General features: G+C 38.7%; 1 protein-coding gene across 1 annotated transcript; it reads left to right on the top strand.

The window, feature by feature from the left end:
* Positions 1-37,853: 37,853 nt before the first annotated feature.
* Positions 37,854-38,481, top strand: LOC308513721 (glycolipid transfer protein-like; the record flags this gene model as incomplete). The annotated part of the gene is given in 3 exon segments (XM_081083886.1): positions 37,854-38,127; positions 38,130-38,150; positions 38,153-38,481. Coding segments are annotated over 3 exon segments (624 nt in total).
* Positions 38,482-72,089: the final 33,608 nt, after the last annotated feature.

The raw sequence follows: 72,089 nt of genomic DNA, 5'->3' as shown, positions 1-72,089 counted from the left end.
GCCCTTGACCAGAATTGAACCTGGGACCCTTCAGTCCACAGATTGACACTCTATCCACTGAGCCAAACTGGTCAGGGCTAAAAAAAAAATATTTTTAAGGTTGACCCAAAATTATTATTATTGCACTTGATATAGTGTTTAAGCGGGGGAGACTAAGAATGACTATTAAATTTTCAGTCGGAGCAGCTGGATAAATGGAGCTTACATTTACTAAAGTTAGAAGTATTGATGGTAGATCATGATTTGAGTGGAAAGCAAGGGTTTTGTTTTGAATATGTGGAGTTTGAGTAGCCTATTAGAAATCCATTTAATGTCGTGGCAATTCAAAATGTAAATCTGGAGTTTATTGGAGAGTCTGCTACTGGGATATCTATATGGTATTTGAAGTGGAAATTGGATAAAATCAGTGAGGGAGTTGATGAAGATAGAAGAGAGGGCAGAAGAGGAGAAATTGTTTACAAAGGAGACTACAGAGAATCATTAGCTGAGGCAGAAAGAAAATTGGAAGTTTAATGCTCTGAAAATCAAGTGAATAAAGACTTTCAAAAGGGGGGAAATAATTAATTGTCAAATACTGTCAACTATGTCAAGTGAAGTGAGGACTGTCTTGACAACTGGATTTGCAATATGGAACCACTGGTCACCTTGACAAGAGCAACTGAAGTATAGTGGTGGAGCTGAAATGAACAAATTGTTGTTGTTAGCAATTTAGCAGCTGGCTACGAAATATATTGAAAGCAACAAACAAACAAACACACATACACAATATTTTTGTGCTTAGCAACATACTAGTGTTAAGATTAAAATTACTGTGGTTTCAAGAGTTTAATGTCTTTGTTAGGTTGCGTGAAACTTGAGTTTATAAAATACAGGAAGTGGGTTCTTGAGATGCAGGTGTTTAGATTCACGGGAAGTATGGGGTAAAGAGAGTACACAATTTCCATGGCCACGTGGTCTGATTTCAAATCCTTGCTCTTCCAGCTGTGTGACCTTCACTCAGTCAGCTTCTTGAGTTTTGGTTTCTTTACATACATTAGGAATAATATTGACTATATCAATAAGTTACTGCTAAAATTTACTGGATTAACATATGCAAAGGGACTAGTGGCACAGTCACTTAGCTTTCTTCTCTGACGAGTTACAGAAAAGCTCAGTGCTACAACTATGTCATTTTTGCTGAAGCTCATGCCAAAGAGAAAGACTTAAGTGTCCTTAGATTTTTTTTAACCTGGAGAAATAAAATTAGTTTAATTAAAAATGTCAACTTCAGTTTCATCCAAGTGTGAGTTAACAGTAATTGTGTAGAGAACTCTTTTCCTAGGAGACTGTACTAGTGTTTTCTTTTTAAAGAATCTCTCTCTCTCTCTCTCTCTCTCTCTCTCTCTCTCTCTCTCTCTTAATCCTTCTGTACATTTCTCTCTCTTTTTTTTTCTTCCTGATTTCTACTTCCTTATATTTTCTTATTTTACAAATAATACCTGTATATTTCAGGGAGAAAATTAGATTAAAATAAAATTCTTACAAAAATGGTTCAAACCAAAGATGACAGTGTCAGGTAATTTTTCCTAGGAATTTCCAACCAGGTGACTTCTTGACACTCCTCTAGCTGCTCTTGCTTCATATGGTTGATGCAGGGAGAACTCAATCCGTTTTCATTCAGCAGATAGCGATTAAACATGATAAAGGACCTCTGTGGAAACTTCTATGGATCTTAGTTCTGTGATCTCTTTCAATCTCCTTCCCTTTTCCCATCACTTTTTTCTTTTTGCATAGTGTCTTTCTAGATGGGGAATTTGCATAGTTAACAACTTGTAGAGTTGCTGAGTTCCTACCCTTCTTCCTGATTTACTAGAGTGTCATACAGCCCTGAGACTCCTCCATCCCGACTCTGAGATGTTTCCTAGAAGCAGGCGCTCTGGCCTAGCACTATTACTTTGCAGTTATAGTTCAGGAGGTGGAAGATTTCTGTGCCTGGTGACAAATGGTGATATTTCAGACAGCTGAATCCTAGGTAGAGCGCTTGAGGAAGCAATTGCTCCCCTGAGAGAGTTGTGGGTTGGGCTATGCTTTTGTTTATGGTTTCGTGGAGGTCGATAAATCTGTAGAAGTAAGAGGGGCTCCAAGATGTCCCTTGAACAAGGTTAAGACTTTGTTTTTGACTAAGTTGCGTTTGTTACACTCAGCTACCGCTCTGTGAAGAAGGATGAGGCAGGCCTTGGTTAGGGCTGATGAGAGGGGCAGAAGGAAATGGAACCCACACACTGACAGGAGCAGGGCTTTTTCTGCCTCTTGAAACCGGACAGGTTTCCTGTGCATGAGCTTCTGGGGAGCCGTCAAATGCTTATATGAATCTGACAAGCACTTGTGATTTATATTTTGAATCTTGCCCAAGTTTGTGCAGTGAGCTTTTGGTTTAGTCTGTGGGGGAGATTTTGAGCTTACTTGAGAAGGCTGCTTAAAACCAAATGGTGTAAGTTGATGTGCAATTGCTGTGAGTTTTTTTTTTCTTCCTTCTGAGTTGTTTTTAAATGCAGGAAATATGCCGTTGGAGAAAATATGAACTCAGAGCCAGTGTTGAAGTTCTTGGCTAGGGCTCAGATTGGGATGGGAGAAACGTAAGAACTCTGAAGTCTTGCCTACCTGCCTTTCATTTTTCATCTAAGCTTTGAAAAGAAGTATCTGTCACATAAACCATGGAAACTCACCCACATTACTCAATCCTGGAGTTCCGATCAGGTTGAGCAGCATGGAAAATCCCAAGTGGCTAATGCTGGGTCTCATGATTTCAAAGTCCTGTTAGGAAGACTCATCTTTACAAAGTAAATTGTGTTTGTTTGTTTTTAAAAAAACCACGAAAACATAATTTTTATCTTTACAACAAATTATAACTAAAGTAAATACTTTGAATTTTTAAAAAGTTATAGCCTTTCATAAACATAAACCTGCAGGTGTTAGCTTCTCAACATTTTGTACAGGGTAGGGCAAAAGTAGGTTTACAGTTGTTAGTATTAAAAATAAAATAATTAATAAATAATAATACAAGAGTAAACTCTGTGTTCTGCATACTCACAACTATAAACCTACTTTTGCCCCACCCTCTAAAAAAGCCAAACGAATGTATTTGTTTTTTTGATGAGAATCTCTGCATTACATGGAGTTTTAAGGCTATCGGTTTGGTCTCCTTTTTAAGCTTTAAATAACCAAAGCAAATTTACCTAACTCTCTACAGAATGCTAATCAACAAAGGCTTGCCTGTTTTCAGAACCCTGTGATAAATCAACTTTATGGCCTCATGTGAAAGTTCTGTGATTTTAGAGGAAAATGTTAAAAGCAAAATCTCAAGGACCATTCTAGCTGTTATTTTTCTACATAAAATAAATTATAACACAACAACAACAACAACAACGATAACAACAACAACAATAACAACAGAGAAATAAGACCAAATTCCCAAAGTCAACTGTCCAACAACTTCCAGATGGTTCTTATCTCATTAAAGCGCACATAGACGCCCAGAAACCACATCAGGAAACAGGCCTGTTGGTTCTTGTCCTTTGTCCTGTCTCTGTCACTTTGCTAAATTTTCTCTACAATGGGAAATAATTAACCTCCTTCCTTCCACATCTGTATCTATTCCTAGGAATTTGAGGGGAATTGTGCCATATTTTCTCATGAGATTGTGAGTTGTGGTGGCTGGTGAAAAGCTCTCGGTTGCAGGGCATCAGGCTCTACTAAACGCTAGCAACAAATGCTTGCTTTGGCCCCTTAGACATTGTGGAGGTTGGGAGTGCTCTCTATGATGAAGTTCTGGGGCTCTCTGGGAGATACAAGCTTCTGTAGCCTGAAGCAGAACTGTATATGAGCAATGACATTTTAATCGTTGCTTTGTTTCTCTGGGTTGAGATCAGAAGTTTTCTAACACAGAACATATTCATCAGTGGTAAAGCCCACCCTGTGGATGCTGAAAAAAAAGGCACTGACCTAATTCTAGATGCCTCTGATAAATAGTTCAGCTGCACAGGTTTGACTACTAGGCTTTTCTCATTTAACAAAGAAAAGTCACTTGAGAATTTGAAGTGATTCAAGATGCTAGCTATAGTTTAAATGGTTTAAAATAATCAAAAGTCTTCATGTTCTCTCAAAAGCTCCCTTACAATTGTGTTAATTAATGTAATAAATAACTATTGCTTTTCTGAAGGATTATTTAGTACAGACTTTTCCCTGTATACCTCAAAGTTAGAGTGTTAGTAAAACATGGCATACACTGCATACTACTATTCAGCTTTTGCAGAAAGTAGCCATCATTCCTATTGCATTGTAGCAACTTTTCATTTTTTTCCTGTGTGCAAGTCTTGTCTTAGTAGTTATCAAGCATCTGAAAAGCAGAGGCTGTATTATGGTTCTCTTTTGTTACCTTTACCAGAAGGGGAAATGGAGCTAAGTTGGCTAGAGAATTGGTTATTGAAGAAGTGGGGCTGAGGACAAACTCACCGTAGCTCTCAGTCCTAGTTTTGTGTCCTCACCAAGACTTTGTGTGGACTCTGGGAGTATACTGATGACACCTGTAGGCACCTTTACACAGCGCCTGCTTTACACCCATGCTCAGGGAACAAACCCTGCCTGTCTCTTTAGGGAGCTAACCTTGTCCCACTTTATCCCTCACCTTTCTTGTGTTTGCTTTATGTCTTGGATCATGGCAGAACTAAATGGAGTTTTTGTTTTTTTCACCCCAAAATGGCAAATAACTTTAAGCAATCTCTGTTTTTCAGTCTTTGCTTAAAAATGTTGCCTCATGTTTACCATCTAAGTTCTAAGAAGATATGCAAGCACAGAGAAAGTGCCATATATATTCTCTTTCTTTTTCAACTCTTCTGTCCTCACTCACCATGCTCAGCATGGAGAGCTTCCTTCTGTTCTCTGATGGGAACAAATATGTTTCCATCTCACAGCCTTTGAATTTGCTGATGCCTTTGCCTGAACTGCTTTGAAATGTTCTCCCTCTGCTACATAAAATTAATGCTGGGCCTAAGGTCTGAGCTCGATGCCACCTTCTCAAGAAGACTTGTATTGCCAACTTCTCTATCACAGCGTTTACTACCATCTGAAATTATTTTGTTTGCTTATTAGTTTATGTATTTATTTTCTGCCTCCTTTTGGGAGAATATATACTTTTGAAGAGAAGGAATCTTACCTATCTTGTTTTCTGTTCTGTTCCGGCATGCAGAACAGTTTGTTATGTATATACATATACCATATATACACACCATATATAGTATAGTAGCAATTGTACTGGTTGAATAAGTAAGTGAAATATTTTATCAAGTATTCATAACAACTGTATGGAATATTATCTTTCTCATTAAAAAAAAAGGAAAAAAGAAATGGAGACTCAGTGAAGTTAAGTCATTTCCTTAATGATACAGAGCCAGCAAATAAAATTTTCTGTGTAACCAAATTTCTCAGAGTTTCATGATTATTAACAACTGTGTCTTCATTCTCATCTTCATCCTTGTCCTACTGTCACAAGAATCACCTTCTAGAATGAACAACTGAGGTGCTTAATCTTAACATATATTTAGACCCTGACATGCTCTTACAAAATTCCAGGTGTCTCAGAAACTCACATCCTGAAGGTAGATACCATTTATGGTCAAATAAGTAAAAGAGGAAAAGCATCCCTAGAATAGATGAGATGGTCAGTATGTAAAATGCTCAAAACTCTGGTGCATGTTCTAAGGGTGGTCAGAAACTTTGGTTTTGCACTGTCTGGAAGAAAAGAACAATTACATTCTTCACATTGTTCATTAGGCAAAAAGTAACCAGTGATTCAAAAGCAGAACAATTCTGAGACCTCAGAGTACTATTTCTTGGTTTTTCTGACAATGAGGACACTGTGTGATGTGAGAAATAACATTTTCTACAGCATTTATATATTAAGTACAGCCAAAATTTTCATGTTTTCCCCCTGTAACATGACAGCACACCACAGCCTCATTGAATGAGAAACAATTCTATAAGGAACCCAAAATAAGTTCTATTTGGTTATCCAGCTTGGTTCTGGGATGGTTTAACTCCTTTAAAGGATATTGTTTAAACAGAAGGAAAAAGGATTACATAAGATCACAAGTATTGCTCTCTCTAATCTAGCTGGTCAGTACCGATTAGCACTTGATGATACAAGTTACAAGCACACTCGTAACTTCTGGCAACTACCTAGAGTTCAAAGACTCTGATACTGGTTATGTATGTAATTATAAACTTTGACAGTTAGTGTTAGAAATTAAACGAGCCCCCAAATTGTTAGAAATAAGGTAAGCCCCCAAAATCGGGGCTCCTGGTAATACACAAAGCATACTCAGGAGCCAGACAGCAAGGCAAATATCTTTACTCCTGCAGAAGGGTACATACCAACACAGAGTCTGGCAGCACATACCCTGAGAGAGTGTTCTGCTCGGGCTTTTATTCCTTATGCTCATGATCTGTCCCTCACTCTTGATTGGAAGAGCTTAGGCTCACACTCTTGCATGATTGGCTAATTTAAAGGAATGGGTTGACCTTTGCCATTGCAAAATGGCTGCCCCCAGGGGAGCTGCAAGTCACCCAGGCCAAATTCCCCTAGGTAGTTGCCTAAACTCCCTTCTTTGACAGAAAAAATTACTTGTTTATTCTCACTTTAGTGAAGTTCAGAATAGGCTCAGAATAGACATATATCATTGGGTCTGGGGTAGAAAATCTTAAGGAATTGTACTTGAATTTTAAGAGTTATTAATGTTAATGTATTATTAACTTGTGCAATGACAGTATTTTAGAGCAAGTTTTACTGGGGTCACCCACTTGGCACTCCATTTATGAATGATTGTTTATTTTGCAATAGTTTACAAAAGTGGAATATTTAATTGTGGGCTTGAACTGATACTTCATCCAATCTCATGTAAGTAGTGATTTAATTTTGTCTAGATTTATTGAATCACCTGACTGGCTCAAAATATTAAATAGCTCTAATAAGATTTCCACACACAAACAAATCATTTTCAACAGTGGATTGATTATACAAGATGGAAAATGTTTAGTGTGTCAAGCATGTGTACAGTTGCTAGGAAATAACTCAACAAAACACTAACCAGTTCATTGAGGAACTAATAACACCAGTCGCAAGGCTGCAAGAGCCATTCAGACTGGGCTTGCTTCATGAGGAGCACATGATCTCCCTGAACTGGTAGTAGGGTGGGTTTCATCAGATAAGCTGTCAAATGCTTCATAGACCATACCTCGGAGAATTAAGCTTCCAATGTTCATACAATTTTATCAGACACCAGCAAAGTAGAATTTCCAGTAAAACAGGAAATTGTCCTAAGGCCATGCTTTTGAACATTTATTCAAGATGTACTTTAAATGCTGTTTCAGCTGTCATTTTTTGCTATCGGCGGGAATGTCTTTGCTTTTGTTGCAGATGAACAATTCTCTTTAATCACCAAAATCAACTAAGATGCAGAGAAAACAAGAGCTGTAAAATGAGAAGGGATGAGGTTATTTAGGTTTCTATGCAAGAAGGAGTGAGGGTAAGTCAGTTTTGGCACAAAAACAATTTGAGATGATTTGAAACCATGTTTGAGATCTTGAATTGGCAACAAAATATCTGATAAACTTCTTTTAAAAAATAAGGTAAATAAGATATCTATACTAATAAAAGGGTAATATGCTAATTAGACCAGGTTGACCGGACATCTTCTGGTTGTCCAGTCCTCCTTCCAGACAAAGCCATGGTGGCGTGAACGAAGGCAGAAGCAGTTAGGGGCAATTAGGCTGGCAGGGGAGTAGTTAGGGGAGATCAGGCTGACAGGGGAGAGCAGTTAGGGGTGGTCAGGCCTGCAGGCAGAGGGGTTAGGGGCGATCAGTCAGGCAGGCAAGTAAGCAGTTAGGAGCCAGTGATCCCGGATTGTGAGAGATTGTCCAATTGCCAGTTTAGGCCTGATCCCGCAGGGCATAAACCGGCAGCTGGGCATCCCCCAAGAGGGGTCCTAGATTGGAGAGGGCTCAGGCTGGGCTGAGGGGCTCCCCATCCCATGCACGAATTTTGAGCACCGGGCCTCTAGTACTATATTATAATATGGGGGCAAAATAACAGAGTAGTTTAATATATAAAATTTGAAGCTAGGTTGCTTGTAACACTTCTAATTTTTGGACCTTGAACAAGTTAACTACTTACGCACTTCATCTGTAAAATAGGAATAATTACCTAACACATGGGACTATTGAGCAGATTAAGTACAATCCTATATAATAAAAGGCTAATATGCCAATCGACTGAATGGCGGAACAACCGGTTGCTATGATGCACACTGACCACCAGGGGGTATACACTCAATGCAGGAGCTACCCTCTGGTGGTCAGTGCACTCCCACAGGGGGAGCACCCCTCAGCCAGAAGCCGGGCTCATGGCTGGTGAGCGCGGTGGCGGAAGCCTCTCCTGTCTCTGCGGCAGTACTAAGGACCCCTCAGGGGATGTCTGCCAAGGAGTCCCAGACTGTGAGAAGGCACAGGCCGGGCTGAGGGACCCCCTGCACCAGTGCACAAATGTTGTGCATCGTGCCTCTAGTATTTAATAGAACACTATTAAATATTATTTGCTATTAATTATATAACTCTCTATAGAATCAGTAAGGAGTCATATGGATATTAGAATGCAGACATATTGATTCTAGATAATAGTTTAAAGTACCAAAATTAATAACTTCTAGGAGGTATGTCAATATAAGAGTTTAAGAACCAATATAAAATTTTCAACTTTGTTTAGAAAGTACAGAGTGTATGTATCAGTAATATGGACTGAATAGGTAGCAAAGGGAACACTCCCTTTTCAAGGAGCAGAATGAAAAAAAGTTAAAGTCTTCATACCTCTCAATAGGAAATAACCTCCTGATAGATGATAACTAGATATACAAATTTTATTACACAACTATCCTTATCCTAGCAAATAAATGAAAAACTACAGTTATTTCCTGTTTTATTACTTAGCAATCCAAACCAGTGTTTCAGGAAATGACTGGATGGTCTCATGTGGCATTCATGTGGTCTCTACTTTCTTCTAATCTGAGTATAGAAGAGCCTTTATAATGTCTTCTTGCCTTAAGTCCCTTTTGAGGAGCATCAGTTCATTTCCTCAGTACAGTTAAAAAAAAAAGTTGCATTTTTGACATTTGTCTTAAAAGGCAAATTTAATATTAAACTATAGTCCAAATCTTTAAAAAAAAGTTTTCTTTTTACTACTAGAGAAACAAACTGCTTCAGGTCACTTACAGCCAATATAGATAACACAAGAGACACTGACCCTAAAAGACCAACTTTAAGCAATGCATCACAGGACCTGTATATCTTACATGAAAATGTTGACTGTCAGTCAACTACTGAACTTCTTCTAGAAAGTACAGATCCTATCTGTTGGCAAAGCTCATTCTTTGATATGCAAAAAAGAGAACTTTGTTATGAAGTTTATAAAAGCTCTTTCCTTGGAGTTTATCAGAATAACGTTCATCTTCACTGGCTGTGGAACATTACCCAGTCATCACACTGCACCTGTCCTGTAATCTGGTAAGGAGACATCATGCTATTCCCATTTTAGAGAATGTAGAAGAGCAGAGTAAACTTCAATGATTTGCCTACATTGCATCCTAAAAGAAGATCAGAATCTATGTTTTTGGCTCATAATCTCATATTTGAGCATTCTTTGGAAGCATTAAAAATGTATCTTTATGTAGTTTTTTTGGCCCATTTTCAAATAAAAATAAATACTATTTTACACTGTATATGTAATATTATGTTAGTTCTGCTAAAACAGATTTTTGAAAATGTGAATGTGCTTCCATGTGATTGAAATATTAGAAAAGGATTTGTGTCCTCAGAAACAATAGGTAAACAAAGAGAATTACACTCTGCTGGCACTAGCAGCATGGGACTGCATAAAATCCAACCCCATATGCATCAAACGTCTACCATCTATCTGGATGTATTATGAGTCAGTCCCATCCACAGCTGCCTTTACAACTTTCCCTTTGATTTCAGAAAATCCTGCTTCTACCACTTCACAATAACTCACAAGCTGCAATTCTTCCAGACTTTACTTCTGCCAGCACTCTTCAGGTCTTTTTCAAGTATAGTGCCATATTTACTGTAACATTTCTTAACCACTTAACATGTGTAAAACTGCACTACTGTTTTTACATGTCACTAATGAATGTGGTACACTAATCTCATAGTTTTCCATGTGCCCTATGGTTTATATAGGAAGATATTGCATAGCACAATCATTTTTAGAAACGCAAATATCACACCACAGAAGAACCTTATGTGGCATACAGATCATCACACTCAAATTCCACAGTTATCTAGCACTTGGTATGTGACAGGCACTGTTACCAGTCATGGTGGACGTTACAAAGATGACCAATTCTGGTTCCTGCCTTCTAGGATCATGGTCTGTCAGAGACTGTCATATGTAAACATCTCTAATAATAACTCATACTCTGTTCATAAGCAAAGAGTTACAATGGTAAGGTAGAGAATAATTCTACCCTAGATGATCTAGAAAGGTTTCTTAAAAGATGTGGTATTTGACTTGGGTCTTGATGGATGAAAGGTGACTTTAGCAGGCATGTAGAAAAGATATAGAAGGATTTTCTGGTGCTTCTTATTGACAGTTTAAAAATGCTTCTATTAATGGCCAATGTTGAGTATGTGATGATAGATCTTTGGGGAAAAGCTGACTACTAGGGAAGAATCTCTATGTGTCACACTTTTGGCTTCCTTGAAGAAATTGACAAGAAAGTGTTAGGAGTCTGTATTACGTAAACCAAGTTTTGCTATGTATCCATTGTCTCTATGAACAAGCCTCTTCTCATTTTTGCTGTTACTCTTCCTCTAACTCCTAAAGGATTTTTGTTTCTCGTAGTTGGTTTTCTGCCTAAGAATTAATTATTTGATAATGAAACTGTCACCTAAAAAGAATATGGCCTCCCCCAGACAGACTGGCAGTTTTAGAGGGGAAACTAGAAGTAAGTAGGGGCATAGGGAAAAATATATGTTGGGTAACTATCATGTGCTACTCACTAAGTCAGTCAATTTTATTTTTTAAAAACATATTTTATTAATCCAAAGAGGAAGGGAGAGGGAGAGAGATAGAAACATTAATGATGAGAGAGAATCATTGATCGGCAGCCTTATGCACGCCCCACACTGGGGATTGAGCCCGCAACTTGGGCATGTGCTCTGCCTGACCTGGAATCGAACCATGACCTCCTGGTTCATAGATCAATGCTCAACCACTTAGTCACACTGGCAGGGATGAGTAAGTAAATATTATATGTGTGATCTTATTTGATTGTCACAATAATCCCATGCATCTCCCTAATTGATCATGCCACCTGTAGAAGAGATAGAGATGCTTGCTGAGCCTACAACAGGAGTTCTTAAGCTTGGCTGCACACTAGAATTGCCTGCAGGTGGAGGGAGTTTTTTAAAATCCCTTTGCCTAGACTGTACTCAGCACAATGGAATCAGAATCTGTGGGTGTGGGACCCAGGTATTTTTTTTAATGTTTCACACATGTTGCCAATGGGCAACACAGGTTGAGAACAACTGACCCAAAGAAAGGTATCATATCACTGCAATACCAGAGGGAAGTGTGAGAGTTAACTCATTTGTTTAATTTAAATAGTAACTTTGTATAGATTATAACTTTTATATTTTCAAACGAGAGAAAAGACACTTAAATTTACTTTAACTTAGAAATTTTAGAAGGGCTGTGCTTCAGAGTTATGTGTAGATGAATTGCTAGGTTCCTGTCAAAATGAATGAACCTGTTACTGGACATTTGGATTGTTTCTAGTTTATTGGCTATCCTATCTAATAAAAGAGAAACATGCAAATTAACCATCACTCTGCTACACCCACAAGCTACACCCACCAGCCAATCAGGAGAGAGTATGCAAATTAACCCAACCAAGATGGCGGTGGCCACGGAGCTGGAGCAAGCAGGAGACTTGGGCTGCCCCTGGCGATGGAGGAAGCTAAGCTTCCTGCCTGTCCTGGCCTCTGCTCAAGGCTACAAAGTTTCAATTATAGAAGATAAATAAATCCCAGATACCTGCTTCCAGCTGGCAAGGAGGGGCTTGGAGCTTGGGTCACCAAGGGCTGTGGCCAGCCTGCAAACAGCCATCAGCCCCTCACCCAGGCTGGCCACCCCCCCATGGAGTAAGAGTCCCCGTTGGGGGGCATGGTCAGCCTGCAAACAGCCATAAGCCCCTTGCCCAGGCTGCCTCATGCCCCAAGGGAACCCCCACTCTGATCTGGGACACCCTTCAGAGCAAACCAGCCAGCCCCCACCCATGCACCAGGCCTCTATCTATACTAATAAAAGGGTAATATGCTAATTAGACTGGGAGACCTTCCAGGAGACCTTCTGGATATTCTTCTGGACAAAGCCATGGTGGCAGGGCCAAGGTAAAGGCGGTTAGAGGCCAAGAGGGGAGGGCAGTTGTGGGTGATCAGGCTGGTGGGGGCCATGGCCGTTGGGGGTAAGCAGACCAGCAGGGGGGCCAGTTGGGGGCAAGCAGGACATCAGTGGGGGTCAGTTGGAGGTGATCAGGAGAGTGGGGAAGCAGTTTGGAGTGAGCAGGCCAGGAGGGGGGCAGTTGGGGGTGACCAGGCTGGCAGGGGGGCATTTGGGGGCAAGCTGGCCGGCAGCAGGGGGCAGTTGGGGGCGAGCAGGCTGGCAGGCAGAGTGGTTAGGGGCAATCAGGCAGGCAGGTGAGTGGTTTGGAGCCAACAGTCCCGTATTGTGAGAGGAATGTCCGACTGCCGGTTTAGGCCCGATCTCTGTAAACTGGCAGTAGGACATCCTTTGAGGGGTCCTAGATTGGAGAGGGTGCAGGCTGGGCTGAGGAACACCCCCTTCCCCGTGCATGAATTTCGTGCACCTGGCCACTAGTCCTATATAATAAAAGCCTAATATGCTAAGTGTCTGGTCATCCAGTCGGCCTTTCAACCAATCAAAGCGTAATATGCTAATGATATGCTAAGGCCGCTCAACTGCTCACTATGATGTGCACTGACCACCAGGGGACAGATGCTCTGCCCGGTAGGTTAGCTTGTTGCTGGGGTCCAGCCGATTGGGACTGAGTGAGATGGGCCAGACGCGCCCTGGAGCCATCCCACAGTCCAACCTCCCACGTCCCTTCCTGGCCCCAATCATGCACCAGTGGGGTCTCTTGGTCTGGCCTGTACCCTCTCACAATCCAGGAACCCTCATGGGATGTTGGAGAATCGGTTTTGGTCTGATCCCACAGGCCAGGTCAATGGACCCCACTGGTGCACGAATTCAAGCACTAGGCCTCTAGTTGTGAATAAAGCTGCAAAGAACATTCATGTACAATCTTCATTAAAAGAAAAAGAAAAAAAATTGCTATAGTATGTCAATATTACTCTGACCAAGAAAAGCCAGATCAGCTTTTGAGCGTAAGACTATTTTTAATGTAAGTGCGTCTATGCCAAACTTTAAGTAAATACAACTGAACACAGATTTCACTAACTTATTCAGGAATATAGACTTCACAGTTATGGGGGGAAATACACACATGTTTGTCTTATTTGTACTGTTTAAGAGAAAAGCATTTTAAGTTATCTCAGATTCAAACAATCTTGCTTTCTAAAGGTAAGTAATAGAATGTGTCACAGGATCAATGGAACTGGGTATAGAGTTTAGAAAGACCTACCTGTGTACGGTCACCTGATTTATGACATGGGTAAAGGATAATCTTTTAAATAAATATTTCAAGGCCAACCTAATATCCAGATGAAAAAAAACTGAACTTTGACTCTCTCTCACACCATACACAAAAATAAATTTCTACACCAAGTTGAAAAAAAATTAAAGCTTTTAGAAGAAAACCTAGGACTACATCTTCATCACTCTGAAGCAGATGCAAATGTCTTAACAAGGGATAAAAAGCTCTAAAACATAAAAGGGAAATTCATAAATTGAATTATATTAAAATTAAGAACTTCTGTTCATCAAAAGACACCACTAAAGGAGAGAAAAGACAACACACTGCATGGGAGAAAATATTTCCAATCCCATAGTAAAACCATCTAAAAATTAATAAGAAATAAGTATAAAAACCAATTGAAAAATGGGCAAAATACTGGCACAGGCATTTCACAAAAGACAATATCTAAACAGTCAAAATAAATATGAAATGTATATTAATCATCAGGAAAGTGCAAATTAAAACCATTGCATGACCTAATACACATCTACTAGAATAGCTAAGATGAAAAAAGAAAAAACAACAACTCAGAACTACAATTCTGGTCGAGGATGTAAGGCAACCAGACTTCTTGTACAATGTTGGTTGCATATAAGTAGAAATAATCACTGGAATATTTTGGGAAAATATTTGGTATATCAATATGCATATTCTATGACCCAGTAATTCCAGCTCTACAAAATTCCAATTCTTCAAAAAATTGATATGTACAAAATTGTTTATAGTAGTATTATTTATTTAACCCCAAACTGGAAATTTCTCCAATTGCTCATCAATAATATTATCAATAATAAGTTGAAGTATATCCATGTAATATAATACTATACAGCAATGAGAATGAATACACAATATATATATGCAACAATATAAATTAATTTCAGAAGCATAGTGTTAAATGAAAAGAAGCAGATACAAAATAGTGCATACTCTTCCATTTGTGTAAATGGAAACATTTAAAGCTAATGTATGGAATTGAAGTCATGATAGTCCTTGAGTTTATTAGGAGTGACTGGAAGTGGACATGGTGGATTCTAGGGTGTGATTATGTCCTGTTTCTTGATCTTGGTGCTGATAAATGAATGAGTTCACTTTGTATAACTTCATTGAGCTGGACATTTTTGATCTTTGCCTTTTTCTATATGTATTTTATACTCAAATAAACATGTGTTTTAAAGAAGAATATCCTTACAAGTCTGTAATGTTCTCACTCAGATTTTTATTTTAAGCGAAGCTCTTGGTGTTGCTTCTTAGGATCAGTAAAAGTGTTAAATTCTCTGGTGGTGAACCATGTTTGAATATGACTCCTAAATTGAAATGCCCTTCAGACCAGTGTCTTCAGTTTTCTTTGAATTCATCACAACACCCTGTAGACGCCATCCACATAATGCCACAGTGTGTTTTCAAAAGGACAAGAGCTTTAACACAGTCTAACATGAATTGTAGTCCTAGTTTTGATTTATGTGAGTTAATTAACCATTCTGAGGTTCAGTTTTCTGATCTGTAAAACAGGGCTATTAGGATCAGTTGCTGTTGTTATGGGGCCTAAATGAAGTAATGCTTGCAAAGTATAAGGTGTACTTATTAAGCATTTTTCTCCTCTAGATGTTGTGTACCAAACAAAATTGACTAACATCTTTTTTTCTTTTATGGACATAATCTTATGAAGTACATAAAATATATAAGTAACCATAGTATAAGCTGGAAAGTAATGAATCCCACAACAGGAACATGTGATGTCCTTTGACTCCTCAAATAAGAGAAGGTGGTTGATGGCAGGGGACATTTATCTATGGTCTACTGTATGCCAGTGACTTTATAACTTTTTAAAATTGGAGAATAATAGAGAAAATTTTGAAAAGGAAGTGGCATTTGAGCAAGGCCATGAATGATTTGAATAATGAAAAGGAATTATTGGGGTATATAAAGATGGTAAACTATTCATTATAGGAAAGAAATGTCTTAGAAGCAGCAATACAAGGTATATTTAAGAAATACAGTATAAATGAGTTTGGCTGTAATATTAAAATACAGGAAAGCTATATAGAATAAAGTTGGAAAGTTAAGTGGAGGCTAGAACTTGACTACCATGTTAGTAATTTCGTCTTTCTTCTATAGGAGATAGGAAGACTGACGAGATACTTGAGTGGATGAATTCAGTGTTCATAGCAGATTAAAAGAACAGTATTATAATATTAGATAAATTGGATGCAGGCACAAAAGGTGGTAAAAATATACTTGAATAAGAATCATAAGTGAGAATGCAGAAAAGAGGATAGAGCAGTGGTTCTCAACTTTCCTAATGACTCAATCCTTTAATACAGTTCCTCATGTTGTGGTGACCCCCAACCATAAAATTATTTTCATTGCTACTTCATAACTGTAATTTTGCTATTGTATGAATTATAATGTAAATATCTGGTATACAGGATGTATTTTCATTGTTCGCAACCCACATTGAGAACCGCTGGGTTAGAGAGAGTACTTGCTTATATAGAATATTTAAAATTTAGGAGATAGTTCTATGTGGAAGGCAATTGTTCAGTTTTGCTCTTCTAGGCCTGTAACAAAATTGGTGAAAGGACTGATCAAGTGAGTCAGTTTCTGGATCAAGCAGGGTATTTATTGCCAAGGAGATACTGGAAACAAAGAATAGTGTAGATGGCAGGTGTAAATGATGCCCTCAGTTGAGAAAAGGTACATGCTAATGGGGCAGGGTCTTGCACTAATGGATATAGCACTAATGAATGAGACTCAGAAGAGATTGTAAGGAAACATTTTAAGTGGAAAGAACCAAAAATTTTCAGGACAATTGTTGGGAGCTCATATAAGGACATGTTATCTCTTAGAGGTGCTTGGTTCTAGATTTAGGGGATAGGGAGCAAAGATGATGAGATAAAATATATATCTCTTAAATTACAGTATTATAAAGTCCATCATTAGAAATAAGGAATATAGAAAGATGGACAGGTTTTTGGTTGGTGGTATGTGTGTATAAGTTTGATAGTGGGCTTAAGTGGAGAATGATATGGGAGAGTTTAGGTAGAGGGAGGAATTATGAGTTTGTTTTTGGTACATGTTGAGTTTGAAATGCTGATGGTTCATTTTATGGAGGTGTTTGGAAGCAGAGAAAGATATAGAATTGTTATTCTACATTTCAGTAAGTTCCTGAAGTATGGTGACAGGTATTTTCATCCAGGTCCTTGGTTGATGAGTAAGTTCAGCCACCAATGGCCTACAGTTGATCACTCTCTCTGTTCCCACAGTTCTGGTCAACATCTGCAAGTATTCTCTGCCCACAACTTGTGGCTATTTTCTCCTAGTACGCACAAGCCAGAGCCATTTGAATTGGCACCATGATTTCTCTAGTGAAAAATGTAGGGATTATAGTTTTCTTAGTAATGTACAGTGAAGTTTCTAAAAGTGTGGAAAAGAGACTGGAAGACTTTACACAGTTTTTTGCTTTCTCTTGGGTTCTGCTAGGTTTTGGTGGTTATACCAACTCTTCTCTGTTTGCCCTCCCTGTAATCTATTCTCTTTTCTGCCCTGTTTTGTGCCTCGAAAGGCTGCTTTTCTAGATTCTGGTTGGGTTCAGCCAATGGGAAACACTGGCAGAAGATGAAAGGGCCGGAGGAGAGATAATTGGAGTATTTCATCTCCATTTCTTCCCTTTGGTGGCCTGACTTTGGTAATAGCTAAAATACTGCTCTTATCTGGCAGATCCTCCCCTGTTGCTTCAGTCTTCATTGTACTCTGATAATTCTATTTCCTCCCCTTGTTTCTTTTAACCAACATGATAGTAATGACTCCCTTTTGTTTCTAATATCTCAGTGTCGTAACATCCCTTGTTGTTTCCCTTAACCCTGTGCTCATCATTGTAATTATTCCCCTTATTAAAGTCTCTTCATTTGAATAATCTGAGGAGTGACTTCTATTTCTTGCTTGGACCTTGACTAATACAATTGTCCTGAGAACAGATGGATGCTGGTCTCAGTACGCCCTTATTTCCAAGTGAGATCTCATAGCCCAAAGGAGCCTAGGATTTGAACAGAAGACCACTCCTTGCAATCATAGGTTCCAAAATGTGAGAATTGAGAACTTTTGGCCTAATACCCAGAGTTATGATTATATTTCTTATATGTAGGGTAAGAGTATCCCTGAGTATTACATTGTGTCCAAGATAAATGTTGATTATGTTATTTCTAATAATTCTCATTAAGGTTTAATAGACTATATAGCCACTATATAGATATCAGACAGGATGACTAAGAATTGTAAAGATCTTTCCAGTGACATATTTTATAGACCCAGATATGGAAAAATTATTAAAATATTTAATTTTAATGATGCACTAACACTTTGTTTAAACTAAAGTCTTAAATTTCCAAACAGGTATAGTCTTATCCAATATCTTCCCATAATGTTTAATGTAAGTTATTCACCTTATTTGATCAAATAAAATGAATTTCCCCCATATGATTACAGACAGAAGTCTAACTGAATAAATTTCCAGATTGGCACTTCCTTGGACTTTACCAAAACATGACTTAACTCAATGCATGAATCAATTATAATTATAACTGTAAATATAATTATGTGGCACACAGGAGCTGGAACTTTAATTTTTTATGCTATAAAATGTGTTGTTATACATTTACAGTTGTATGGGAGACTTTAAAAGTTTAAAAGAAATATATAAAAGTGACTAAAACACTGCAAGTAAAGGAAATTCCTAGGGTTCTTAGAATTAGGATAGTGTGAAATAAAAATAGAAGATTGAGAGACCAATTAATAAATATTTTATGGTATGTGTGACAGGTACTGCTTATTCATTTTCACTGGGAAAAAAAAAACAGGAAGTAAAAACCTCTGCTGTCTCAGCTCCTCTCTGATCCTTTGGCCTGAATTTCTCATATCCAGGCATCTTTTTTATTTTAAGATCTCTTCTGAGTCCGGCATGGCTGTAGGGTGGGGCAGGGTTCATAAGGAGGGACTAACATGACAGATAATCCAACTAACACATCAATTAGGGGTTGGCCAGAGAAGCCGAATCTAACCACCTGGACATGGGATAAACACTTTAGGGTAAACTAGTTTACCAGATCAAGACTTCGGCACTGAGGATGACAAGTTCTTTTTACAGATGGTGTACCTGTATTTGCTCTGCCTCTATCACTCCACAGTAAATTTCTTGATTTCAAGGATTATGTCTTCATTTTAATTTCCTACAGCATCTCATAAGGATCTTGATGCTTATATTATTCATTCATAACTGACTTATAATCAAGTCCAGGCTAAACTATAGACACTAATGCTGACAAAAATAAATGAAATCCTTATTTATTTATTTGCTAATTTATGTATTTTTTTTTTAGCATAAATCAACTTCCATTTTACATGACTGAGGAGGACCGTACTTGTGGAATGAACTTTAAATTAGATTATGCAATAAGGTTCCTTCTGGTTCTTGGATTCCAGAACTATGTGGCAATTAGTTGTGGCAATTAGTGAAGCCCCACAAGTTACCAGTTCTTTATGCTGATTGCCAAAGGAACTGGTAACTTTAAGTTATATATTCTGGAGTAGGGTAAATGTTAGATACTAAGTCCAGGTCTAGCCAGGCATTCTTTTTCTAAATGTCTCTTGAGTAGTTTACACATTGTACTGGGTGAGATTGGGCATTCAAATGGACACAAGAGGCAAAAAGTAAAGTCTCCCTTCCAGTATTCATGTAACTGTTACCAATCTTCAGGGCTCACAGTAATAAGCAGGCTGTAGAGTTGATGAGAGGGCTGGTTGGAAAGCCCCATTAGAGGTGAACAGGGTCCTCTCCCTCTTATTCATTTGCACGGCTGGTAGAGTTAATGTTTTGAGTCTGAAGGACACTATGACTGTTATCAGTTTTATTGGACAAGTGAATATAAAGGTAATTAAAGAGGCCATGCCTAATAACCCAACTCTCACAATTTAAAAGTAAAAAAGAGGCCTGATAGGGTACCAGGGATATACCTATCATCCTAATTAAGTGCTAACAAGACAGTTGTCCTCACTTTGGTAACTTCAGTGTATTCCCTCTGTTAACCATCTCCATCCAGTGGACTCATCTACAATTCTTAATTCTTCTCCACAGTTACCCTTCTTCATTCTACGCATGAGCAATATTTCTGTAGGTTTCCGTGTTTAGCAGGTGGTGTCTTCAAAGTACTCACCCCAAATTGCCCATTCAGTTTATTCATTCATCCACTTTTTTACGTCTTCCCCCTGCAGTTCAGATTTGGCCAAATTGCCACACAGTTTGAACATGTCATCTTTCCTAGCATGTCCACTTTATTAAGCAAGCACATCTCACAAATGAAAACAAGAGGAGATGTGTGGCAAGCCCATTCTCTTTTTATTGAAATTAAAATGTCACCTAACCAACTCTTATTGCTTTGGGTAAAGAGAGATAAAATATTTAAAGGAATCAGGTGAGGAGGTACAAATGAACATGCATAAGCAAGTGACAGTTTTCTAAATCAAAAGAGCCTTTTGCTCTAGCTATAGTCATACTCCTTAATAATTTGATTAAATGTGCCAAAAGATAGAAAATGATGTTTTTAGCAACAGAGAACAATGGTTTCTGATGTTTGTCATGTGCAAATGTAATAAAAACTCTTGATGCATAATTACCTGAAACCTCCCAATTTTGAGAGTTTGTTTAGCATATTTTAAATTGTAAATCTGAATTCTGGAAATAGCCCTGGATTGATGTTTTCTGTGAGGCAGATTAAGAAACTGAAACCTAGACAGCCTGTCTGATCTAACAATATTTGACGAATGATAACTCTAAGAATAAGTGTACTAAATATTTCTGTGTAGCCACAGACCAACATATAGTTTCATGGACAGAATAGTAGCTTAAATTGAGAAGTCAGTGGTAAAATTATGATACCTCAGTCCTGATAATAATTTACAAGAGATAATCTCTTTTGGGAATAACAAACTACGATTGTGTACAACAATGTATGCTGTTGCATCAGGCTTAAATTCTACAAGAATCTTTCCACTCTATTTTGTAGCCATCTGTTACTATTCCACTTGTAAAGAGAAAGCATTTGAAGAAAAATGCTAGTTTGATAAATGTTTTAACTATTAAAATATTGGATGCATACTAAAAAGTCATTTAATTTTGGGGCTAAGCTCTCCTTTGTGTAAATAATTTTGATTCCAATTAATTATTATTTCATTTAAAAAATGTATCTTACTTAGGGAATTTGGGGCCCAGAAATTCCATCCCTCTAATAAACAGTGAATTTACTGCTCTAAAATCTGGTTGATAGCTATTTGTAAGAGTGATCCAGTCTGAATGAAATCTTTTTCATTATTTTTCTTCCAAATAATGGGCAGTGTGCACTTGCCTGCCACCAGCCAGATTATGAACAAAATATGAGCTCTGTAGCTTTAATCAGACAAGGACACTATAAGAAAGTTACAGGCCAAGAGAGAACCAAGATGGCGGCATAGGTTAACGCCGGAGTTTGCTGCTTTGAACAACTACTTCAAAAGTGAAACTAAAAGACAGAGGGACATCACCCAGAACCACTGGAACGCTGGCTGAGTGGAGGTCCTACAACTAGGAGGAAAGAGAAACGCATACGGACACGCAGAGGAGGCGCAGTGCTGAAGTCAAATTCTGAGGTGCGGAGTGCGCGCGCGGAGCGGGCTGGCGGCGGAGGGCGCGGTTGGCGTTTTCAATCGGGAGGGAGTCGCAGACTCTGAGCTCCAGATCCGGGCGAGTCTTTAGGGACCCAGACTCAAACGGGAGAAGCGGGTCTGCCTGGCTTCGGTCAGAGCGAGTGCAGCTTTCTCTCGAGCTTTGCAGCCATTGCTGGGACTCAGAGAGGCAGAGCCCCTGGGGACAGGACTGAGAGCGGCCATAACTGCTCTCTCCAGCCCACCCTGTTGATCCTGTGCGACCCGCCCCGCCCAAGCCCTGCACAGAGGCATTTGCCGGATAGCCTCAGGCAAAGGCCAGATTAGCACCTCCCTAGAGGACAGAAGTTCTCTCACTGCTGACACAGCTGATTCTCATAGCCACTTGGCCTGGAGGTCAAACCCTCCCTGGAATTAGCTACAACAATCAAAATTTAACTATAAGACCACGAACAAAGACCACTAGGGGGTGCATCAAGGAAGCATAACAAAATGCGGAGACAAAGAAACAGGACAAAATTGTCAATGGAAGATATAGAGTTCAGAACCACACTTTTAAGGTCTCTCAAGAACTGTTTAGAAGCCGCCGATAAACTTAATGAGACCTACAAGAAAACTAATGAGACCCTCGATGTTATATTGGGGAACCAACTAGAAATTAAGCATACACTGACTGAAATAAAGAATATTATACAGACTCCCGACAGCAGAACAGAGGAGCGCAAGAATCAAGTCAATGATTTGAAATGCGAGGAAGCAAAAAACACCCAACCGGAAAAGCAAAATGAAAAAAGAATCCAAAAATGCGAGGATAGTGTAAGGAGCCTCTGGGACAGCTTCAAGCGTACCAACATCAGAATTATAGGGGTGCCAGAAGATGAGAGAGAGCAAGATATTGAAAACCTATTTGAAGAAATAATGACAGAAAACTTCCCTCACCTGGTGAAAGAAATGGACTTACAGGTCCAAGAAGCGCGGAGAACCCCAAACAAAAGGAATCCAAAGAGGACCACACCAAGACACATCATAATTAAAATGCCAAGAGCAAAAGATAAAGAGAGAATCTTAAAAACAGCAAGAGAAAGAAACTCAGTTACCTACAAGGGAATACCCATACGACTGTCAGCTGATTTCTCAACAGAAACTTTGCAGGCCAGAAGGGAGTGGCAAGAAATATTCAAAGTGATGAACACCAAGAACCTACAACCAAGATTACTTTATCCAGCAAAGCTATCATTCAGAATTGAAGGTCAGATAAAGAGCTTCACAGATAAGGAAAAGCTAAAGGAGTTCATCACCACCAAACCAGGATTATATGAAATGCTGAAAGGTATCCTTTAAGAAGAGGAAGAGGAAGAAAAAGGTAAAGATACAAATTATGAACAACAAATATGCATCTATCAACAAGTGAATCTAAGAATCAAGTGAATAAATAATCCGATGAACAGAATGAACTGTTGATTATAATAGAATCAGGGACATAGAAAGGGAATGGACTGACTATTCTTGGGGGGGAAAGGGGTGTGGGAGATGCGGGAAGAGACTGGACAAAAATCGTGCACCTATGGATGAGGACAGTGGGTGGGGAGTGAGGGCGGAGGGTGGGGCGGGAACTGGGAGGAGGGGAGTTATGGGGGGGAAAAAAGAGGAACAAATGTAATAATCTGAACAATAAAGATTTAATTAAAAAAAAAAAAAAAAAAAAAAAGAAAGTTACAGGCCAATATCCCTGAACATAGACATAAATAACGTCAACAAATATTAGCAAACTGAATTAAATAATACATAAAAGGGATCACACACCATAATTAAGCCAGATTTATTTTAGGACTCCAAGGATAGTTCAATACCCATAAATCAATCAATATGATACCCCATGTTAACAAAATGAAGAATAAAAATCATATAATTACCTGATCATATTCAAAAAAGATTTGACAAAATTCAACATCCATTCGCAATAAAAACTTTCAATAAACTGGGTTTAGGGAGAACACCCTTCAACATGATAAAAGCAACATATGACAAGCCCACATCTACCATACTCAAAGGTAAAAATCTGAAAGCTTTTCTAAAAATAGGAAGAAAGCAAAATGCTCATTCACCACTTTTATTCAACATATTACAAGAGGCCTTAGCCACAGCAATGAGGCAAGAAAAAATAATGGCATCCAAATTGGAAAGGGAGAAGAAAACTGTCACTATTTTCAGATGTCATGATGTTATCTATAGAAAACCCTAAAACTTCCTCCAAATACCTGTCAGAAGTAATAAGTAAATTTAGTAAAACTGCACGATATAAAATGAGTATACAAAAATCAGTTGCATTTCTATACACTAAGTATCTATACTAAACAAAGCAATCTACAGATTCAATGTAATCCCTATTAAAATGCCAATTGTATTTTCCACAGAGTAAAAAAAAATGATCCTATAATTTGTATGGAACCACAAAGAGTCCAAATAGCCAAAGCAATCTTGAGAAGGGAGAACAAAGCTAAAGGCATTTCATTTCCTGATTTCAAAATATATTACAAAACAAAGGTAATAAAAATAGTATGATATGAACAGAAAAAATAGACACATCGACCAATGGAACAAAATAGAGAGCCCAGGAATAAAACCATGCCTATATGGTCAACAGATTTACAACAAAGGAGCAAAAAATATAAAATGGGAAAAGGATAGTCTCTTTAATAAATGGTATTGGGAAAACTGGAAAGCCACATGTAAAAGAATGAAACTGGACCCCTATCTTATACCATACACAAAAACAACTCAACGTGGATTAAACACTTGAAAGTAAGATGTGAAACCATAAAATTTCTGGAGAAAACAGGGAAAAGCTCTTTGATATAGATTTTGGTGATGACTTTTTTAATTTGACATCATAAGTGAAAGCAACAAAGCAAATATTAACAAGTAGCCTAGCTCAGCCAGCATGGCTCAGTGGCTGAGTGTCGACCTATGCACCAGGAGGTCATGGTTTGAGTCCCAGTCAGGGTACATGCATGCCTTGGTTGCAGGCTCTATCTGCAGGGGTGCAGGAGGCAGCTGATCAGCAATTCTTTCTCATCACTGATGTTTCTATCTCTCTCTCCCTCTCCCTTCCTCTCTGAACTCAATAAAAAAATATATTTTAAAACAAACAAACAAACAATCAAAAAACAGACTAAATCAAACTAAAACTTTTCTGCATAGCAAAGAAAACCATTAACAAAATGAAAAGGCAACCTATGAAATGGAAGAAAATATTTATAAATCTTATATCTGATAAGGAGTTAAATTCCAAAATATATAAAAAGACGTACACAACTCAAGAGCAAAAACACAATCTTATTTAAATGTAGGCAGAGGAACTGAATGGCGTTTTTCCAAGAAGACATGCAAATGTCCAAAGGGCATGTGAAATGGTGCACAGCATCACTAATTACCAGGGAAATGCAAGTAAAAACCATGAGTTATCACCTCACACCTGTTAGAATGGCTATTTAATATATATATACTAGTATGTTGGTCAGGATGTGGAACAAAGTAAACTCCTGTACATTGTTGGTGGGAAAGTAAGTTAAATGAGTACAGTCACACCCTAACCGGTCTCACTCAGTGGATAGAACATCGGCCTTCGATCTGAAATGAGTACAGTCACTATGAAAACAGTATGGAGGTTCCTCAGAAGGTTAAACATAGAATTACCATTTGATCCAGCAATCCTACTTGTGGGTATATATTCAAAGTATTTGAAATCAGGCTCTCAAAGAGAAATTGTACTCCTCTCAAGTTCCCTGCAGCATTTTACAATAGCCACAATATAGAAACAACCTCAATATCCATCAATGGAGAAATGGATAAAGAAAATGTAGTGCATTCATGAATATTATTCAGCCTTTAAAAAGAAGAACATTCTGCCATTTGCAGCCAAAAGGATGGACCTTTTTGTTAAGTGAAATAAGCCAGAGAGGACAAATATTGTCGGATCCCACTTTAATGAGGACACTAAATCTGTCAAACTCATAGAACCAGAGAATAGAATGACAGCTACCAAGAGTTAATGGGAGGGGAAATGTGAAGGTGACTGTGAGAGGGTACCAAGTTTCTGAATAAGTTCTGGACATCTACTGTACAACATAGGGCCTTTAGTCAACATTACTGTATTGTGTATATGAAAATTTGCTAAGAGGGTAAATCTTATGTTAAATGATCTTAACTGAATATTTAAAAAAAAATTAAACAAATAGGCCTTGGCAGGGTAGTTCAGCTAGAGTGTTGTCCTGATACATGAAGGTTGCAGGTTCGATCCCTGGTCAGGACACATACTGGAATCAATCAATGAATAAGTGAAAGAAGTGGAACAGCAAATCTCTCTCTCTCTCTCTCTGCCTCTCTTTCTTTTTCAAATCAGTCAATAAAATAATTTAAAAAATAAATTAAAAAATGAAAAAAATAAATAAAAGGGTAGAAGGTGAAAGGGCGAGGGCTATGCCCTCCATCTTACCCTGGATCCTCCATGTTGGGGCAGAGGCCATGTGCTCAGAAGAGTGCCTTCTTCCCAGAAGCCCAGGCCCCTGCTGGCCACGCCCGGGATTTCTTTGAACTAACCAATGACAAGTAAGGGATGTGCGCGCCATAGAGATGACCACATCCTGTGTAACAAGACCCGACTTGCGCCTGGCCAGTCGGCAGGGCCCACAGTCAGCTCCCCTCCCCTCACTATTAAAGCCCTGATTTTCTCATGGGTGGCACTCGGTTTCCGGTCGCTGCGTCGAATGGAGGCCCGGGTCGGGTTAGCTAACTCAATAAAGGGCCTTCTGCTTTTGCATCGGACTGGCTCCCTGGCGTGGTTTCTTGGGGATCTTGAATTCTGGGCATAACAGAAGGAAACTGTTGGAAGTGATGAATAAGTTTATGGCCTTGATGGTGGTGATGGTTTCATGGTGTTTACTGATCTCCAAACTCTTCAGGTCGTATACTTTAAATATGTCCAGTTTTTTATATGTCAATTGTATCTCAATAAAGTGGCTTTAAAAAAAGAACAGCCCTGGTTCTCCAGAGGCCAGCCTGGGGTCCTGCTCTTAGGGCTTCCCTCTCACTTCCTTCTTTTCCTGCCACCTCGTTTGGAGCTAAGGAGTCTGTGGGACATAGTTTGAGAAATTCTCTCTTAAATGTTACCAAGGTCTTTCTGATTGGAATCTTATATGATTCAACTACAGGGTGAGCACAGAACCTTAGCAAGAAAAAGATCACAGAATTCACACCCATTTGGTGGAGGTAATCTGACTTGTTGCTTCCCCCATCCTCCTCTATTGTTGAGTTAATACTGATTAAAGCTACTGCACCCATTGACCCATGAAAGAGCCATTAAATACATGAAGTCGTTTTGTTTATTTCTTAAGCCTTATCCAAATTTGAATAGGTGGCTGCTTTAAATGTAAAATTTCAGACTGTTATGCTAAACTAAAAATGTTCTAACACAAAAGTGTTTGCCCACTTTTCACATAATGAGGCTCTTAAAGCCTGATAGAAATGGGTGCTATTCTTACATTGGGATGAAATAACCTGCTCACGTCTCTTCTTTGTGTCTGACCTAGCACTTGCCCTCTTCCCGAATGTGCGCCTTGAAGTAAATATGTAAAGTAAAAATAGGAATTCCATCCCTAAAGAAATTTCTTGATGATTGTTTTATTTCAGTTTCTGACTCCACTTGCAAGTTCAAGTCATGAAAGGAATAGATGTGGCCTTTATTAAGCTTTGGAGATGTGCTGTGCTTCTGTGTGAATATCATTTCATCTGCAGCATTTGAATTGGGAAAACCCTTTGTGTGATTTCAACAACCTTTTGTCTGGATAGTTAAATGCACTGACAGAGCCTTTGGACAGAGCCGTAGAAAATGCTCTGCTGAATACTTAATCAGTTCCTAAGTTGGCTTGCTTCCTCTTTTCCTTTCTTCAAGACTATGTTGCTAGACTACTAGAGGTTTTTATTTGTGATTCTGAGAGTTTAAGACTAAACAACTTTAGGCATAGTCTATGTCATGTTATTTTTATAACACACATTCAGTCTTTTATATAAACACATCCATTGGGGTATGTTGAAATTTATGCTTATATTTTTGAGAAATAGGTTTATGTTTTTATTAATATATTCTTTTACATTTAATAGTTTAACTCTTAATTACTTTCCATAATAAAATTATTATGATTTCTTTCAATATTAACACATATATCTAAATCAGATTAGATTCTATTTCTAGGGATCAAATAGAATAAGATTACTTGGTAATTTTATGAAAAATTTATTGGAAATTGCTGTCAGACATACTGAATAAAGGACGATGGAGAAAAGCCAGTGTCATTCAAAATTCTCTATTTTTTCCAGTATTTCATAGCAGAAAATGTTTCTGGCAGATTTTGTGAGCCAAGAAATTAATAATCTTTTGCTGTGAGCCCCCATTCACTACATGTATGAGGTGAGTGGAGTAAAACTAGACTGGTTGATTCTTACTTTTCCATTTACTAAGGTAATTAAATCAACCACATGTTCTTTCACTGTGATCTGTATATAAATTAGACTTCCTTTGAGTATTGTGAATCTTTTGAAGAAGGATCATATCTTGCTAAGTTTCCTTATTTATAGAAAAATGGAAAATGCTAGTGGGCAGCATAGCTATTTCTTTCTATTTTAATTTTAATATGGAGAGAGAATGTCACTTTTGTTTAAACAGGGATTGAATTTTGGGGAAACATTGCTTCCAGAGACAAAACATGCATTACAACATTATGATGTATTCAGCCAGATGTCTCAAGACAGAAGATCACATGACTAAGCAAGCCATGTGAATGTTCCTTAAGGAGAAAAAAAAATAGAAAAGAAAAACCAAACATGTGTCAGATATTTCTTTTCTTTTTTTTTCTTTTTTCTTTTTTTTTTTTTTTTGCAGCATGTTATTCCAAATCCTATGGATGTCTTATGTTTGTAATTTATCAATTATGACTTTTTCTCTTATGTATATTAAACTCAGGGATCACTATAATGTTGGTCTTATATTACAATCTTGCTCTATTTGTTTATGTCTATTTAATTATACGATTACATGTGAAGGTAGCATCTAGGGCTCCTCAGGTATCTGTGAGGGCAATTGTTAGAATATAGTGAGAAATTATGAATTGCCATTCACAGCAACTGTGTATGGGTCACATCTTCTCTTTTGGAATCCTGGCCCGCACAACTGAAAAGTATAGGCACTTGAAAATCCTGAGCAATACTGAAATAATTGAATTAATTTTTTCCCTGTGTTGGCAATCACACTGTCAGTATGTCAATAAGTATTCATTAAGTGACCACAGTAGATCATAGTTTCTCAGCCATACAGGAACAGGGGGTTCCTCCAGGGATGTCCTTAACTGAAGATAAAGGATCAGAACACTTTTCAGGAAATGGAAGGACAATCCCCAGTGGAAAAAATGATCATGGATTTACTGACACTTCACTCTATTTTTAACAACCCAATCGCTTCTCTGGTGGCTGCTGCCCCACACAGCCTCTGGCATATAGTAGATGCCCAATGCATAATTGTTAAATGAAAGAATAAATTTAATCTCAAGGGCATCCATTTCATTTTCTCTGCAGCTACACCATTGGCATGGTAACAGCCAAGTCAGCACATCATTTTAATTTTTTTTTCTTTTTCTCTTATGCTAGTTTCCATAAGGCAAAGGTCTATAGACTTTTTAGTCCCCAATATCACTGATATCTTAATATATCACTGTTAATTAAGAAGTCTTGTTCATGCTCTCCCCAAATAGTTATTTTGTAAATACAATACTATGTTCTATTTTAAAACATATCTAATAAGTGGAGTAATGAGGTTAAGTAAATTAATAGAAGTTCTAATATTTTGATTCCTGTATTATATTAGATTATCTTGCTTAACATCTTTGTATTCATTCTGGAGACTTGGTTATAAGGGACAAAAGAAGAATAAGATGTAGTCGTTGCTTCATGAAGCTGGGGTGGTGGTGGTAGTGGTGGCTTATCTGGTAGACCAGATGAATACAATGAAGCATAATGATGGAAAAGTATTTTTATGGCATGGTACACTAGATGAGAGTCTCTGTACAGAATTTTCTTAAAAACACAAATTTTGAAATACATTTCACTGTCTACAAGCTTGGTTTGTAGTAGGGTATTTCTTGTGTTGCAGTAAGTTCAAGCACACTTAGAACTTTTCAGTAGATATACTCTATTCTCTTGGAATAATCTTCATTTAATATTAAAAGTAATTTTTTTAAACTTTAAGATTTCCATTTTTCTTCTATCCTGAAAAATCTGTCCACTTAAAAAATAGCCTTCTAGCCCTAACTGGTTTGGCTCAGTGGATAGAGCATCGGCCTGTGGACTGAAGGGTCCCAGGTTCGATTTCAGTCAAGGGCATGTACCTTGGTTGCAGGCACAGCCCCAGTAGGGGGTGTGCAAGAGGCAGCTGATTGATGTTTCTCTCTCATCAATGTTTCTAACTCTTTATCCCTCTACCTTCCTCTCTGTAAAAAAATCAATAAAATATATTTTTTTAAAAAATAGCCTTCTAATTCCCTGGCCCAGTAAATCTTACATGTTTTTACATGAATATTGGCCCTCAGGAAAGTATAGCACATGGGGCAGGTATTCTACAAATACATTCTAGAAGTTCATTTACTCAGGAATTATGGATGATATAGCAAAATATGGATCACAACCATAAGCACAGTAATTCTGTAAATAATCCAGTTACCTCAATTTTCTTGGCCATCAATGCAAGTAATGATGTCATGAGAAATATCCTTTTAATTTGATATATGCATCTCTCTTCAGGGCTATTCATCTCTCACTACATAATTATTCAACCTTTCTTTATTCCCACTTCTTGTCTTCTATGACCTTAGGTAATATGTATTTCTTTTCAGCACAGTGTATCCCTTACAGTGAAGAAAATGGTCAATCATTTAGAGTAAAACTAATAAATATCACATAAATAAGGTTCCTGTAGTCATTAGTGTAGCAATCCACCTCAAGAAATACTTTAAAAGTAAATGACTTCCAAGTCTCTACTAGGTGAGTCAGATATATTTGCAGAGATAATGATGTAACATTTATCTACTCATTTCTGCTATAACTTAATGATCCTAGGTAATATGCAATTGACCCTCACTCTGTCACACCATCACAAGATGGCTGAGCCCACAGCAGAGGCGGGTTCCCTTAATGAGTGATCAGCAGGGACCTGAGGCTGCATGGGTTGTGACGGGGGACCTCAGGCCACACCCCCTGCCCCAGCACTGGCCCAGGGGACCTCAGGCCAAGCTGCCCACCCTGGCACTGGGCCAAGGGACCTCAGGCTGCACCCCCCGCCTGGCAGGGCTTGACGGGGGCCCTGAGGCTGTGCCCCCCCACCAGGCAGGGCTTGATGGGGATGGGGCCGGCTGGGTCTTGGTCTCACACAATTTCGAGGCACACGCAAGTGTGTGGGGACTTGATTCTAGGTCCTGTGGCACAACCCAGACTCTAACAGGAAGATTTTCAGATACATTTTACTAATTTTCTTTCATCTCTGACACTTGTATTTTAGAGAAAGGGCAAATAGCACTATTAAAATATTTCCTCTAATTAATTACCTTTTAATGTGCACAAATTTCGTGCACCAGGCCACTAGTTTAAAATAATTATGTAACAGAATCTGGGGAAAAAAACTAGGATTGGTGAATATGTCTCTAGGAGTACTTATCTTAGGTTCTCAAGAAGATGTAATAGGTATAGGTACCACAGTAAATAAATATATTGGTACTCAGGGTTATAAATTCATCTCATGAGTTTAGCTAATGTGAGATAGGTCATCTAAACAAAGTTAGCTTTGCACCCTAAGATACTATACAACAAGCTTTGTCTGAGCTGGCATTTTATACATTGTTATTTAATTTTGGCAGTAATCTTAATTCTCTATCCACATTGACTTCTATAGTAAGTATACTGTGTAATTAATTTGTTGTGTAGTTCAGTTTCTTTGTTTAAATAATTATAATATATATGCCATGTATTAGTTATGATAGTACTAGCTGCTATAATACACAAATCCCAACATTCTAGTCATTTAACCAGATAAACTATTTCTTTTTGTTCACACTCTAGTGCAAATGTTCTTGGTCTGGATATGAGGTGCCCATTCAACTATACAAGGTCCAAGTGGATGGCAGCCATCATCAACATCCAGGTCTCTTTGGGTATTGGCATCTACCAAGGAAAGCGAGGTGGTCAGGAAAGAAACACCTACTTCTTAACCATCCCAGCAGGGCAGTGACATACATTACTGCTGCTCCCATTCCACAGGAACATGTCAGGCACATGCCCATATGTACATGAAAGGAGAGGGTTAGGAAATGTGGTCTCTGGTGTGGCAGCAACTTTGAAGCAACAGCTCTCCACTAAGAGAAGTGAGGGTGAAGCCCTCTCTCTGCCATAATTCACAGCATGGTGGGATGTGGGAAGGATAAGAAAAATGTTAATGTAATCAATACATCCTTTGCTTTGCAAAGTAAACCTTTGATGTACTGTTTTATGCTTAAGAACAAGGCAAGTATCATATACTAACAGCAAAAGTTTAAATTATGAAGCACAATGTTTAGATTGCTTTCAATGCACAAAGTAATGTCCAGATCTGACAATTAACTACCTAATTTCATCTGGGTAGACAACTGGTTATGATAGACCTAACATGGATTTTTACTCTGAATTATCTAACTTGGTTTACTACAATATAAAATAGGTAATAAAGTAACTGATTCTGTTGTTTTATATTGCATAAATATAATATTAATGTGTTTTTTTCTTCTTCCCAAAGAAGAACTTCAAATTTAGTGGAAGGAAAACAATTTGATTTTTTCTAGATGTGTAATAGAGCAGAAAAAACCCTCCAACATTTATTTTCCAATTTTGGGAACTATTCACAAATATTCAATGTGGAAAGAGATTCCATGTGATGTATCAAGTTACAGAAAAAATATCACCCAAAGATATATATCACATTATACTGCAGAGACACAGAAACATTTAATGGGAAAAGATGTACTGAAGTAAATACTGAAGCTACTTTTCCATAAAAGGACTTGAATTCTATTTTAATGCATATCTAGAAGGTCCCTAGTCTTTTTGTTAGTGCAATTTTTCCTTGAAGATGCTTTCACTATTAATTCTGCATTTAGTGAAACAAAAGCAAACAAAACCAAACTATTTAAAAACCAACTTTGATTACAATTGTCTCTTTCTATTTATTTGATGATTGATTTTTAAGAACTTTTTTTGTTCTAAAAATTGAGTTCTGTCAGTCCCTTTTGGTAGATTTTTAAAAATATATTTTTTATTGATTTCAGAGAAGAAGGGAGAGGGAGAGATAGAAACATCAATTCAGAGAGAATCATTGATTGGCTGCCTCCTGCATGCCCCACACTGGGGATCCAGCCCACAACCTGGGCATGTGCCTTGACCAGGAATCCAACTGTGACCTCCTGGTTCATGGATCTATGCTCAACCACAGCCACACTGGCCAGGCCCTTTTTGTAGATTTTTATGGCTAAAGCCTTGAGCTGTGATGTGGCAAATTTGGTCAGGGAGAAAGGTCTTTCTCAATTAAAGACTGATGTCAGATCTAAATAAACAAGCAGGGTGAGTGTTATGTCAGGGTTTGCAAGACTATGAGAGAATACCTTATAAGATCTACCTGAATGTTTTATTAATTTACAATTAGCAAGGGGGATAAGTCTGGCCTTGGACAGTGAACCTGAGTATGTTAATGCAATTGGGAAGATTCTGGTGCTGCCACCTTCCTCTCCAAAGCTACATGTATTGAGCAACTAGATTTAGGATGGTGATGTAATGATAGTTAACAGTCACCAATTGTTAGGTACTTTCTCTGTGGTGGGCCCTGTGTTGAAGGATTAAAATATAGTTTCACTAAAGTGCAGAACAACCTTCAAAGGAAGGCTTTATTATTCCCATTTTGTAGATATGGACCCTGAAGTTCAAGGATATTGGGTGATTTGCTCAAGGCCACATAATTATTTGCAGGAGAGGAAGGATTCAACCCACCTGTATCTGACCCCAAAGCCCTTGCCCTTTTCCTAATCCTCCTCCCTCAGTGCAAGTATCCACAACCAACGTTTTGGATCCTTAGACAAGTTTATGATCACACTTTTGCAGACTCCGGTCTTCTCCTTCCTCTGACATTAGTGACTGCCCCAGGCACTAGCATTTTACTGCACACCACAGCAATTATTTATGACTTGGAGATTTGAAGCCTGGGGCTGGCTTACCGGAACTGTTTCAAACAAAAACAAAAGGAACTCTTTCCTTTGTTGCTCCAGGATTCTTTGATTCTTTGATCCAAAGGAACTCTGTTTTCTATAGGAGACATGTAGGAAGAGTACACAGAGAAGAAAGGCCTTTTCCAGGCCAGTGGCCTTGCTTGTTTTGTATGAGCCTAACTTTCATACTAAATCTCGTCAATGCCAGCAATTTCTTTATGGTTATTTAAAACTCCCTGTGATTGCTGTGGTGGAGTGGTAGTAGGTGGAGATAATGGAGGGAGGGGTGAATGAGGTGGTCTCCAGGCATTGACTGGTGAAATGTGCACCAACTCCCAAGTGAATTTATATTACATTTTCTATCCCTGAAATGCTGAGAGACATTAATGCTGGTCACGTACATGCCCCCATGCTGCTGCCTTCATCCCCTTTATTGCTTTTCTAACTCTGATCCTTTCTTTAAGACTCAGCTAATGCTTCAACTTTTCCAAGAATCTCTTCTGATCTTTTCATGCCTAGGGCTAGGGGGCTAAACTCTGCTCTCATGGCACTCTGTTGTTGCATTTGCCAAATCAGTATTTCAATAAATATTTGTGCCTGATGATAATTTAAAACAGAAGATAGGAACTATGTCTTATCCATCTTGGTATTGCCAGAACAATAAGAAAACAAAAAAATTCCTGAAAATTCTTAGTGTTTGAGAAGACCTAAATTGAGTTTCGTTTATTTATTAAATAAGTATGTTGTGAGCACCTCCTATGTGGAGATACAAGGAAGAGGAAAATCAGGCATGGTGGGCTTTACCTTTTTGCTCCTAACACCCATCAGTTAATAAAGGGTGGTGACTTAAATAAAGTGAAAGCCACAAGGCCAATTTTTAGCCAAAATAATCTATACTAATAAAAGGTAATATGCTAATTAGGGCAGATGTCTTCCGGATGACCTTCTGGATGTCTTTTGGACAAAGGCACAGCAGCTGTGAAGGGCCCAGACTCAGGCCAGCAGTGGGAGCAGCAGTGGGGTAATGGGGGTGGCACCTCCCCTGATCCACCATGTTGCTTCCCACAGAGGGAGGCCAGACTGCGGCCGAGGCAGAGGTGGTTAGGGGAGATCAGGCCAGCTGGGGGGAAAGTTAGGGTTGATCAGGCCGGCAGGGGGGCAAGGTAGGGGCAATCAGGCCAGCAGGCAGAGGCAGTTAGCCTAAACCAGCAGTTAGACATCCCTGAGGGGTCTCAGATTGGAGAGAGTGGAGTCCGGGCTGAGGGACCACCCACCCAATGCATGAATTTCATGTACTGGGCCTCTAGTAATAATAACAAAATCACTGCAATGATAACAGTCCTCTAGTAGTCATCCTAGGAAGACATTCTTTTATGTCAGTTTGTACATACTAGATTTAAAACTTGCATTGGGATTTGACACTTGAAGCTGTTCAGACTTGTCTATAAAACTGTCTTATCTTTTTCTTTAAGCACAATCTATACTAATAAAAGACAAAGATGCTAATTGACTGTACCTTCGCTATGCCCCAAGCCATGCCCATCAGCCAATCAGAGCAACTATATGCAAATTAACCCAATCAAGATGGCGGCCAGCAGCCACAGAGCTGGAGCAAGCAGGAGGCTTGGTTGACCAGGTGATGGAGGAAGCCAAGCTTCCCACCAGCCCTGAGCTGGCTGTGGCCTAGGCTCATGGCAAAAAGTTTCAATTATAACAGACAAATAAATCCCAGATACCTGCTTCCAGCCAGCCTCCACTGGGAGCTTGGGTGGCTGGGGGTTGTGGCCAGCCTGCAAACAACCATCAGCCCCTCACACAGGCTGGCCACACCCTCATGGGGTCAGGGTCCCTGATGGGGGGCTTGGCCAGTGCAAGCAGCCATCAGCCCTTCACTCAGACTGGCCAGGCAACCCAGCAGGACCCCCACCCTCAAGGGGCTGTGGCCAGCCTGCAAACGGCCCTCAGCCCCTCACCCAGACTGGTCAGGCACCCCAGTGGGGACCCTGGGTGTCCAGCCTGCAAACAGCCATCGGTCTCTCACCCAGGCTGGCCAGGCATTCCTATATAATAAAAGGATAATATGCAAATTGACCCTAACAGCAGAACGACTGGGAATGACTGGTCACTATGACACACACTGACCACCAGGGGCCAGATGCTCAATGCAGGAGCTGCCCCCTGGTGGTCAGTGTGCTCCCACAGGAGGAGCTCTGCTCAGCCACAAGCCAGACTGACGGCTACCAGTACAGTGGTGGTGGTGGGAGCCTCTCCCGCCTCCTCAGCAGCGCTAAGGATGTCCGACTGCAGCTTAGGCCTGCTCCCTGCTGGCAAGTAGACATCCCCCGAGGGCTCCTGGGCTGCCAGAGGGATGTCTGACTGCCAGCTTAGGCCCATTCCCCTGGGGGTGGGCCTAAGCCAGCAGGTGGACATACCCTATGGGGCCCCAGACTGCGAGAGGGCACAGGCCGGGCTGAGCGACCCCCCGAGTGCACAAATTTTTGTGCATGGGGCCTCTAGTATTATATAACTATCCCACATGTAGATAACTGAGTAAGAGAATTCCTAATACAGGGTCATTCTTAATACGTAGTGAAAGGGCAATAATCAACTAATCAGTTGTTACTGACATCTACGTACAAGTTTAAATATGGAAGCACTGTAGTATGCAAATAATTGAGACATCAAGATAAAAATAAAATCCCATCTTATGAAGTTAAGTTATATCAATGTCTTTCCCCTCATTCCCAAGGAGAAAACTTAGTGTGAACTTGAATTTCTTACAATCAAAAGTTTCAGGGCATATATGCCACTTCAATGTTAATCTGATTGGCTGTATTAATTTCCTGCTTAAAATTAAATCACTCTCAGAAAAAAATTAAAATTTTTTTTTGCATGAATAAAGACCTCACAACCCATTCTGCCCCATTTCAGCTCCTCTATTCCCATCTTCTATCGTTCTCTCCCTTGCACATTTTATCTCACCATACCAAACTGTTTATAGTCTCATAATATGCCAGCAATTCAACAGTATTTCAGAATTCACACTAATCAGCTTGGAGCCAGACAGATTTAGAATCTACATCCTGCCATTTACCCATTATTAATTATTCAACTTTTCTGTGCCTTGATTTCCTTGTCTATAAAATGGGACTAATGTTGCCCTTCTGGAGTTTTGGTTTTTTTGTTTGTTTGTTTGTTTTTGTATCAGAGGAGACAATATATAGAAAACTCCTGGAATAGAATCAGGTTTCTGGATGTGCTGAACAAAATTTCTTTCTTTTCTTCAGATCTTTTAACTTTATCTTGATTAATTTTTCCTGTATGTATGATGTTTAAACTATAGGCTCTGAAATTAAGCTTCCTGAGAATTTATCTCCTCAGCAAAACCTACTAGTAGCTAAGTAACTTAGTAAACTAAGGTTCAGTTTGCTCATCTGTAAACTAGAAATAATAAAACTCTCACCCCAGAGCTTTGTTGTGAAAACTGCATAAAACAGTGTCTACTTCTGTAAGGGTCTGTCATTTTATTATGATGAAAAGAGGCCAAATAGATGTCATCTTCAGAAATACTAATGAAGAAATATAAAAAGAGAAAATGCCAACACAAAACCAGCAGTTTATAGAAACAGCAATAGTGAGGTTAATAGATTTTAACAGACTGAACCATTTTTAGCCACTGTTTAAAAAGCCTAAGGGCATTATAGAATTGGTACTAATCTATATATATAAATCCAGGGACTGTAACAGTGTCATGACCATAATAACCGTTAGAAAAGAACCACCCTGGCCCCTAGCTAGGCTGGTCCCGCCCCCCCCCCCCCCCATAGAGTGGTTAGGGGCGCCTCTAGGCAACACAATAGGGTGCAAGTTTGATGGGGAAAAGTCAAAGAAATAAGGGGGAAGTTCTTAAGGGTCTGCGGGGTTGGGGTGGTTCCTCTGAAGTAGGTTTGGAGTGTGCTAGGGAAGAAAGAGGAAGATCCAATTAGAAAACGGCATCACCGCCGGCATCGACCCCAAAATGGCTCTGCTAGCCGAGCACCTGCTGAAGCCGCTGCCCGAGGACAAGCAGGTGGAGACTGGGCCCTCCCTGGAGGTGGTGTCCCACCTGCCTTGCTTCTTCGATTGCCTTGGGTCCCCAGTGTTTACGCCCATCAAGGCAGACATAAATGCTAATATCACGAAGATCAAAGCTGTGTACAACACCGACCCGGCCAAGTTCCGGACCCTGCAGAACATCCTGGAGGTGGAGAAGGAAATGTATGGAGCAGAGTGGCCCAAAGTGGAGGCCACGCTGGCCTGATGTGGCTGAAAAGGGGCCCTGCTTCATTCAGGTCTTCCTGCAGAGTATCTGCGATGGGGAGCAGGATGAGAGCCACCCCAACCTCATCTGTGTCAATGCCACCAAGGCCTACGAGATGGTGCTCAAGAAGTACCACAGCTGGATCGTGCAGAAAACCTTCCAGGCAGCGCTGTATGCCGCACCCTATAAGTCTGACTTCCTGAAAGTGCTCTCCAAGGGCCAGAACATGATGGAGGAGGAGTGCATGGAGAAGGTTCGCCTGTTCCTGGTCAACTACATGGCCAGCATCGACGTCATCTATGAGATGTACACCAAGATGAACGCCAAGCTCAACTACAAGATGTAGGCGTGCCCAGCGGCCGGCACTCCCAGAAACAGACCAGCCAGAATCACTGTGAAGCAAGCTGGCAGGCCATCTTGGCTTGCGTCCCCCAGAGTGGCCCAAAGTCTGGCTGGAGTTGCAGGGGACAGCCCTGGTTTCTGAAAAGTCATTTTCGGGGTCTATCCTAACAGCAATAAATAACCACCCTACTTCCGAATCACCTTTAATTTCATGGCAGCACCGACCGACTGCCTTCATTTCAGTGTTATAAGCATCAGTTAATGTTGCTAATAAGTCAAGTCCTGGGGTTTTCTGTCCCCGTCCCCCCACGTGGTGCATGACCCTGGGGGAGCCTTGTCATACACCTCATTTTAAAAATGAGGATCTGGTGCAGAGATGTTTCAGGTCGTGTAAGGACCATGAGGAGTCCGACTTGAAATTATACGGGATTTTTTTTAAAGCAGACTGCTGTGTGCTCTCCTGTGGTTGCACAGCCCAGCGTCACAGCTGTCAGTATAGACCCCGTTCTTTCCTACTGTCTTTTTCCAGACAGTTTTTTATAGTTGAAAACAACCAGCAAGCCTTTGATGACCTTGACCAAAGGGACTTTATTTTAAAGCTATCAGGTATGAGTAACTGACCACAGATGACTGAATTTGCATTCTTCTGCATAAGTATTTTCTTCAGAGCCAGCCTACCCCACCGAAGAAACTACCTATCATGTCTGTTCTCTCAGAGGGGAGACCATGAGCCGTCCCGATGCGGAGACCCAAGGAAACACCTCGCTGCCTTAACTGTCCCTCCGGGCACTAACACGAGCTGTATTTTGAAAGTGTTGGGGTGAATACAGGGACCCCCAAATAATTCATGTGTGTTAAAAACCCAGTGAGGAACAATTGGTGATTTTTATGCAAACACTAAATAATTCTTAATAAATAAATCTCTATTTTGGAATCACACACACAAAAAAACACCCAAAAATCTTTGGAGATAGTGAAGGGCAGTTTGTCCAGACTGTTGAGAGCTCAGAATTAGAGTTTAATTGGGATAGAAATCCTGCTAATAGCACCTGATGCCTGAAATCTGAGCACTCTACTTACAGGTTTTCCAGTTCAAATTTTTGGAGACTGCCTATTAAGACATTCCTGGTTGGGAAGTGTTTGTATAGAAGCCCATAAGTATTAAGTATTTGCTGTGTTTACCATGCTTAGCTCTCTAAGGAATATGGAATAATGTTAAACGCCTCATGTTATCAAGAAGCTTGAATTTTAAAATAAAAAAGAAGAAGCACCCTAGCTGGTTTGGCTCGGTGGATAGAGCGTCAGCCTGCGGACTGGAGGGTCCCAGGTTCAATTCCAGGCAAGGGCATGTACCTTGGTTGCAGGCACATCCCCAGTAGGGGGTGTGCAGGTGGCAGCTGATCGATGTTTCTCTCTCATCGATGTTTCTAACTCCCTATCCCTCTCCATAAAAAAATCAATAAAATATAGTTTAAAAGAAAGAAAGAGAGAAAGAAAGAAAGAGAGAGAGAATGAAAGAAGAAAGAAAGAAAGAAAGAAAGAAAGAAAGAAAGAAAGAAAGAAAGAAAGAAAGAAAGGAAGGAAGAGGCTTGAGTTTTAGGGGTGAAGTCAGGCAGGCAGGTGAGCAGTTAGAAGTCAGCAGTTCCAGATTGCAAGAGGGATGTCCATGGGATTGGGCCTAAGCTGGCAGTCAGACATCCCTTGAAAGGTCCCAGATTGTGAGAGGGTGCAGGCTGGGCTGAAGGACCTGTGCATGAATTTTGTGCACTTGGCCTCTAGTAGGAAGATAATGCATGAGTATGAGAATGTTTTAGAATAGAAAATAGCATGTACTTGACTATGAGCTCTTATTTCAGTAACTTTTGAAAAAAAATAAAGTTATGATTGAACCACATGGAACTGCCATTTTTTAAGGTCATGAATGGTCCACTATCAGTGATTTGATAGAGTTAAATATATAAGGTGTTGGGAGCCTTATATTATCATGACTATGGAAAAATTTGAGAATGCTTTAAATCTCATTGAACTTAACAATTAAGATGAAGTAATGAGACTGCTTTTTTAATTGGGAGACAGTGTACCTGCAGTACTTTAGAGATAGATGGGAATCTGGAGTCAGGTTGCCAGGATCCTGGCTCCACTTCTTACCATATGCTTTTTGGCAAATAATGTAACCTGTATCTGACTCAGTTTCTTTATCCATAAAATAAGGATATTAATCAATTATATTTTTTTCATGTGAGTTTTAAACTTTGATATGGCCTTTTTTGATGAAATATCATTCAAAAAGTTTGCACATTTTAAAATTGGATTATTTGTCTAACTATTGAGTTATAAATGTTCTTTATATATTTTGGATACAAATGATTTATAAGATGTATGGCTTGTAAATATTTTTTCCCCAATCTGTGGCTAATCTTTTTTTTTTTTTATCCACACCTGAGGATATGTTTCTTGACTTTAGAGAGAGGGGGAGGGGGAAAGGGAGAGAGAGAAACATTGATTGGTTGTGTGCACCCTGACTGGGAACTGAACCCCCAACCTAGGTATGTGCCCTGTCAGGGAATTGAACCTGCAACCTTTTGGTGTATGGGACAATGCTCCTACTTACTGAACTACCTGGCCAGGGCTCTTTTTATTTTCTTAATAGTGTCATTTGAAGAACGTAAGATTTTAATTTAAAGTTGAATTTATCAATTTTTTAAATGGATCTTGCTTTTTGTGTCATATCTAGGAAATTTATATATTAGTTATGCTTGTCCCTTAAGCTGTTTATTTTAAATGTACTGTTAATTAGCTAACTTAATTAAATATTTAAAGTGATTAAATGTGAGAAGAAAGATATTTCCTGTGCAAAACCATACAGAATATTGGAAAGACAACACAAAGGAGAGTGATTTAAAAAATTATATTAAATTAAGCTTTGGTGAGATAGTTGTCAAATATTGGGAAAAAATTAAAATTTATGATTCTGCATTAAGTTTGCTCTTTGCAAATACTGGTAAGTTCTAGTTTGCTTAAGAGAATTTAAAAATTAACCCTGAACTTCATAGATAAGTCTTTATGGAATTTTGCAGAGAACAGGTTCAATCAGCACACCCAAATTAAAAAATTCAAAAGACCTTTGTTCTACAACAGAAAACTAGAAAATGAGTGCACAACAATATTAAATTAAAGTACAATGTGTGTGTATATACACATATATTTCTTCAGTTAAATAATTTTCAATTAATAGTGATCTATAAATCCCAATTGTGTCATTGTGTCAGACAAGACCTCCTGGTTAGAGGTTGGGGAAATTATTTAATTATATATCTCACTGGCTCCATAATATGCCTTCATATGGGAAGTAGGGGCAATACTATAGCATGTGATTCAGAGAAAAAAAAAACTGTTATTTCACTTTCCTTCTATATGTGAATGTAAGGAAAAATATGTTAGGACAAGTAACCAACTTCCAACTGAGATGTAGCCATGTGTCTCTTAAGGTTAGGGTAGGAAAGAGAGGTTTTCATGACTATGATGAGCTACTGGAGTTTCTTTGTTCAGTCAATAGTTTCTGGAAACTGTGACAGGAAATAAAATAAGAAGATGTAAAGACCTGAGAGTGTGAACAAATGATAAAAGATAGGGTCAATTTTTAATTCAAAGCAAGACTCCATGAAAACAAATTGCAAAACCAAGTGATAGTCAAGCTACCCCATGGTAATAAATACTGAATGAAAAGGAGAACTAGTCTAAGAATCCATTCCTGCATCATTGCCCTACTATGTAGAGAAATATTCATCTGGAGCCAGTCCTATCTTCTATGGGTTTGAGCATTCTTTGGCTTTTTGGTAGGTGTATACACTGGAGAAAAAGACCATTTTATTAGATGATTTCCTTCCTTTTAATTAGGAACCAAGTCATTAGTCTCGTTGCAATCTGATTTGACTACTGCCTTAATATGATATAGTTTGGAAATAACTGTTGGGGAAAAAAGACAAATTGCTAGAGACAAGGAAGACCCTTTTCCCTGAGTTAAACCTCCATTAATGGTGTGTGAAGGAGCAGCAACAAAGCACTCAGTGTTCTGAGGCTCCTTAAGAGCCCAGTCTGTCTGTAAGAACCTTTCTGTGTGTGTGTGTGTGTGTGTGTGTGTGTGTGTGTGTGTGTGTGCTGAATAGCTGACAAAGGCTAGTGTTAATGGTTGGTTTCAAGAATCTAATCCCTGGAAGGAAAGCATTTCCTTGGATAGCTTTGTAATGTGCTTGTCAAACATTTCAAACCATTTAACAGAAAGAAGCATTGTGATGACAAGACACAACATGGCCAGTTCTTTGGATGCATCTGCCAACGGAGTAATGCGATGATCCTTCAGGCTCCAGTGGCTCAGGCACAAAGGCAAACTCGTGTGGAGTATATCTTTTGACTCCGTTTTGATGTTTTGCCTGCTAAATAATTAGTTTTGACTGGGCTTATTGGCTTCTTTTGCATCTGTTTCCTTGCAGAATATATTATTAATGTTTTGTCCTAAGTAATATCTCCACTAGTTAATCTTAAACTTCTTTTGGAAGGCTAATAAAGTCATGTCATGGTAAGAATGTCTTTTTCCAATCTCAAAACAACACTGGAACATTGAAAAAGAAAACCGGATGGAATCTCCCTTTCTCTGGCCAGTGGAAGATTCATTTTCAGTTATGTCTTTCCAAGCCAAATGCAGTAAATATTAATCTGGAGTACTGAATCTGATACTAATTTATTCAAGGGATCAATGTACCTATTCTTCTGCATTTGCTTTATCATTGTTAAGTGCTTCTTCATAAAACTAAACTAACTACTCTATCCATGATGATTTCTGGGCTCAAAGATGCAACTCGCCATACCAAATGGCATTCACTCCTAAGAACTAAAGATGATAAACCTTTTAATCCATCTTTTAAGTAAATTGAAAGAGAAAGGTCAGAGAAAACAAAGACTTTAGATTTAACTCAGACCAGGAATTCAGTTCACTTAGATATACTAGTATCTGTTATCTTGGTTCTTCTCACATCAACTGTCAGAACTGGTGTTATCAGTGGGAAGCTTTCTCTGTCTCCACCTATTACTGGTGGAAAGGAAGTTCTTGGGGTGCCGTAGGAACAAGAACTTCCTGAGGCCCCCACAGGAGGATGAGGTATTGTGGAAAGCTTTATTGATGATGTAAGATTAAGGGAGTTCCCCTCCAAGTTCTGGTCTCTCTTCGTTTCTCCTGTCTTCAATAGGGCTAGAATTAAAGCCACTGCAAGTCTTTGCTCCATATAAAGCACAGTCCATTCTAGCATCTGGCTAGCTTAGCCTGTATTCCCAGTTGCAGTCCACTGCATGTGGTGTCTGCATGCCCAGGGCCATGTGGCTTTTTAGGGTCACATGGCAAGGAGATGAGGGTCAATGTGCAAGTGAGTGCAAGGAAGCAGGAGTGGAGCAAGAGGAACAAGAGAGTGAGAACTCATTGGGGATTATAACTGGGAGTTTAACTGATTAATTATTCAAGATTTCACATACTTATAGTAGTACTGCCCCTCCACCCCCCCATAGCCAATGGCCTTTGTTCCCCAGGGTAGTCTGACAGCCAAGCACCTTCCCTATGGCACCCTGACTTCACTGTGCTCCCATCTTCCTTTTTGTTGGACCCTTCCCTCAGTGATCTGCAGGGAATGGACTGGTGGTTTCCTGGGGAGTGTAAAGTTGCAGCTTCCTGGTGAAGCTGCCCTGATGACCATGCTTATAATGTCTGGCCTCCCCTTTGTTCCTTTCCTATTATTAATATTAATACTAGTAACTAGCTAAGTATGATTATAACACTTGGAGGGGGAAGGTAACATTTATTACTTCTTGCTGTTGTTTTCAAAATGCAAAATTAGCAGAAGAGGGAAGAAGTGGGGACTAGTGGGGGTAGTAAACTTCAGAGCTACAGTTTCCAGAAATGCCCTAATATCTGCATCCTTTTCTTTTCTGTGTCCTTCCTTCCTTTTCCTCTTCCTCCTCTCTTTCCCTTCCCCTATTTCTTTTCTTCCCTTCTCCTACAGCTTTTCTTCCTTTCTTTTTTCCCAATGGAATCCACTCTCCCCCACTATGTTGCCCATGAGTACTGAGTATTATTTAGTCCTTAGAAATACTTAAGACTCAAATGGCCACTGACCCTAAGGATTGGACAGTTGTTTACTCTCTTCCTCTTAATCAAATAATCTGTCAACTTTCCTTTATGACCTAGCAGTTATTATTCTTGTAATTGAGAGCAGTAGGAAAAAGTGCTTTGGGGTCTTGCTACTTAGTATAGATGTTGGGAAATTATTTACAATTGAATGATTAATACTATATCACTCACTAGCTTTCTCTTGTTTTCCTGAATGGGGAGCAAGAACTAGAGTTTGAGCACAATTCACAGTTGATCTTATCTATGCTTGAAACCATTTGAGAGCCAGCTACTAATCCATGGCTTTGTGAATATTATATTTTTAAAAATTAGCTTTATTCTCCAAAACTTGCAGGAATGTCCTCAAGATCATAGGGAAGTGCCAAATAGGTATTCCTAGAACCTAGAACAGTTTTGCTTTAAATAGTGGATACACATTAACTGATAAAATGGAGTCATCATTCATGTGTTTTGGGGTGAGAATCAAACATGGAGAACTCCTGTTCTATCATGTATCTTAATCATACTTGACTCACATTTATATTAATATCAATTTAATAATATTACCGAACTAGATTGAAATTCTAGTTTTTCAAAATTGGGATTGATAGATCAGTGAAGGTGTCACTTGAGGATCATGCCTTCTCTCCCCATCATTCACCAGTGTGAGTGTGAGTGTGAGTGTGAGTGTGAGTGTGTGTGTGTGTGTGGGGGGGGCACTTTTGTGCACCTAGTTCATATGCATAGACACAGGACCTGTACTTACCTCTATTGTGAATCCTTTCATGTTTCTTTGTTGGTCTCTTTTGTTAGACTTGGTAGCAGTTTGGGAGAAAGAGATATCTCATTCTTGTATTCCCAAAGCCTACAAGCCAGAAGGAACAGACATTAGTGGTTCATAAGCACTTTATCTTAGAGTCACCTTGTCATATCATTGCATATGCATTTCAATGCATTCATGTTCCACATAGAAATGATTATTTTTGTTAGTTTTTTAAGTTTAAAGTTACTTGGTTATAATAAAATTTAATTTATGGTTGGCTGATATTTCTTGATAATCACTGTGAATTGTCAGAAAGTTAGGTAAAGTACGAAAAACCAATCTGAAAGTTTTTGCAACTAAAATGAAATTTTTATGCATATCAATGTCTCAAGCAATTGATTTAATTAAATAGAAACAACAATGGGAGAGAAACAGGCCTTAACTTAAATTTTTTTTTACTTCAATTTTGGTTCTTCTTTTTGTATCTTGGAGTTTATGATATTTTTTTTCAGACCTCAAACATTTTTATAGGTCTTGGCAAGTTCATTGGCTGTAGGCACTGAGCCCAGGGTACCTAATGGACAGAAGGGGCCTTTAATGCAGGGCTCAACAAATAGCTGACACCCAAGTAGCTAGCTAGCTGCTCACCAAGGCAGAACACTCATGTGTGGTTATTGCTTTTGTGTAGAACACTTGGTGTTGGGGCTACTCTCTGCAGTGCCTTTCAAGCTGGGAGTTTTCAGAGAGATAGCAATTAGTGATGAGAATGAAGACAGACTTCATTGTCAGAGGACAGCACAATTGCTGAGCATGGATAGAATGAATAGGAAGGAGGTCTGGGGGTTTTCAGTTCCCATCAGGAAGCAATTTATGTAACCACATTTGGATGATGAAATAGTTATGCTTTACAGAGAAAAGCACATCACTGCCATTATTATTTATCTTAACATCATCTGCTACTTTCAGGACTAGTAGAACAGGCTGGGAAGTTTACACTGATGCTTTGCTGTGCTTAGACTTTATTATATATGACAAATATTAATTGCCTAGTTATAAGAAATGCAGTACCACAGTTTGGAAAATCTTTACCTGATATCTGGAGTAATGTCATTTTTCTATTCTTTTTGTTCAGACTATAAGCAGCGGTTCTCAACCTGTGGGTCGTGAATAATGAAAATACATCCTGCATATCAGATATTTACATTAAGATTCATAACAGACATACTTTGTTGAAGTAGCTACTATTTAAATGATATTAGTTACATGAGCTCCTTCAAAATTATTTTCTTTTTTGTTTTATGTTTTATTATCCTATCCTATGTTCATGAAATTATTTTTTAAAATTTTCAAATATTTGCCCTGACTGGTTTGGCTCAGTGGATGGAGCATCAGCCTGCAGACTGAAGGGTCCCGGTTTGATTCTTGGTTGCGGGCACATCCTCAGTGGGGGGTGTGCAGGAGGCAGCTGATCAATGTTTCTCTTTCATTGATGTTTCTAACTCTCTGTCCCTCTCCCTTCCTCTCTGTAAAAAAATCAATAAAATATATTTAAAAAATAAATAAAATATTCAAATATTTGAAGCTAAATTTTTGAAAATAAACACATATTTGGAATTGCTTCTAAAATACTTAAAACCTATGTTAAAAGAGACAGGTTTAAAAAAATTTTAGTATATTGTTATTACATTAAGATAACATAAAACCTTTTAAATCTGTACCCTATTAATTATAATTTCATGGAAATTTCATCCAGGTTGAGTTGGAGTTTAGCTCTGCCAGATTCTTAAAAATGAATAGCCCTGGCCTGTATTGCTCAGTTGATTGGAGCTTCATCCCTTATACCAAAAGGTGGGTGTTCCATTCCTGGTCAGAGCACATTCCCCAGGCTTGAGTTTATTCCCTTGTCAGGGCAACTAATATTTCTTCTTCTTCTTCTTCTTCTTCTTCTTCTTCTTCTTCTTCTTCTTCTTCTTCTTCCTCTTCCTCTTCCTCTTCCTCTTCCTCCTCTTCTTCTTCTTCTTCTTCTTCTTCTTCTTCTTCGTCTTCCTCCTCTTCTGCTCTTTAAAATAAAAATGAGTTAAAACAATGAATAAATAAATAATGCAATGAAAATGCTGATAACTTTTTAAGAGAATAAGCTATTTTAGGTATGTTCAGTATAATTTATTTGTATGTTATAAAATGATCTATTAATAAAATTATAGGGCTAGAAGAGACAAAATGGCGGCAGAATAGGCAGACATGTCCGGAGCCTTGTGCCAGAGCAGATAGAATGAGTAACTAAGTCGAATAACATCCACCCCGAATTGGCAAAGTAGACACAGCTGGTGAGACAATTCGCAGCCTGGAAGGGCAGAGGGCACCTGGAGAATGGTAGAATCAGGGATCTGGGCTGGAGAGAACTGCAAGACCTCCGAGCCCAGAGGGTCAGAAGGAAGCCTCACGGCACGGAGGTCACGTCCCTTGGGATAGGCCTAGCGTATGACTGTGGAAGGGACATCTGCAGGGCTGTTGGCGGCAGGGGATTCTAGATCTCAGTCCACAGCCATGAGACACAGCCCAGAAGGAGCAGCTTGGATGGCTGCCCAAGCCTCACCGTGCTAGGGAGGGAGGGGCTCGCAGTGGCGCATCTCTTTCCCCCCTTTTTGGTCTTTGCTTTTATTCGCTAAACCCAGTTCCTAGGACCTTTCAAATACAAACACTCACCTGTGGCTGAGGTGCTGGTGAAGGTGCGGACTTGTGGAGTCTGGGGAGAGGCTGGAGAGAGGAGAGGGTTGAGGAGAGGAGAGGGTCGGGGAGAGGTGGCCGTGAGTCTGGGGCTGAGTCATAACTGACATGCCAGATCTGGGCAGCCATTTGCTCCTGAAGAGATAGCCCCATCCCTGCAGTCTCCAGGCAACCAATACAGCCAAACCCAGACTACACCCTGAGTGGTACAAAGGATACAAAAAAAATCTGAATAACTGGTAGTCCTTGAGAGTCCTCAGGAACTGGCCTAAAGAGAGGCTGTTCAGTCCCAGCAACAGGAAACTGAGAAGTGGCAGACAGTACAGAAGATGGGACCTTTAACCAGCCCCCATGGGGAATTAAAACTTGGCAGAAAGAAATGATACTTCACTTTTTCATTTTTATTTTACTTTATTTTATTATTATTTTGTTATCTCTTTTTCTCTTTATTTTCCTTTTTCATTTGTTTCTTTATTTTCTATTTCTTTCTGCATTCTTTTTTCATCATTCTATTTTTTATTTTATCCTAATTTTTAAATTAATTAATTATTATTATTTTTTCTTCTCGTTCTTCTTATCCACTCATCCTCTTTCTATTTCCTCTATACTGAACTGAGGTCCTCCCCATATTTATTCAATTCCTTAACCTTACGTTCTGTATATAAGCTCAGCCTCTACAGATTCTGCCCCAACCCTCTTTATTGGGTATTTGGTGTTTTATGTTTTGATTTATCTGTTTTTTCTCTAGTGTTTTCTCCATATATACATATTTTTTTCCTTTTTCTTTTTTCTCATACCATTTTTTCTCTTTTTGATATCATTTATGCTCTCTTTTCTCTCCCCTAATTCTCTTTTCTCTGGTGGTCACTTAGATTGGGGTTATCAGTGTCGAGAGTACATTTGTGTTTTGTTTCCTTTGTGTCGTGTCTTATTGAGTTGCATTTTGTCCTGTTGGGCCAATGTGGTAGAGAGCGAGCCAATATAACCAGACACCTGGAGAAGAGGCCCCATCCACGGATGGGTCAATAACACTCCAGACTCAACTACAGAGGCAGGAAGAAGGTGGCAGTGAGGGAGAGAGCATGAATGAGTGAGGGAACGAAAGAGGAGTGTGTGGACATGTGGGGTGTGTATGTGTGTGTGTGAGTGAGGCACAGTTAGATCCCGCAGGATGTTTGGGGGCAGGCTGACCAGGCTCGCCTAACTAGGCAGCCTCTGTTACCATTGCAAAAAGTCCTGGAGAGAACAGCTCTTCCCCAGAGCTGCACCTTTTTGAAGGTGAGAGCTGCTGTGACTGAGAGCCCAGCCTCACCTCCACCCAGGGTGCCCTCAGACAACACCCGGGACTCTACAGCCACCCAGGGACCTGCTGCCTCAGCTGTGGTCCCACAGTCACCGAAACTCCAGCATGGGCTCATGTGAGTTCCAAAGCAATCTCCCCCCAGGCCAGCCCAACGCTTTAGCCCAGGGCATTGCGACCATGCAAAGAGCAGCCAGGTGAGCAGCCCGCCCCCATCTGAGGAGCAGTAGCCCTGCGAGTAGCCTGCCCATGTCTGAGGAGCAGCATCCCCATTCAGCCCCACCTCCTTCAAGGAGCAGCAGCCACTTGAGAAGCCCACCCCTCTCCAAGGAGCAGCAGCCACAAGAGCAGCCAGCCTCCATCCAAGGAGCAGCAGCCTCATGAGCAGCCCGCACCTGTCTGAGGAGCAGCAGCTGCACAAGCACCCTGCCTCTGCCAGCCAGAGGAGCCACCACTACTGTGAGCAGCACCCACCAGAGGAGCCACTACCAACTGAGGAGCAGCTGCTGCTGCAACAGCCCTAGGAGCAGCCGCCACCCAAGGAGCTGCTGCCGCCCGAAGAGCAGCCCCTGCACGACTGGACACCTAGATCCTTTGGTTTGAGCAAAAATGGGGAGACAAAAAAAAACCTCCAAAGGAAAGAAAAGGAGGCATCACCAGAAAAGCAACTAAGTGAAACAGAGGCATGCAATATGTCAGAAAAAGAATTCAGAATAAGGGTCATATAGTTCATAAACCTGATGGATGAAAAAATCAACAACTTATGTAAGAATCAATGAAGAAATAAAGAGTGATATAGCTGCAATAAAAAACACCATGGAAAGTTTCAACAGTAGACTAGGAAAAGCAGAGGACCAATTTAGCTAATTAGAAGACGGGAAAGCCAAACACACACAAACTGAATTGCAATTGAAGAAAAGCATTGAAAAGCAGGAGGAGAGCCTAAGGGAACTTTGGGACAACATGAAATGAAGCAACATATAAATAATAGGGGTGCCAGAACAACAGGAAGAGGAACAAGGGTTAGAAAAACTGTTTGAAGAAAAAATGTCAGAAAACTTCCCTGAGGTGGGGAACAAAAATCACACAAGCACAGGGTGTCCCAAACAAGATGAGCCTGAAAAGACCCACACCAAGACACATCGTAATTATAATGGCAAACATTCAAGACAAAGAGAGAATCTTAAAGGCTGCAAGAGAGAGACAAAATGTTATGTACAAGGGATCTCCCATTAGATTATCAAATGATTTCTCAATAGAAACACGTCAGGACAGAAAGGAATGGAAGGAAATTTACAAAGTGATGCAAAGCAAGGAACTTAATCCAAGAATATTCTATCCAGCAAGGCTGTCATCCAAAATTGAAGGGGAAATAAGGAGCTTCACAGGCAAAAAAAAAAAAAAGGCTAAGGGAGGAGTTTATCCCTACCAAGCCAGCAATGCAAGAAATTCTAAAGGGACTGCTGTAAAAAGAAGAAATAAAAAGGGAAGAAAGAACACAGGCACAAAAAATAAAAATGGCTACAAACAAGTACCTATCAATAATAACTTTAAACATTAAGGGACTAAATGCTCCAATCAAAAGACATCGAGTGGCTGAATGGATGAAAAAACGTGTCCCATATATATGTTGTTTATAAGAGACCCACCTCAGAACAAGGGACTCACACAGACTGAAAGTGAAGCCATGGAAAAATATCTTTCAGGCAAATGGAAATGAAAAAAAAGCTTGGGTAGCAATACTAATATCTCACAAAATAGACCTCAAAGTGAAGGCCATAATAAGAGATAAGGAAGGCCGCTTCATAATACTAAAGGTATCAATACAAGAGGATATATCCCTGGTAAACATATAAGTACCCAATGCATCCAAATACATAAAAAACAAAACAAAAACTCCTGGAAGTTATCACGGGAGAGATTGAAAACAATACAATCATAGTAGGGGGCTTTAATACCCCACTGACATCACTGGATAAATCCTCTAGACAAAAAATCAGCAAAGAAACAGCAATCCTAAATGACTCACTAGATCAGATGAACTTAATTGACATCTTCAGAATATTTCACCCCAAAGCCATGGAATATACATTCTTCTCCAGTGCACATACGACATTTTCAAAGATAGACCACATATTGGGTCACAGGCAAAGTCTCTCCAAATTTATGAAGATTGAAATCATATGAAACATCTTCTCAGACCACAATGGCATAATATTAGGAATAAACTACAATAAAAACAATCAAAAAAGTTCAAACACTTGAAAGCTGAATAGCATGCTATTAAACAATGATTGGGTTATCAAAGAGATCAAAGAGGAAATTAAAAACATCCTGTAAACAAATGACAATGAAAACACAACAATCCAAAATCTATGGGATACAGTGAAAGTAGTCCTGAGAGGGAAGTTTATAGCTCTACAGGCCTACATCAAAAAAAAAAAAAAAAAAAAAAAAAAACCAAGAAAAAATATTTAATAAATAATCTAACCCTACCACTTAAAGAATTAGAAAGAGAGCAGCAAGAAAAGCCCAGAGTGAGCATAAGGAAGGAGATAATAAAGATCAGAGCAGAAATAAATGACATAGAGACCAAAAACACAATACAAAAGATCAATAAAACCAAGAGCTGGTACTTTGAAAGGATAAACAAGATTGATGAACCTCTAGCTAGGCTCACCAAGAAGCAAAGAGAGAGGACCCAAATAAACAAAGTCATAAATGAAAGAGGCAAAATAACAACAGACCCCACAGAAATACAAAGGATTGTTAAAAAATAATATGCACAACTCTATTCCAACAAACTAGACAGCCTGGAGGATATGGACACATTTCTAGAAAAATAAAACCTTCAAAAACTCAATCAGGGAGAATCTAAAATTCTCAATAGGCTGATAACTACAGAGGAAATTGAAGCAGTCACCAAAAAGTTTCCAGAAGACAAAAGCCCAGGGCCAGATGGCTTCACAGGGGAGTTTTAGCAAACATTCAAAGAAGAAATAAAACCTATCATCCTCAGACTATTCCAAAAAATTCAAGAGGAAGAAACACTTCCAAGCTCATTCTATGAAGCCAGCATTACCCTAATACCAAAACCAGATAAAGATAACACAAGGAAAGAGAATTACAGGCCAATATCCTTCATGAACATAGATGCTAAAAGCCTCAACAAAATTCTAGAAAATTGGATCCATCATTACATCAGGAAGATCATACACCATGACCAAATAGGAATTATCCTGGAGATGCAAGGATGGTACAATATTTGCAAATCAATAAACATGACACATCACATAAACAAATTGAGTGAAAAAAATCACATTGTCATATCAATTGATGCAGAAAAAGCACTTGACAAAATCCAACACCCTTTCTTGATAAAAAGCCTCAGCAAAATAGGAATAGAGGGATCATACCTCAACATAATAAAAGCCTTATATGACAAACCTACAGCCAACATCATACTCAATGGGCAAAAATTAAAACCATTTTACCTAAGAACAGGAATGATACAGGGATGCCTACTTTCACCACTCCTGTTCGACATAGTACTGGAAGTGCTAGCCATAGCAATTAGACAAGAAGAAGAAATGAAAGGTATCTAAATTGGAAAAGAAGATGTAAAACAGTCATTATTCGCAGATGACATGATACTGTACATAGAAAACCCTAAAGACTCCATCAAAAATTATTAGACTTAATAAATGAATTTGGCAATGTAGCAGGATACAAAATTAACTCCAAGAAATCTATGGCATTTTTATACACCAATAGTGAACTTACAGAAAGAGAGATAAAAAAAATCCCATTTACCATTGCACCAAAAAAATTAAGATACCTTGGAATAAACTTAACTAAGGAGGTAAAAGACCTGTAGTCAGAAAACTACAGGACACTGAAAAAAAGAGATAGAGAAAGACATAAACAATTGAAAGAACATACTGTGTTCATAGATTGGTAGAATGAACATCATTAAACTGTCCATACTACCCTAAGCAATCTATAGATTCAGTGCACTCCCCATTAAAATACCAACAGCATATTTCACAGATCTAGAATGAACTTTCCAAATATTCAACTGGAATAAAAAAAGACCCCAAATACATGCAGCAATCCTGAGAAAGAAGAACACAGTAGGAGGGATCTCAATACCAGAGATCAAGCTATACTACAAAGCCACTGTTCTCAAAACTGCCTGGTACTGGCACAAGTACAGACATATAGACCAATGGAATAGAATAGAGAACCCAGAAATTGACCCAAACCACTATGTTCAATTAATATTTGACAAAGGAGACAAGAGCATAAAATGGAGTCAAGACAGTCTCTTCAATAATTAGTGTTGGGAAAATTGGACAGATACATGCCAAAAATGAAACTGGACCACCAACTTACACCATACACAAAAATAAACTCAAAATGGATAAAGGATTTAAATGTAAGATGGGAAACCATAAAAATACTAGAGGAATCCACAGGCAGCAAAATCTCAGACATATGCCGAAGCAATTTCTTTACCGATACAGCTCCTAGGGTGTGGGAAACTGATATAGGGTTGAGCCTCGGACTGACCTGCTGGCAAAGTCACAAACAAGTCCCAGCTTAGAGGGCTCAGTCCTCTTAGCATAATTAGGCTTGACCTTATAACACTCCCCAGATCTTACCTGGGAAGCTAATGGGCTGAGGGAAGTGCAGGGAGTGTAAACATGATCAAAACAGGTGAAACTCACAAGAACTGTAACTATGGTAACCACTGCATTGTTTACCTCAGACTATAAAAGGTCAGTGCGGACTGAGCACGGGTGGAAGTCCTTCCTCTTGAGTTGGACTTACCCGCCTGGTCCCCCAATATTTCCAAATTATCTCTTGTCTTTTCTATTTCATTTGTGTGCGGCTCCTCTTCCAGATATTGAACCCTGAACCACGCAGGACGTGGAAGGAAACATTTACGACACTAGGGCAATGGACACTAAAGAGAAAATAAACAAATGGGACTACATCAAAATAAAAAGCTTCTGCACAGCAAAAGAAACCATCAACAAAACAGCAAGAAAGCCCACTGCATGGGAGATCATATTTGCTAATGTTATCTCCAATAAGTGTTTAATCTCCAACATTTACAGGGAAATCATACAACTTACTAAAAGGAAGATAAACAACCCAATCAAAAAATGGGCAACGGACCTAAATAGATACTTTTTGAAAGAGGACATAAGGAAGGCCAAGAGACATATGAAAACATGCTCAAAGTCACTAATCATCTGAGAGATGCAAATCAAAACGACAATGAGGTACCATCCACATCTGTCAGAATGGCTATCATCAACAAATCAACAAATGACAAGTGCTGGCAAGGATGCGGAGAAAAAGGAATCCTCGCGCACTGCTGGTGGGAATGCAGACTGGTGCAGCCACTGTGGAGAACAGTATGGAGTTTCCTCAAAAAACTAAAAATGGAACTCCCATTTGACCCAGGAATCCCACTTTCAGGAATATATCCAAAGAAACTAGAAACACCAATCAGAAAGGATATATGCATCCCTATGTTCATAGAAGCACAATTTATTTACCATTGCTAAGATTTGGAAACAGCCTAAGTGCCCATCAGCAGATGAATGGATTAAAAAACGGTGGTACATCTACACAATGGAATAATATGCTGCTGTAAAAAAGAAGGAATTCTTCCCATTTGCAACAGCATGGATGGAACTGAAGAGCATTATGCTAAGCGAAATAAGTCAATCAGAGAAAGATAAATATCACATGATCTCACTCATCTGTGGAATATAATGAACAAAATAAACTGTTGAACAAAAACAGATCCAGAGACAGAAAAGCATCAAAGAGACCTTTAAACCTTAGAGTGATGGTAGGGGAGGGTGGGGGTAAGGTGGAGAGATCAACCAAAGGACTTGTATGCATGCATATAAGCTAAACCAATGGACACAGACACCAGGGGAGTGGGGGGAGGGCATGAGTGGGAGTTGGGGGGCAACGGGGGGATAAGGACACATATCTAACACCTTAATAAATAAAGGAAAAAAATAAAAAATAAAGCTCATAACAACAACAAAACATAGCAAAAAGCCAAATTTTCATCAACTCATGAATAGATAAATAAAATTTGGTATATTCATACAAAGGGATGATATTTAGCTATAAAAAAGAATGAAGTACTGATAAGTGTAGTACAACATGGATGGGCCTTAAAAACATGCTAAGTGAAAGAAGGTAGTCACAAAATGCCACAAAATTTATGAATGCGTTTACATAAAATAACAAAAATAGACAAATCTATAGAGACAGGAAGTAGTTGCTGGGGGCTGGGAGGAGAGAGGAATGGGGAGTTGTTCTAATGAATGTGAGGATTCTTTGGGATAATGAAAATGCTCCAAAGCTGTATAGTGATAACAATTCTATGAATACACTAAAAGCTGTTGAATTGTATAATTAAAAGGAGGTAATTTTATGGTACTTAATCTCATTAAAACTGTTAAAAAAAATTACAGCATTCCAGAAACAGTAGAGTTCTAGAAACTCCAAATTTGTTGGCATTTAATTAAAATATTGTGTTTAAATAAACAAAACAGTGATTTTCTTTATAACATAATTTATAATTCATATTGATTTTGCAAATTACTTTGGTAGTCATATATAAATCAATTTTAAGACAGAGCATTCAATTAGAATGTATCTTTTATTCATATTACTATTAGAAATTCTACAAAATGGTTTACTGATCAATTTTCTGAGAAACATTCAATCTCTTGACCATCCTCATTCACCCCCTTCTGTCCTCATCCTGCCAAAAAACTTGTGGGAGCCTAAAAAAAGTGCTTTAATTTAATGAATGTATACATGTTCAAATGATTCACTAATTGTTTTTGCTTAGGCTTATTGTTATTTAGTTGCTTCTCATTCTCACTTTTTTTGCATTGTCTTCTGCTCCCCTTTCTACATTCTCCCAATAGGGGAAGTCTTGGTGGGAGACCATCCACCTGGATCTCCTTTAGCCAAGAGAGAGGACAAAATAGACCTCAAAGTGAAGGCCATAATAAGAGATAAGGTAGGCCACTTATTAAAGGGATAGGCATTAACTCAAACTTGGCTGGTTAGACTCTAGCTCTGATATTTGTATCCAGGGCACAGTGATGGAAAGACAGAAAATCACTGGAACTGATTTATACCATATGAAAGAATGTGGCCATTATTTTCTGCCCTCATTCCTGTCTTTTCGAAGTCTTAGATCTAAGCTTTACTCACCATTTTGTGAACTACTCATGTGCTTCCCTTAATTTCACTTTTTGCTTAATTACCAAGAACTGTTGCTTACAACCAATAATCCCCAACTGATCCAATACTTTGCTTCCCTTTCTGTTTGCTGCCCTTCCTATTTCTTCCTCTTTCAGACTCTGAACAAAAAAGATCTATAGTCCACAATTCTCATGTTCTTCCTTCTCTTGCTTGGAGGCTTTCAAGGTTGAATGAAGAATAAAGTAAATGAATACAAAAATAGAAAAATGAAAATATTTAGAAGGTGCTTAATCATAACTGCTTTATTTTTTTTTCAATTTAAAATGAAGAGTTCTTTGACCATATATTGTGTATAGTTCCAAGTCTTATCTGAGTACATAAAAATACTATTAGCAGCAATATAACTTAATTCTCCCAAAAAGCTATGCAGTGCCTCCAACAATTTTAGAGTTTGGGCCCATTAAAACTCATTTATGGCTTGTCTGAAATAATTAGACGATTTGATCCATGCAGTATTTATTTTCAAGGGATCTGCTGCCAGATCTATGTCTTACTAATGCAATTACAAAGTTATTTTTGGAAGAAAGTATTTAATGTCTTCTCTGCAGCAGGCTGAAAGAATTTAAGTTTTAGTGTCTAGTCTTTAGCTATAATTAAAGGTAAATTTAAATATTTAACACAGTAGTAGAGAAGCCACAGCTACAAAGTTTACTTAAAAATGAAGTGAGACATTTAATTGAGTCATTTATCTCTTTTGCTTGCAGGCATGATCAACAGAAACGTTTCTGTTTTGTCCTTAATTCCCTTTGCCAGATATCCAACAGCTGTTGCTTTCCACCAACTGTAAACCCCCTCTTCCTGTTTTACCTTAATAGTTTTGCCCAATCTGCCTTAGATATAATGGCAATTAAAAAATCTGAAAAGATTTGTAAATGGTAGCAGTGACCATTGTGAGTTAGAGCTGCTAGGTGATATTAGGAACCAAAGCCAAGTCAACTAACATCAATGCAATGAATTTAAACGTAAACCATTTAAAAAGAAAAGAAACAGCAACAACAACAAAATGAGGCTAGCCTGGAAATTATGTTTTTTAGGGAGGAATAAAATGATTTTCTGTTTTGAGAGCAATGTAGCAGATTAATATAGCTGACATCTATCTGAATCTATAAATTATTCCTTTTATGTTAGCATACCTGATTTGTCTACATTATACTCATCATGAGAATTAACAAGTACATATACTTTGTTTCAGGCTTTTAAAAAATTGTTAGCTTGGTGTTTATTATCTCTGTAATTGTTTTTATACCTTATACATTTAGTGGTAATGTTCTAAATGTTTTGGCTTAGATTTTATGTATTATAAAATAATATTTGTTGCAGATTTTCAAGTGGAATATATCATTTAAATCCAATCTTGAACTTAGGATAAGGTCTTATACTTTCTTGTATATAAATGTCTTCCGACAGATGTATTCATTGCCTTGGGATCCATTATAAACATTGTGGCAGAGATGACCAAAAAAAAGTAATAGTTGGGATTCACCACTTCAGTTTTAAAATAGTGAGCAAGCTTTCTTTCCTTTTAAACTAAAAAACAAAGAAAATTGTGAATGCCAAGGCTTTTGATTTGCAATAACTAGGCTTTTTGATAGACACAGGTTTATTTTATTTTATTATTAATTTCAGAGAAAGAAAGGGAGAGGGAGAGAAAGATAGGAACATCAATGATGAGAGAGAATCATCTATCAGTTGCCTCTTACACTCCTATGGGGATCAAGCACACAACCCAGGTATGTGCGTTGAATCAAACTGTGACCTCCTGGATCGATACTCAACGATTGAGCAACATTGGCCAGGCAATACAAAGTTTTTGGGGTAGTAAAAGTTTGGTTTTGAGTACTAAGAGCAAAGCCCATAGAGTTATAATAAACCCTCGATTTTTTAGGCCTCAATTTTTTTATAGCTAAATATCAAATTCATATTAAAAATAACAATATTGTTTTAATTTAGCTATAAAAATTAGAAAATTTGAGTGAAAAACTGATAAAATAGTCAAAAAATGAATGAAATAGCAACATACCCATGTTTTATGTAAGGATTTGGTTGAAGTCATAAGTCACTATTCAAGACTTTATTAATACAAGGTGCAATCCAGGAACATTCTATTTTAAATTTCATTTAAGAAATATGTCATCTCTAATTAAGAGTTTTGTATACTTAAGTTAGAAAATAGGAACTATGTAACATGTTTTCCCTTCATATTAGTTGCCAGGAACTTTGAGCTCGATTTAATGTCCAAATGAGGTAATAAGTTTATTTCAGGTTCTTGGTAGCATCTGTTTGAATATTTTTTATAAAAACCTATTATGGATGTAGAGAACATATTCTTAAAAAAAAATTTTATTGTCTAAAGTTTTACATATGTCTCCTTTTCCCCCAATTGACGCTCCCCACCCCCCACCCCCCCAGCCATTTCCACCCTGGGTAAGCCCCCACCGCCCCAGTGTCTGTGTCCATTGGTTATGCTAATACGCATATTCTTAAAATGGGTCTGTAAAGAAAGTTTTGGCCAGGTAAACAAGCAAGGAGACCTGAGAGAGGAAGGTCTTTTCTTATTATTATAATTTAGATACAACCAAGTTATCTCATTAAAATTATTTTGCATATACAGCTTGGGAAATCATAGAGTGTCCAGGAATATTCCTGAGACCTGATTTGCACAGGTACTTCACTGTTCCTTGAAGAGGTAATATAAAGATCTATCTTAGCTTTAGACAAGTTCCTGAGTTATTTAAAGTTCATCCATTGTCTGGGAGGCTGATGAAAGAAGAGTTAGCAATGAGGTAAAGACCTGAATGGACCTGAGTCATGCCTCAGGACATAAGTAAAAGGGACCTGAGTGGCCATCCGAAAGTGTGACACTAAATCTTACCAGAGAACATGTGCCTCAGAGCATATGGCTCTTGTAAGCAATAGAGAATACCTGCTCTACAGCTATCAGCAAGAGAAATCATTTGTGAAATAATTTCTAATCAGCACTTAGCAATTACTCAATAACAACTAGCTATTTTTGTGGTCATCATAGGTTGTATCATCTTTATCATCACTGTCACCACCATCATCATCATCATCATCATCCCTGGACTATACTGCAAAGGTTTCCCAGGTAGCAAATGAGATAGAACATCTATTTTTTGGAGTGGCAATTTTACTACAACATTGGAATTGGTATGGGAAGAGAGACATTTCTCATTAAAGCAAACATAAATGTATCCTAAAATAAATTTTTTAAATCCCACAAATTTTTAGGCTTAAAACATAAGACATCAAAGAAATTTGTGCCTGCAAATTTTCGTAAAGCTATGCAACTTCATGTTAAGCCTCAAAATCTCAAAGGTCACACATCCTCTCTCCTCTGTCATCAGTGGAATTTTTCTGGAAAATTTGGGAAGTGTGATGGTGTAGCAAAACTCTCGGATCAATTGTATCTTAAATATTTTCCTTCTCTTGAAGAGAGGTACACCGCTGTAATTCCCACTAGAACATATTGGCACTTTGAATTCTCAGTAATAATGGTGTTGACATTGTTGACATGATAGTTGATGAGTCAACTTAAGAGACAAAGGAACAAGCTAGGCCCCTGTCTGTTGGCAAGAGCTGCTTCAGGGAAACAGCTGCTGAAGGTGTGTGTGTGTGTGTGTGTGTTTTGAAGAATAGCTGGGAGAAGGGAGCCCTGGTACTAACTGTCAGGGCAACAGCTATTGCCCTGCTGAGCAGAGCTGCTAAAGGGAGCAGCACATGGGGTTAATACTGAGATACGGTCTTTCCAGGATTCCCACAACTCTCCATTACCTCAGCCTGAGTCGCTTGAAGGAAGAGAGTGTACGTGTGCATGCGTGCATGTGCGTGCAAGGGAGAGAACTGGGGGAGAGTTAAAATTAGATTTGGATTTGTAGGAAGTGATGTGCTGTTGTTTTTTTAATCATCAAGGAGAGGGACTAATGGTATTTGTGGTGCATCCCAGTGGGACTAGCTGCCTGAGAATTCAGAATGGACCCTTGAACCAAATGGAAGAGAGCCAACAGTAAGTAGGCACCCAGAGTGTTGAGTGTTGGTGTTCCCAGCAAGAGGGCTTAGGGAAGAACGTGGAGGAGCTAAGTGATATTAGAGTTAGTTGTCTCAGAATATATTCCTAGAAAAATACAACCTTCCAAAACTCAATCAGGAAGAATCTAAAATTCTCAATAGGCCGATAACTATGGAGGAAATTGAAGCAGTCACCAAAAAGCTCCCAGAAAACAAAAGCCTGGGGCCAGATGGCTTCACAGGGGAGTTTTACCAAACATTCAAGGAAGAACTAAAACCTATCTTCCTCAGACTACTACAAAAAATTCAAGAGGAACACTTCCAAGCTCATTCTATGAAGCCAGCATTACCCTAATACCAAAACCAGATAAAGATAACACAAGGAAAGAGAATTACAGGCCAATATCCCTCATGAACATAGATGCCAAAATCCTCAACAAAATCTTAGCAAATCGGATCCAGCAGTACATCAGAAAGATCATACACCATGACCAAGTAGGATTTATCCCAGGGATGCAAGGATGGTACAATATCCGCAAATCAATAAACGTGATACATCACATAAACAAATTGAGAGATAAAAATCACATTGTCATATCAATTGATGCAGAAAAAGCACTTGACAAAATCCAACACCCTTCCTTGATTAAAACCCTCAGCAAAATGGGAATAGAGGGATCATACCTCAACATAATAAAAGCCTTATATGACAAACCTACAGCCAACATCATACTCAATGGGAAAAAACTAAAACCATTTCACTTAAGAACAGGAACAAGACAAGGATGCCCACTTTCACCACTCCTGTTTGACACAGTACTGGAAGTGCTAGCCATAGCAATAAGACAAGAAGAAGAAATAAAAGGTATCCAAATTGGAAAAGAAGACGTAAAACTGTCATTATTAGCAGATGACATGATACTGTACATAGAAAACCCTAAAGACTCCATCAAAAATTATTAGACTTGCTGAAACCGGTTTGGCTCAGTGGATAGAGCGTCGGCCTGCGGACTGAAAGGTCCCAGGTTCGATTCCGGTCAAGGGCATGTACCTGGGTTGCGGGCATATCCCCAGTGGGAGATGTGCAGGAGGCAGCTGATCGATGTTTCTCTCTCATCGATGTTTCTAACTCTCTATCTCTCTCCCTTCCTCTCTGTAAAAAATCAATAAAAATATATTTAAAAAGAAATTATTAGACTTAATAAATGAATTTGGCAATGTTGCAGGATACAAAATTAACTCCAAGAAATCTATGGCATTTTTATACACCAATAGTGAATTTACAGAAAGAGAGATTTAAGAAAAATCCCACTTACCATCGCACCAAAAAAATTAAGATACCTGGAATAAACTTAACTAAGGAGGTAAAAGACCTATACTCAGAAAACTACAGGACACTGAAAAAAGAGACAGAGGAAAACATAAACAGATGGAAGAACATACCGTGTTCATGGATTAGTAGAATCAATGTCATTAAAATGTCCACACTACCCAAAACAATAGATAGATATATGCACCCCTATGTTCATAGGAGCACAATTTACCATAGCTGAGATTTGGAAACAGCCTAAGTGCCCATTAGCAGATGGGTGGATTAAAAAATGGTGGTACATCTATACAATGGAATAGTACGCTGCTGTAAAAAAGAAGGAATTCTTCCCATTTGCAACAGCATGGATGGAACTGGAGAGCATTATGTTAAATAAAATAAGCCAGCCAGAGAAAGATAAATACCGCATGATCTCACTCACTTGTGGAATATAATGAACAACATAAACTGATGAACAAAAACAGATTCAGAGACACAGAAGCATGGATCAGACCGTCAAACCTCAGAGGGAAGGTAGGGGTGGGTGGGGGTAAGGAGGATAGACCAACCATATGACTTGTATGCATGAATATAAGCCTAACCAATGGACACAGATACCATGGGGGTGAGGGAATGAGTAGGGGATGGGGGGGGAGGGCAGTGAGGGCATAGTACACATTTGTAATACCTTAATAAATAAAGAAAAAAATCTATAGGATAAAAAAAAGAATTAGTTGTCTCTCAGATTCTCTTTTAACATTCAGATATTTGGAATGTTTATTAGATACTTGATGGAATTGAATTCTCTTTCTGGTTTTTGGAGTAGATAGTCTATACAGATTTAACGGCTAGCCTCATTAAGTGTATGACAAATTTCATTCTTTAGTTGGGACCCACAAAAGGATCCCTCATTTGTGCTGTTTTTCAGTAGAAGAGGAGCCTACAGGTATAGCCAGAATTTTCATGAGATGTTTGCACTTCTCAAGCACTTGAACTCATGCATAATATAGTCTTTTTTTAAAATATATTTTTATTGATTTCAGAGAGGAAGGGAGAGAGAGATAGAAACATCATGATGAGAGAGAATCATTGACTGTCTGCCTCCTACACGCCCCCCAATGGGGATAGAGCCAGCAACCCAGGCATGTGCCCTGACCAGGCATAGAACCATGACCTCCTAGTTCATAGGTCGAGGCTCAACCATTGATCCATGCTGATTGGGCCATAATATAGTCTTTTAAAAACACTGACATAGCAGGAGCATGCCTATAGGACTCATGTGACATTTTTGAGCCCTGTAATTCTAACCAGTCTATGTTTAGTTGCATAAGGCCTTCGGTGTTTGAATTATACTAGTATCTACTTTATGAACATATATAAGTATTCAAGTTGCTTTCTTTTTTCCACTTATATTTGCAGTAAAGAACCTAGTAATGAAGAGGTTAAATTAAAAAAATAAAAAGTTACGTAAACTGGATTAAAGTTTTACAATTTTTCTAAAATTGAATGGAAAGGAAATTAAAGTCCACAAAATACTACAGAGACAAATTCTTGTTTTCATTGAGTTTTTCTATTTTGGTTCAAAAGAATCCAAATAATATCCTGTTACAAAAGAGGATTGTAATGAATGAAACAGGTATATGATTAGGCTTAAGTATACTTAAGGTGGCTAGAAAAATATGAACTTCTATAGCCTAGAGCTTAAAGCATGGGCCTCCTAATATGAAAATGTAACTCTAGTAATTTCAATCAGAATACACTGAAATTTAATAGAAAAAAATAGTCATTGTACAGTGCAGGTGATGCTGCAAGGAAACTTCTGTTTTACCTCATTTTTGGCAACATTGCTCATTGACTAGTGGACATGCACAGCCTGCCAAATGTCTCCTCTGATATCATTCCTCTTTTTAAAATTGTAAAGGTTACCATTTTATTTCCTTGAATAAAGACTGCTATGACAGCTTAGTTATGCTAAGCTATGGAATATTAATTTTTAAGCCAATGACACTGATATTTATCATTGCACATGACAAATTGACAAATTTCCATTAATGACTGGACAGAGGATGGACATAAAGTCATGATCTCATAAAAGCTGGTTCATGCAAAATTTGTAGTTAAAATACTGTGAAATGTCTTTCTTTTTCAAACTATAATTAAAATGAATGTGAGTTTCCACACTTACCTTGTTTGGGGGTGGGGAGATCTATATGGATAGTTATCCTCTTTTTCTTATTTCATTCAAAACATTGGTGGTTCTTTGTGGGAATTGTTCTTTTATGAATAGTGGAGAAACATAATCTCAAGGATCCAAAGGTGAAATCATCATATGAGCCCCCGTTCTGCACTTGTTCTTACTGGTAAACTGTTTAGGATTTGTCTCCTCCATTATTCAGTGTCTCCTAAATATGGTCCAAATAAAAAAATTTCCTATAATTTAGGACCGATGAAAACTTTTTCTTCCCTAATAAAATCTTACGATTTTTGTTTTCTAATACTGAAAAATAATATATGGACATATTAGCCAGTGCATAATCAATTATGTCCTTTCATAGAAGAGATATAGATATGAATTAATTTTTAATATATTTTTGAGATAGTCTCACTTCTAAATTATCAACTTTTTAACTTACATTCTTTGTTGTGAACTGCCTCAAATCTCACATGGAAATAAAGTTGATGTAAGGAGACTATCCATGACTTCCTCACAGTCCATCCCAAGGTGTGGCTGGTTTAAACCAAATTTTTGGTGATAGCTGGCCAAGTCATAGTAAATCTCTTGTGTTTGTGCAAATGTATCCCCATAGGGGATACTTGTTTAGATCCCAAGTGGGTGTTTGAAATTATAGATAGACCGAACCCTAAATAGACTATGTTTTTTCCTATACATACACACCTATAATAAAGTTTAATTTGTCAGATAGGCACAATAAGAGATTAACAATAACAACTAATAATAAATTAGAACAATTATAACAATATTTGTATATATAAAATCCTAAGCCACCAGTCACTATGATGTGCACTGATCATCAGGGGGCTATGATGTGCACTGACCATCAGGGGGCAGACACTCAACACAGGAGCTGCCCCCTGGTGGTCAGTGCACTCCCACAGACAACACCCCATGGCTGGACAACCTCCCGCAGTCCCTCTCCTCTCCTGCTGGCTGGCCAGTTCCGGTCAGTCCGATCAACCCTGGGCTAGCTGGCCCCGATTGGCTCTATCGTCAGCCAGGCCGAGGGACCCCACCCATGCACAAATTTATGCACTGGGCCTCTAGTGCTATAATAAAAGTTACATGAATGTGGCCTCTCTTTCTCTCAAATATTGTATTGTACTGAACTCACCTTTTCACATAAAGGAAGTTCGTTTGGGCTTCTTGTTGGCATATTCAAGTCACCAGCACTGCTTCTCTTATGCTTTGGGGCCAGGATTAAGTAAAATAAGGGTGACTTGAACAGAAACACCTTGACAAATGATCTCATAACCTAGGTGGCTATTAAGTAACTAACAGAAGAGTCTACAAAATGGGGACACTGGATGATTCACATCAAGAAAGCAAAACCGTGAATAAAGAGGACAATGACTGTATATAGAAATAAAGTCTTTTGATGTTTACTGTGCTCAAGTAAGTTTTTAGCATAACCATGCTTGGCTGGGCCACATTCTTTCAAGACCTGCTCCTTGCCCTAACTGGTTTGGCTCAGTGGATGGAGCATTGGCCTGCGGACTCAAGGGTCCCAGGTTTGATTCCGGTCAGGGACATGAGCCTTGGTTTCGGGCACATCCCCAGTGGGGAGTGTGCAGGAGGCAGCTGATCGATGTTTCTCTCTCATTCTCATCGATGTTTCTAACTCTGTCCTTCTCCCTTCCTCTCTGTAAAAAATCAATAAAATATATTAAAAAAAAAAAGACCTGCTCCTTGTCACAAGAAAATCCAATAAACCCATCTATGTTAATTATTATAGTCTCTCTATCTGACATGGTTCCTTATTCCAAGGAAATTCTGGAGACAATACTAATGCCGCAAAGTATAATACCAGCACAAACATTTTAATACCTTGCAGGCTAGTGAAGGAGCTATTTTAGGATTCAGGGGCTTTGTTTATGTCTCAAGTCATCGCCAGAGTAATTTTCTCTCAGATACTTTGATGACTTAACTGGGTCTCCAGGGGTTCACGACAATGTAAATTATTCCTATTTAAGGCAATGCAAATGAATTTAGTCTGGTGCAGAAAATAAATCTCTATAAGTGTAAATCTCCTTATGAATGAGTTTTAACATTTTCTTTAACTTCTACTTTGTCTTCTTTGCTGTTTGAGGGGTTTTATATCCAGTCTCCACCCCATTGCTCCTGGAATCAAAGTGATTGTTCAGAAGGCTGGTCTGAAAGTAGTAAAGGACAGCTCCAAATCCACTTGTGGGGACTGGAAGGAAGAATGGGTGAAAGAGACAACATTCTGATAGACATCTGACTGCCTATGTGCTGTGTCTGTTTAACCTGCATCAGGAACACTATGAAGAGCCAACCTTCTGGATGAGGACAGTGATGTTATCTCCTAGGCAAACTTGAAAAGAGAATAAACAACACATTCCTCTTCATTAAAGTACGTCACTCTGCTCATTCTTCACATGTAAGAGTTTACCAAAGAAATCTGGAACTACTAAATGTTACTTGCTCAACCATTCCCTGTAACCATAACATTTAAAAGTTCTTTGGAAGAAGGAAGGAAGCAAGATGAGGCATATTTTAAATTACCCAAAGTCCCTCTAAATAGGAGATGCACCCGTCAGAAAGTCAACGATGTTTGTCAGTTTTTAGGTCAATAACTCAGGTTTTATTTTTATAAGCATGAAAACGCTGTTTTTCCAGATGTATGAGAGAGGAGGTAAACTAGCTGCCACAATATCAGTGTTTGCTCATTCTATCAAAGATCTCCTAGGATATAATACAAATCCTGGGAAAGTAGAATTTTTAAAGAATATATTTGTATTGATTTCAGAGAGGAAGGGAGAGGGAGAGATAGAAACATTAATGATGAAAGAGAATCTTTTATCGTCTGCTTCTTGCACGCTCTCTCCTGGGGATTGAGCCCACAACTGGGGCATGTGCCTTGATTGGGAATCGAATCAGTGATCTTTTGGTTCATAGGTCAATACTCAACCACTGAGCCACACCAGCTGAGCAGGATTTTTTAATACTTAAAACAATAAGTATTACATTGTTAGGATCTTTGTCAAAATCCGTTCTGTGTCCCTCTAAAATCCGTATGTTGAAACTTAATCCCCAATGTGATGGTTTTTGAAGGTGGGGCCTTTGAAGGTGATTAGGTCATGAGGGTAGAGCCCTCGTGCATGGGATTAATGACCATATAAAAGAAACCTCAGGGAGCTCACTTGCCTCTTTTGCCATGTGAGGACACAGGTTGAAGATGGTTGTCTATGAACAAGAAATCGGCTCTCAGCAGACATCAAGTCTGCTGGCCTTTATCTAGGACAGTGGTCGGCAAACTCATTAGTCAACAGAGCCAAATATCAACAGCACAACGATTGAAATTTCTTTTGAGAGCCACATTTTTTAAACTTAAACTATATAGGTAGGTACATTGTTATTAACTTAATTAGGGTACTCCTAAGGCTTAGGAAGAGCCACATTCAAAGGGCCAAAGAGCCGCATATGGCTCGCAAGCCACAGTTTGCCAACCATGGATCTAGGACTTTCCATTCTCTAAAAACTGAGAAATAAGTTTCTGTTGATGATAAGCCATACAGTATATGGTGTACTGTTATAGAAGCCCAAACTAAGAAGGGGGGTTAGAAAATACCTGGGAAGGGGTGGTTGCTATATCAGTTAGGGTAGTCTGGAAAGGTTGACTTGTGAGTAGATGCCTCAAGGAAGTGAAATAAAATTCATTCATTCAGGGAGAACTGGGCAGGGGTGCCCTGGGCAGGATTGTTAAAGGTATGTTCCAAGAACAGCAAGAAAATAAAAAAAAATTCAATAGCGATGAGATTGACAAACCTGTTGTATAGCATTGCACTACACAAATATGCCACAAAATTTTAGCTCTTTAAATGATCACTGATGGAGTTTGAGTTTTCCCAGTTTTGGTGGAAACGAACAATACTTCTATGAATATGTTGGTATCTGTATCCTGGTCACATATGCAGTTTCTCTATAAGTAGAAATTTTGGTCATAGGGAAAGCATATCTTCAACTTTCCTAGGTAGTTTCCAATTGTTTTCTAAAGTGGGTGTTAGGTTTTTACCATATAAAATTAAGACTTAGCTTTCTTGCATCATAACCATCATGTATACTTTCCTTCCTCTTTTTCTCCAATTTACTTACAACACAATTTTGGTTCAAATAATCATCCATGTTTATTTTCACAAGGTAAATTGGCTTATATCCAAGTAATGTAGCTATGATCACATATCTTTTAAAAAAAAATATTTCTTTATTAATTTCAGAGAGGAAGGGAGAGGGAGAGAGAGATAGAAACATCAATGATGAGAGAGAATCATTGATCGGCTGCCTCCTGCACGCCCCCTACTCGGGATCAAGCCCACAACCCAGGCATATACCCTTGGCCGGAATCGAACCTGGGACCCTTCAGTCCACAGGCTGATGCTTTATCCACTGAGCCAAGCCAGCAGGGGCAACATATCTTATTTCTCTATAAGAAAAAAAATTGGGAGGGAGGAGATTAATGGTTGCCTAAATTACTTTTTGTTTGCTTACTTCCTATGTAACTATCACTCATTTATACTTAGATGCTCTCATGGAGCTACAAACTCCTATAAATATGGTCAAATATGACAGACAATCTCTGTTCCTTTTTTTTCCATAGAAATATCCTTCCTTTGCTCTTCTGCTCCTAACCATATTGATTGCATTACAGACAGGTTAAACAGTATTTTTTTTCCTTGGTGTCATCTTGGACATCATTTTGATTCTTTCCTGTTTAGGATTCACCTATTTCCCAGATTCCTTAGTTTTGGTTAAGCACATGTTCGTTAGGTAGCTTTACATTCTACTTTCCCTTTGAAATTCTCTTATTGTATTTTATTTCTCCTAACATGTTTTCAACTTCTAAGAGCACTTTCTCAATGTTTGAAGGTTCCTTTTGTTTATATAGCATTCTGTTTTTGCTTCTTGTTTCTCTTTGCTCTGGGAGAATGAATTATAATTACACTAGAGGCCTGATGCATGAAATTCATGCAAGAGTAGGCCTTCCTTCCCCTGGTTGCTGGCACCAGCTTCCCTCCAGCACCCAGGACCCTGGGCTTCTCTCACAGTGCTGGCTTCGTCTGTCCGGAAGGTCGTTTGGAAGGACGTTCAGTCCAATTAGCATATTATGCTTTTATTATAGATTGAATTTTTTTATTGTGCTTCCTGTGATTTTCTGCTTTCTCAATCTCCCCACTATTTTTGGTTCGTTTCAGGTTCTGTCTTTTACTTTAGAGGCTTTCCTAAAATGTCCACTGGCCTTTGCCTGCTGTTTCAAATTTAAAAGTGTAGCACTAAGAGGCTAATTCTATGTATGTGGGAACCCTTTTCACTTCCAATATTGGTATGTGTATGTATGTTCTTTTTTTTCTTGAACTGCTTTGTTCTTGCCTGGTACAAATAGGCTGCTAGTCACTTTTCTGAGTGCCTAGCGTGGGATGAAGCCTGAAGCTCTTGCTCTCTATGAGGCAGGTCTTTGCTTAATCCTTTTGATTCCAGAGAAGGGCCTCATTTGAACCTTCAGTTGTCCTTCTTGTGACTAAGTCCCTGGATAATCTGGCACAACCTCTCCAGATAATAAGCCACATGTCATTTGGCTGACCAGAGGACAATCACCAGTTGTACAGGATGCTAGAATCTGATCTCTTAGACTTTTCATCAGTTCTTTCAATTTTGGCTTCACTTCAGTCCCTTCAAGGCCACCTCCAATTCCTGAGTCACTTCTGGGCTGTGAAACATGTCATGCTGCCTCCCTGGCAGACATTTATTAGACAAAATAAAAATCTGAAAAAGTTGTCCCTCATCTATCTGGTTTTCATCTCACACAATTTCATTAACATTTCTAGTCCCCTGGCACCTACTTCTTCATCCCTATCTTTGTCAGTCTATAGTACCATTTTACTTTTTTTTCTGTCTTTTAGTGGAGTTTTGGAAAGAGGATGAGGAAAAAAGCTTATTTGTATAATATACTTATCTTTAACCAAAAGCTTAATCCTTTTCTATTATTAAAGTGATATGATATATTATATATAAAATATATGTTCATGAATGAATAGGAAATAAGAAAATAGAGATGTATTGTCATCATAACACACACACACACACACACACACTGCTCTAGATGAAATTTCTGATGTTTTTTTGAATTGGCAGTTTTTTCTTTTCACTTTAATTCTTAGCCTCCTCCTTTGTTTTTGCATTACCTTATCCTTGACTTCTGGGACACCAGTTTCTTTGTTCCTTACAATCTCTTCCTAATTTCTCTTCTCTGTCCACTTCTCTTATATTTGTGACCTCTATATTTTATTCTCCATCTCTCCTTTTCTTTTTTCCATACTTTTTTCTGCTTCTCCTTGATTTCTATTCATTCTCTAATTAGCATTTCTAAGCCATGATAAACAAATTTTTGTCTTTAGCCTAGATGGATCTAAATTTTTCTGTGGATGCCCCATGGCACCTTACACTCATTTCCAAAGTAGAATTCATTACATCCCAGAACTCTTTTTTTCTCCTCCAATTTAATTGCTGCCTCTTTTCCTTTACTATTATTTATAACTCAAGGGTTGGCAATGTTTTGTTTTTTTTTCCATAAAGGCCAGGTAGTAAACATTTTAGCCCTTGTGGGCTATTCAGTTTTTGTTACAACCACTCAATTGTGCTGTCATAAACAAATGGGTGTGACTGTATTCCAATAAAACTTACAAAATCAGGCTACAAACCAGGATTTGGCCCTTGGGCCATACTTGACTGATCCCTGTTCTAGGTTAATGGTCATTTCAGCCAGAAGATTCTTAATTGAGCTTTACCTTTATTTGGTCAATATGTTAAGATGACGGTGTCTTTCCCCGTGGCCTGACCTGTTTCCACCATCCCACACACTTTCCTCTCTCAGGCCCTCATCTCTTTTATCAGTCAGCTGCAGTAGCTGTTTATACGGTCTCACTGCTCCTTGTGTTGTAGCCCTCTAATCCCTGCCCCTGCTGCTTCCAAAGCAGTCTTATGAAAAAAGCATTTATTATATTATATTATTCCTTGCTTAATATACTCAGTGCTGTGCAAATAGCTACACTACTGGGCTTCCCCAATCTAGGTACTTAAGAGCCCTGTAAAGTCTTGGTTAAATCAAATACTTCTGGTCCCCACCTCAGAGGTTCTGATGATATAAATCAGAGTTAGAGTCCATGAATCTGTATTCTAAACAGACATCCCAGATGAGTCCGTGGCATGTAGTCCTTAGACATTTGAGAAACACGGGCCATGGGAAAGGACATTGCCATGAATGGAACAAAAGGCCCTCCCTAAGCATGCTGGGATTTAACTTTTTTTTCCTGAACTGGCCATGCTGTTGCACCCCTTTCAGTTTTCCACAAGATAGTCATTTTGCTAGCAATGCCATTAACTTTTTGTCTACTTAGTAAACTTCCTTTAAGGCTCAACTCAAGTACCAATTCTTCTCATGAGTTTTCCTAAACTCCCCAATTCTTACCATGTACCAGTGTGTATAACATATTAACTGCTCTTATGTATCTATGTTTTTATCTCTCCTATTAGATTGTGAGTTTCTGGAGGACAGAGACTATTATTTCTGCACTTTTGTATATTTTAGAGAGTACACTAAATATATAGTAATTCAACTCAACATTTGTTGATTTGATATAAGAATGAAGCTGTGGATATTGCTATTTATATTTTATAGATAATTAAACTGAGGCTGTGAGAGATTAACTGACTTGAGGTCAACCACATTGCCAAAACAATCAAGGATATCGTATGTCTTTTACTTTGC

The sequence above is a fragment of the Myotis nattereri genome, assembly GCF_964212035.1.
Source record: "Myotis nattereri genome assembly, chromosome: 2".
In the NCBI taxonomy this organism is placed as follows: domain Eukaryota; kingdom Metazoa; phylum Chordata; class Mammalia; order Chiroptera; family Vespertilionidae; genus Myotis; species Myotis nattereri.
The sequence above is the reverse complement of the archived record's forward strand: the minus strand, read 5'-3'. Positions and strand labels throughout refer to the sequence as shown.